The 69,021-nt window shown below is 36.1% G+C and overlaps 11 protein-coding genes across 20 annotated transcripts; 6 read left to right on the forward strand and 5 right to left on the reverse strand.

Annotated features, from left to right (window-relative positions):
• Positions 1–530: 530 nt before the first annotated feature.
• Positions 531–7,325, forward strand: LOC117788607 (battenin). Of its 4 annotated transcripts, none has more exons than XM_034627416.1 (6): positions 531–546; positions 5,180–5,403; positions 5,472–5,608; positions 5,897–6,055; positions 6,272–6,605; positions 6,667–7,325. In XM_034627416.1, exons 2-6 carry the CDS (start codon positions 5,194–5,196, stop codon positions 7,099–7,101), a joined length of 1,275 nt encoding a protein of 424 aa, XP_034483307.1. In that variant the 5' UTR covers positions 531–546; positions 5,180–5,193; the 3' UTR covers positions 7,102–7,325. The 4 variants fall into 4 exon arrangements, with proteins under 4 accessions (XP_034483307.1, XP_034483305.1, XP_034483304.1 ...); XM_034627414.1 differs by lacking the exon at positions 531–546 and adding an exon at positions 2,065–2,255; XM_034627413.1 differs by lacking the exon at positions 531–546 and adding an exon at positions 2,065–2,241.
• Positions 7,326–7,785: 460 nt separating this feature from the next.
• Positions 7,786–8,780, reverse strand: LOC117787649 (ubiquitin thioesterase otubain-like). Its single transcript, XM_034626226.1, has 3 exons — positions 8,674–8,780; positions 8,295–8,594; positions 7,786–8,239 (listed from the first exon to the last, which is right to left on the reverse strand). Exons 1-3 carry the CDS (start codon positions 8,746–8,748, stop codon positions 7,826–7,828), a joined length of 789 nt encoding a protein of 262 aa, XP_034482117.1. The 5' UTR covers positions 8,749–8,780; the 3' UTR covers positions 7,786–7,825.
• Positions 8,781–9,115: 335 nt separating this feature from the next.
• On the forward strand, positions 9,116–11,168 carry LOC117788456 (arylsulfatase B). The gene is made up of 5 exons (XM_034627233.1): positions 9,116–9,311; positions 9,370–9,529; positions 9,591–10,079; positions 10,135–11,031; positions 11,092–11,168. The coding sequence occupies exons 1-5, from the start codon at positions 9,183–9,185 to the stop codon at positions 11,136–11,138; spliced, it is 1,722 nt and encodes a 573-aa protein (XP_034483124.1). The 5' UTR covers positions 9,116–9,182; the 3' UTR covers positions 11,139–11,168.
• A 236-nt stretch (positions 11,169–11,404) lies between these two features.
• LOC117788457 lies at positions 11,405–13,442 on the forward strand. Its single transcript, XM_034627234.1, has 2 exons — positions 11,405–12,023; positions 12,521–13,442. Exons 1-2 carry the CDS (start codon positions 11,661–11,663, stop codon positions 13,415–13,417), a joined length of 1,260 nt encoding a protein of 419 aa, XP_034483125.1. The 5' UTR covers positions 11,405–11,660; the 3' UTR covers positions 13,418–13,442.
• Positions 13,443–13,699: 257 nt separating this feature from the next.
• Positions 13,700–15,759, forward strand: LOC117787133 (probable ATP-dependent RNA helicase DDX52). The gene is made up of 3 exons (XM_034625573.1): positions 13,700–13,762; positions 13,816–15,209; positions 15,264–15,759. Exons 1-3 carry the CDS (start codon positions 13,700–13,702, stop codon positions 15,580–15,582), a joined length of 1,776 nt encoding a protein of 591 aa, XP_034481464.1. The 3' UTR covers positions 15,583–15,759.
• Positions 15,760–16,362: 603 nt separating this feature from the next.
• Positions 16,363–17,717, reverse strand: LOC117787632 (zinc finger protein 436-like). Its single transcript, XM_034626204.1, has one exon. The coding sequence runs from the start codon at positions 17,628–17,630 to the stop codon at positions 16,380–16,382; it is 1,251 nt and encodes a 416-aa protein (XP_034482095.1). The 5' UTR covers positions 17,631–17,717; the 3' UTR covers positions 16,363–16,379.
• Positions 17,718–19,138: 1,421 nt separating this feature from the next.
• Positions 19,139–22,905, reverse strand: LOC117788414 (kelch-like protein diablo). Its single transcript, XM_034627177.1, has 5 exons — positions 22,475–22,905; positions 21,310–22,134; positions 20,553–21,244; positions 20,067–20,256; positions 19,139–20,003 (listed from the first exon to the last, which is right to left on the reverse strand). Exons 2-5 carry the CDS (start codon positions 22,078–22,080, stop codon positions 19,782–19,784), a joined length of 1,875 nt encoding a protein of 624 aa, XP_034483068.1. The 5' UTR covers positions 22,081–22,134; positions 22,475–22,905; the 3' UTR covers positions 19,139–19,781.
• An 840-nt stretch (positions 22,906–23,745) lies between these two features.
• Positions 23,746–32,017, forward strand: LOC117786328 (probable serine/threonine-protein kinase tsuA). Of its 4 annotated transcripts, none has more exons than XM_034624521.1 (6): positions 23,746–24,734; positions 26,134–26,508; positions 26,545–26,975; positions 27,043–27,261; positions 27,883–28,710; positions 28,768–32,017. In XM_034624521.1, the coding sequence occupies exons 1-6, from the start codon at positions 24,572–24,574 to the stop codon at positions 29,437–29,439; spliced, it is 2,688 nt and encodes an 895-aa protein (XP_034480412.1). In that variant the 5' UTR covers positions 23,746–24,571; the 3' UTR covers positions 29,440–32,017. The 4 variants fall into 4 exon arrangements, with proteins under 4 accessions (XP_034480412.1, XP_034480410.1, XP_034480411.1 ...); XM_034624519.1 differs by having other exon boundaries at positions 26,134–26,504; positions 26,538–26,975; XM_034624520.1 differs by having other exon boundaries at positions 26,134–26,492; positions 26,526–26,975.
• Positions 32,018–32,824: 807 nt separating this feature from the next.
• On the forward strand, positions 32,825–38,989 carry LOC117787503 (calcium channel flower). Of its 3 annotated transcripts, none has more exons than XM_034626047.1 (5): positions 32,825–32,943; positions 33,213–33,336; positions 35,780–35,987; positions 36,057–36,164; positions 38,562–38,989. In XM_034626047.1, exons 1-5 carry the CDS (start codon positions 32,941–32,943, stop codon positions 38,704–38,706), a joined length of 588 nt encoding a protein of 195 aa, XP_034481938.1. In that variant the 5' UTR covers positions 32,825–32,940; the 3' UTR covers positions 38,707–38,989. The 3 variants fall into 3 exon arrangements, with proteins under 3 accessions (XP_034481938.1, XP_034481940.1, XP_034481939.1); XM_034626049.1 differs by having other exon boundaries at positions 36,057–36,168; positions 38,562–38,685; XM_034626048.1 differs by lacking the exon at positions 38,562–38,989 and adding an exon at positions 36,394–36,984.
• A 411-nt stretch (positions 38,990–39,400) lies between these two features.
• LOC117788280 (nucleoplasmin-like protein ANO39) lies at positions 39,401–39,919 on the reverse strand. The gene is made up of 2 exons (XM_034626998.1): positions 39,893–39,919; positions 39,401–39,828 (listed from the first exon to the last, which is right to left on the reverse strand). The coding sequence occupies exons 1-2, from the start codon at positions 39,900–39,902 to the stop codon at positions 39,566–39,568; spliced, it is 273 nt and encodes a 90-aa protein (XP_034482889.1). The 5' UTR covers positions 39,903–39,919; the 3' UTR covers positions 39,401–39,565.
• Positions 39,920–40,696: 777 nt separating this feature from the next.
• LOC117788107 (transcription elongation factor 1 homolog) lies at positions 40,697–41,243 on the reverse strand. Of its 2 annotated transcripts, none has more exons than XM_034626772.1 (3): positions 41,150–41,243; positions 40,919–41,098; positions 40,697–40,863 (listed from the first exon to the last, which is right to left on the reverse strand). In XM_034626772.1, exons 2-3 carry the CDS (start codon positions 41,032–41,034, stop codon positions 40,731–40,733), a joined length of 249 nt encoding a protein of 82 aa, XP_034482663.1. In that variant the 5' UTR covers positions 41,035–41,098; positions 41,150–41,243; the 3' UTR covers positions 40,697–40,730. The 2 variants fall into 2 exon arrangements, with proteins under 2 accessions (XP_034482663.1, XP_034482664.1); XM_034626773.1 differs by having other exon boundaries at positions 40,919–41,078; positions 41,150–41,225.
• Between the last annotated feature and the right edge of the window lie 27,778 nt (positions 41,244–69,021).

Here is a 69,021-nt window from a genome sequence, read left to right on the forward strand (position 1 = left end):
GCACTGGACTGATATCTTAAGATTTATACGGCCCGTGTACGTCTTATCGGTTTTGTTGTTATCTGCAACAGTGCTTTAATCTATTCCCGGTGAATTGCTCAGATAAAGATAATGTTTGATGATAATGTTAATGATTACGATTATGATGTTAATTGAAACTTAAGCAGGTATTTTATTTGGTTTTATATTTATTTATTTAGTGTTAACTGGAAACAGTTGACTTAAATTAAAATAAAATTATAAAAAAAGAAATGATGAAAATAACAATTTAAAATTTCTAATAGTAAAAAAGTCCAAGGAAATTCAAAAAATGATTAAATGATCAAACACTAGTTCCATAGATTGAGGGAAACCCAGAAAACCCCAATCAGATCATTAAGTGATAGTATTGAAACTAGTAATAGTATTAATATTTTACTAAGAATAAGTAGTAGTATAAATTTGTACTAGGTAATATAAATAGTATTGAAATATCTTTAACTTGTTCACATTCAGTTCAATTTCATTTCTCAAACGCGTACAACGTAAAGTAAAGTGCTTGAAAGGGTAATCTATAAATTGTGCGTACTTGATAAGGCTTTAAGGTTTTTATTATCTTCATCATTTGATGACTAAAGAGCCATTAAAAATGAGAATACGAAGATTTCTGCTCATTAAATGCAGCTTAACTCGTGTAAATGAACTTTAAATTATGTCGCAATTCGTGTTTGTTAGCATAAATTTGAAATTTTACTTAGATAATTTTCTCAAGTACTCGAATTCCGGTTCAAAATACTTGTGAGTATCTCTCCCTACATCCCTCTCTCTCTCTCTCTCTGTCTCTCAGCCTGCTTAGAGCTCTCCTGTGCGAGGTTTGCCATTGCGCATACGCCATGTGCGTCAATAACAACAATTAGCTTTAACAATAGGCTTATCCTAAACAATATTAAGTCTGCCGCCTGCATACTTAATTAATTTCACCAAAAATTATTTTCAATAAATTCATTCCGAAATCTTCATCAACAGCTGCACACAGTCGCAGAGAATAACAACAAAAATATAGGCCGCAGGTGAAAAAAAAAGCTGGCATAAAAACGTGACTTCGCTGACCGGCCTTTCAAGCCATTAACCTTGCTGCTGAGCACGTCCTCCCTTCTGTTCCCTACTGCAGTGGCACCTATTCATAGAAACTTGTAGAACCAGTTGTCAATTACATATGTTCCTCATATTTTAATGCTGGGCAATCAGAGATAATCTTTCACGTAAGTTCTCTCTTCAGATCTTACACTAACTTGTAGGAGGATTCAGCAGACTGCAACTATTTTGGTCCTTTTTCTACATGAAAAAATAAATAAGAAGCCAATTATGCTGTCTCACAAAGTTCCCCTGACTATAAGAAGCTTTGAACAGAATTCAATGGAATGATTCTAAGATTTGAAAGGAAGTACCGGTGTTTGATCCTTTCAAATTATCAAGTTACTTACATTGATCGTTGACAGACCGCTCTTCCCTCTTTTCTCGCTTCCGACCGCTTACCTTTTGTCCTCTACTTGGCTATTCACACAGTTAAGGTTTTCGTAAATGCAACGTTACTTATTCATAAAGAGAACCAGTTCTCAGATACAGGTAAACAGTGCGGCTAAAAATAATAACACCGATAAAGTTTATGATTTTTTGATTTAATCAAAAGTGCAAATAATAATTATTCAAAAAATAAATAAACCACTTTCGTTTTCTTAAGTTAATTTACTTTTTTCAATTACATTTAAAAAAGCATCAACAATAATGTAGGTATATCCTTCTCATGGCGCTATTATTTTCACCGTAGCTGTAAATATATATAACATACATATGTATATATGTGCACTCCTACACGAAAACAAAATTACCTGACAGATCGGCACTTCTTCTTATTGTTGTTTCTTATTTCTTTGAGCTTTTTTATGCTGTCGCTCACAACTCGCGTGATTTAAGCACTTGGACTCTTCAACGTCGCCGTCGCCGTCGCCGTCGCTGCCACTGCATCTGCTGCCGTTGCCGCTGCCGCTGTCGATATCGTCGGCGTTGTTGTGGGTCCCGTTTGGTGGGCGGTTCAGTCAGATTCAGTCGGTCGCGAAACGTTAAAACGCGCAAAGCGTTGTCGTGTCAGCGACGTTATCTAAAAGTCTCGGAAACTTTCGGTGTATAAATCTAAGAAACAAATAATCAACAGCAGACGCAACATCTTAGATCAAGTAATTGAAAGATAACGTTCTAGTAAAGGTGCGCTGTAACGGGTAATCATCTTATCAGAAAAGTAGTTGTCAGTTTCTAAAGAAAATACATAATTTGCAATCCGTAATCTATATAAAATACATAGAGCATCTACGTGTATAGACTCTATATCTTTGCACTTTGCAATAATTTTAAGGAACGCGGGAAAAAATTTATTAGTTACAACTTATCTAGATGGCAATTAAATACCCCCAACATTTTCTCCACGTTTTCTTATTTAAACTATTTAAAAACTAGCTGTTTTTTTAATGACTATCATGCTCAAAAACTATAATTTTTAGCGTATACATTGAAAAAAATTTTTCAACTTTAATCCCATATGTTAGAATATTTTTATGTAAAAATAAAATTTTAAAAAATATATATATAATTAAATGAAGTTAGTGGCCGCTTTAATTTAATAGCTGGTTTATCAGTCGAAAAAAAACATTTGATTCTATCAATTGAACAAAATTCAAAAACTAAGATTTTAAACTGTTCAAAAAATAAATTCAGCTTTGTTCTTACTCAAAAACCCGGATCACAAACATCATTTCATTCAACTAACTAAAAATATTTAATCGAAAAAAAATGTAATCAGTACTCCCAGCCCTGATTTCAAACAACTCAGTTCATGCAGTGAACTCAATAAAAATTCTAATATATTTTTGGCCTCGATATCGCACCTCTCTAGTTTCCTTTAAAAATCTATAGCTGTGCCATCTTTCGCAATACGAAACTTAAACTTCCTATATGCAATTTGAACATGTATTCAGTATTCATGCGAGCAACAAAAAAACAGTGAATATCATGTGAATAACACAAATGTAACTGAGGCATAAATTGTTAACCCAAGGCAAATGTCGCAAACTTTCGTCTCAATTTACATTGGAAGTTATAATTCGGAGTAGTGCATTTACCATTTTGGATGGACGGGTGTCAGGTTTTATCATCGAAAGTGACAACTAAGCTGGGATAGTCTTACAAAGTGGGTCAACAACATTGCTGTGGGAAAGTGCAAGCACCTGAATGACTCAGAGAGAACTCAAATTGAAAAGACTTCGAATCGATTCTGATCAAGAACTTTACCTGAGACTTTGACTGACAATTGAATTGCTATTGCTTTAATTACAATCACTTGGGTTGATTCACACGTGCGACCGATCGACGTCTGTAGAGCTTTTTCTTTTTTTTTTAATCTCAAGCAATTGGCAAGGTCAAATAGCTGAGCATTTAGCCGAGATAATTTGATTAGATACAACTGTTCTAGCCGGGCGACTTTCTACACCACATCACTTTCTCACTATCTCTCTTTCTCTTTGACAAACTGCATACCCTGCAAAATGTATTTTCGTTGCCATCGATAATATGCAACTGTACATGAAAAAATCAAGTTGATATAATAATTTACAACTTTTCTTTAGGGGCAACTTTCTACCCCTTCTATTCCTGCCTCTCTTTTTATTTTACTAAGTCAATATTCGGTACCCTATGTAGATAAAGATCGATATAACTCTATTAGTTGCAACTGAGCTGATCCGTATATGTTACTTAGCTCATTCTTTTATTCTAGAAGAGGTATTTACTGTACCATGTTAGTTGCTAATGGAAAGGTAAATAGGGCCGATCGATTCTTCTTTCTTTTAAGTATAATCTTATTTAGCGATTTATTTTCTTTTTTTAATCAAGTCACAAGTTCTTGTGATTGTAAACAAATGAAAAATTTTGCACTTTGCCCATTTGTAAATCGTTGCCAATAAACGGTTGACTATTTTTCTATATCCGGGCCTATTTCAGTTCCCTTTTTGATGGTTGATAAGTAGATTGTATTTTAATGATATGTTTGCATGAAAAAATATAACAAAACCCAATTTCCAGTTTGGTCAAAAATAAATAACAATTAAATTCAGTCGAATGACGCAATTGAAATGAAGCTTGGATTTTCGACCAGGTCAACGAATGTTAGTAAAAGCCAAATTTACGTAGTCATAAACCAAGCAAATATTTAACAACTTTTGTGCGTCAATACGCATAATTCTTAAGCCAAGAATTTGAATAAATAGAAACAATAGTAAAATGAGAGCCTTACTTAATGTTAAGCTTAATATTATGCACATTGTTAAAGATAGGAAGTGTAAGATAGTTAAACAATTATAAACAATTGCATCATTTAGTTAACAATTCGAAGCACGTATTTCTCATTTTGTTCTCCTGAACTTGCTCAATGAAATTTCGTGCGCCTCAAGACCGCAGTCGAACATGTTTAGCTTAATAATGAAAGCTTCTCTCAAATAATTGCAAAGTAATATATTAGTGTGTTATTAAACCAAGCGTGACATTTAAACAAATTAAAGCTAAGATAAAAAAGAGCTTTTAAATAGCGTGCCAGTTTCATGTTGTCTACATATATTACACCTGTACAAACAACAAACTCTAAAGGTTATACAGTTATTAAAAGATATATACTCAAACTGTTTTGAATGTTTAAAAAAAGAAGACTCTTTATAAATTACAAACAGCTGAAATGAAGCGGCAGCTCTGAAGATGATGATCAATTATATATAAATTTATAAGCTATATAAATTTCAAAGATTATGAGAAGTTTATGTTCGGATTTCCTTGACCTCAGATGATTATAAAAAATGTTTATTAGCAAAAGTTTTGCAATTAGAACTAGATTCAAAAATCTTAAATCTTTAAAAAAATGTAAAGTTTATGTGGAATCAGAACATTTTAGATTTAACACAAAATCAAAAGATTTAAAGCTTATATAGGATTATTGCAATAATTGAATAGAAAGATTGTCCTTATCCTAGCGAAATGTTGGCAAAAGTTTCTGCTTTACAACTTTTCATATAGAAAAACCTGAGAAGAAACCAGAAGCGAAAGCTCTTGTTGGCAATAAAAAGGATCACAAAAATAAATTATCCAATTTATATTATTTTAGAACTCCTGCTAGGAATGTCGGAGACGAAGCAGCAAGAGGCGGAGGAAAGCGAACACAATCCTCAAGTGGTTGTGGCTTCCACAAATGGCGCCCACTCCGTTAGACATGATCGCGGTCTGTGGCGGGACTTGACAGCCTATTGGATACTGGGTCTGTGTAATAACTACGGCTATGTGGTAATGCTGAGTGCTGCTCATGACATCATAGCACAGTTTAACGATGAGGTTAGTTCCAAGGTGACATTGTTATGAACGGGAATGTGTACTAGCTGATAACTCTTATTTTTTTATAGCCGGCTAAAGATGTTGGCGCTGAAGGTGGCAACGGACGCGAATGTCATTTGGTTTCCACAGGTGCCATTTTACTGGCGGATGTATTACCCTCACTGTTTGTCAAAATACTGATGCCCTTCTTTCCCTTCTGGGTCAAGTGAGTTTCCCGCTATAAAAGATCCATAAAAGATCGTTTTATGTAATTGTTTTGAAAATGAAAAAAAATTCGCATATTTAACCTTGCAAAGAAATTATTTTTTTTTTCTTATTTTGTTATAATTCTTGAGTTAAGAAAATAACTAATGACCTTTTTTGTGCTTAACTAATTCTATATAACGAAGCAATTACCTTTCATATTGTTTTCTTATGTGTATTAATATGTGATAGTATTGCTTTACACCAAATCGTTCTTACTTACACCATATTTCTGTAATTTTTTTTCCAGTGTACGCATTGGCATTGCAGTTGCCTTATCGGCGGCGGGTTTCCTGTTCGTTGGCTTTGCGAATGCCGAGTGGATGGCGTTGTTGGGCGTGGTTATTACCTCAGCCAGCAGTGGCATTGGAGAAACCACCTTCCTGGCGTATTCCTCGAGTTTTAACAAGTAAGTTAATGGTTTATTTCACTGATTTGTAAATAAAAGAATTTTGATCCTCAAATGAAATATTTTCAAGTCAAAACTACAAAATAATTGAAACATTGTTAAATAAAAAGATCTTAAGACAATAACTAGAATTATTCTTTTAAAAAATTCATCAAAAACAAAATTTTTTTATTAGTGTTTCATTTTATTTAATTTTCATATTAAAACTTTCCTCAGAAATGTCATCTCCACCTGGTCATCGGGCACAGGAGGCGCTGGTGTCATTGGTTCTCTCAGTTATGCCACGTTACGTTCCTTGAACGTGAGTCCACGTGATACCATGCTGATCATGTTGATCTTTCCTGCAATTGAAGCCCTTGCCTTCTGGCTGTTACTACGGCGTCCACAAGTTTTACCTGTCACGACCGTGGAATCGACAGAGGAGCTTATTAGCGATGATAAACCTTTGGTGGGCTTTAAGGAGAAGATGTCCTATGTTAAGCATTTGTTTAAGTACATGCTTCCGCTGTGCTTGGTCTACTTCTTTGAGTACTTTATCAATCAGGGACTGGTAAGCTATAAATATCTTCTTTTTTTTAAACTTATTGCTAATTGAAGTATTCTTCCCACAGTTCGAGCTGGTTTACTTTGAGAACATTTTCCTGGACAGAGCCTCGCAGTATCGCTGGCTGAATGTGGATTATCAGATAGGCGTCTTTATCTCCCGCTCATCGGTCAACATTTTCCAGCTGAACAAAATCTGGCTGATGTCCGTGTTTCAGTTCATTAACGTTGTCTACTTTCTCACTGAAGTCATTTGGTTCTACACGCCGAGTATTTGGATTGTTTTCACCATTGTCCTGTGGGAAGGCCTGTTGGGCGGTGGCGCCTATGTGAACACCTTCTATCGCATGTCCAAAGAGATACCGGCAGGTCGTCAGCAGTTTGCCATGTCCATGGTGGTGCAATCGGATTCCTATGGCATTGCCCTTGCCGGCTTCCTGGCCATACCCGTCCACAATGCCATCTGTGGTCTGCCCGCCTCGGTGCGCGGTGTCGTCTGGTGATAGGAACATAGAAGGAGCTCATAATGAGTAATTGATTATGCCTTTAAACTAGCTAATGAGTAGACTCTAGGTGTGTCTGTGCGTCTGTGTATATCTGTGTGTTCATTCTGTAGTATTGACTGTGTGATTGTAATGGGAACTTAGCTGATAACTAATTTTTGTCTGTATCAATAATCTAATTTGTATAATTCTTAAAATAAATATCTTATAAACATAACTTACAATTCAAAAATCCAAGTTTTTTAAACATTCAGCAGCATTATTATGGCCCCACAAAGTTTTTTCAGTGTACGGCTAGAATAAGTATAGCTAGAGAAAATTGGGGATAAGTGTTTAAAAAAGTGTTAACCATTAAAGTAAAGAGACAATATACAACAACACTCTTTATGAGTAAAATAACGAAAGCGTTTACTTTTGGTTTGCAGAGTTTAAAAAGTTAAAACTCTATAGTCAAGTTCCCAGCTATAGGATACACAAAGTAAATCTACTAATAAGTTTTGTATTACATTTTGAAGTTAATATTTTTATTTTTAAATCTAAGTTTTTTTTATACATTTTGCCTATTTTTTGCATTTAGATTTGTACATTTCGATTTTCAACTCGATTCACAATTTGGACTTACATCACTTATTTAAAGACTTGAGGGTTCTGGAATATTTACTTCTACATATGATGGTTGAATCATCCTACAAATTTAATTATGTTTACAATTTATTATCTAAATTCAGTTTGGATAGAGTATATCATAATGTCCGGGTCTGTAAATGAGATAAACCATTGGCTGTGATCCCTCGGGGAAATCGTGAGTTTTCACAGTGCCACTTTCGCCTCTGTCCAGATATTCAACACGTACTCCCACTCCCAGGGCCGTGCAAAGAGCAATGATATGAATGTGATCCGATTCCTTAAACATCGGTTCGACTTCTTGATGACGGAACTCTTCAATGGAAAGATCACCTTCAATAAAATGTTGATAGAATTCAGCATTCTCCTGCAATTTTCCCGATGTGATTAAACGTAGATAAACAACCACATAATCGGAATATCCCTGATCATTGAATACACAGTGCAATTCATTTTTAGCTTGCAGAGATCCACCAATATTATCCGGACTAACACGATTTATTACATCCATGAACTGAAATAAACAAAAACGTGATATTTTTCATTGAAAAATTTGTCTCATTTCTTACAGTTCCATGAAAGTCTTCCAAGGTAAAGCTAGGAAATCCAAGTTGTATAAGCTTGTCTTTTGAGTGTTCCGCAAGTATGCGAAAATCATGATAAGCCCGGCTATTTGTGACCAAATTCTCCAGATATGAATAGGCAAAAGCTCGAAAGAAGCAATTTCCGTCAGGACGTGTTCGTCGTATATATTTATATTTTCCAGCCAAATCTTCAATCTTAGCCGTCAAAACGACGTCTCCATTATATTCAGCCACTAAACAAGTTAATGGCAGTTCTTCACTGACCAAGGGAGTTGATTCAATGATCTATATAAAGAATGCATATGAAGAGAAATATGCCAATTGTAAGGTTTAAATATACATCAAATGATTGCATGTTTCTCACCTCCTTTTCAATCTCTCGCTGCTGTTTTATGATCAATTCATCACAATTTCCAGTATTATTTCCCACAGACTCCATAATTTAAATATAAAAAAAAGAATGTCACAAAAATATTTGTTTGATATTTGAAATTCAAGCACGATTTGCAATACGAAATATGTCAAATTAAATACGGATTTAGTATATAAAATACTTAAATACAATCTGAAACTTATCGAATTTCATGCCTAAAAGTGCGCCACACATTTTTCAGTTGTAAATATATGCACAACTTGTTTTATTTTTTTTATAAAACTACAAATGGATTGTAAACAAATTGGGTAGCTTGTTTAATTAACAACAGTTGTTGTTATTGTCGCAAATAAATCAACTACGTAAGACCGCCTGGCATCTAAGCTTGATCAGCGACCAATAAATATATATAATCAGTCGCTTTGTGGCTCTCGAATGGAACGGTTTTCGAGCGGCATTTAAATATTTTTATTTACAAAGAAATACGTATATTTATTAAAATGTGTGTCGTCATCTTATCAGCACTTTTACTTTTATTTAATCTCGAGTGGATTAAGGCAAATGCTACAATGACAAACACAACCCGCAATAAATTGCCTAATATTATTATTTTATTAGCTGATGATATGGTATGTAACCCGGTTTTTGGGTCATCAGCAATAAATTAACACCTGATATCACTTACAGGGATTTGATGATGTGAGCTTTCGCGGTGGAAGAGAATTTCTAACACCAAATATTGATGCATTGGCTTATCATGGACGCATTTTGGATCGTCTCTATGCACCGCCCATGTGTACACCTTCCCGAGGAGCTCTGCTAAGCGGGAAATATCCCATACACACAGGTGAGCTGTGAATACAAACAGATTGGCTTTAGTTAAATAACTAAAGAGGAGTTCTGTTCAGGTACCCAACATTTTGTAATTAGCAATGAGGAGCCCTGGGCACTTTCACTGAATACTACGTTGATGCCAGAGATCTTTCGGAATGCAGGATACTCTACCAATTTAATAGGAAAGTGGCATTTGGGATTCGCTAGGCCAGAGTACACGCCCACACACAGAGGCTTTGACTACCATTATGGCTATTGGGGAGCCTACATTGACTACTATTCAAGACGCTCGAAAATGCCGGCTGATAACTACAGCATGGGCTATGATTTTAGACGAAACATGGAGCCGGAATGTGCAGATCGTAATGTCTATGTCACCGATTTATTGACCAACGAGGCGGAGCGTCTTATAAAAGAGCAACCGACTAAGCAGAAGCCTCTCTTCTTAATGCTCAGCCATTTGGCACCACACACGGCCAATCTTAAGGAACCATTGCAGGCGCCACAGGATGAACTCAGTAAATTTGTTCACATTAAAGATCCAAATCGCAGAAAGTATGCTGGTGAGTAGTGTTAGTTAAAGTTGGAAAATATCATTATTTATTACTTATTTTACAGCCATGGTTTCACGCCTGGATCAGAGTGTGGGCCGCATTGTCAGCGCCTTGGCGAGCACAGAGCAGCTGGAGAACAGCATTGTCATCTTCTACTCGGACAATGGCGGACCTTCAGTTGGCATGTTCGCCAATACAGGCTCCAATTGGCCACTTAAAGGTCAGAAGAATACACCCTGGGAAGGTGGCGTGCGTGTGGCCGGAGCCATTTGGAGTCCATTGCTGGAGGCACGAGGCAATCTGTTTACTCAGCCCATTTATGTGGGAGACTTTCTGCCGACTCTAGCACATGCAGCCGGGATTGAGCTACCAGAGTCGCTGAAACTCGATGGCATTGACTTGTGGCCACAGCTGTCAGGATCAAAAGATGCTGCTCATGTGCCACGAGAGATTCTACACAACCTGGATGATGTGTGGCAAGTGAGCTCCTTGATGCTCGGCCAATGGAAGTACGTGAATGGCACGACTTCGACAGGTCAATACGATAATTTACTGACCTATCGCGAGTTAGATGATCTAGATCCTCGCGGACGTCGTTATGTGGTTGAGGTGCGCAATTCACCTACTTCGAAAGCCCTCTCGCGATTTGATCTACAGAGACTGACACAGTCGCGGGTAAATATCCTTGGTAGATCTGCAACTGTGCGCTGTGGTGACTTACAACGTGGTTGCAATGCTCTGCTGGAGGAGTGTCTGTACGATCTCACTGAGGATCCCTGCGAGCAAAATAATCTGGTTTACTCTGAGCGACATGCTGAGGTTCTTTTAGCACTGCGTCAGCGTGTCCATCAACTACGTGCCGGAGCTTTGATGCCTGCTAATCGCCCCAAAGTCCGTTATTCTGATCCCGGCTTGCATGAGTGTACCTGGGATAGTTTTGAAGTGAAGGAGGCAGGCAAAGGTATGAAAGAGTTTAAAGATGAATTTTTAATAATTTAAAACAATTTTATAATATTTCTAGTGCGTCTGCAATGCGATTACCAAGAACTGCCTTGTAACGGAAAATGAGCGATTAAGAATAAAGGTCAACATTTTAATGAATGTTGGAAGTTCGTCACCCCACGGGTAGAAAAGTTACAAATTTAATTCTAAAGTATATCATAAAATATACAAAATTCACACAGAAATTCTGCGATAGTTTTAGAAGTTCTAGCTTCAAAATTAAGAAAAAATTAAAAATAAGTTTTTTTTTTCTTTTTACCTATTTTCAACATTTTAGCTAAAATTGTACGGCTTGCCAGATTTATTATTCTGGAAAAGGTGGCAGCCCTTCGACTTAAAATGACGCGCGAGATTTTCAACGAACGAAAAATAATAGGGAAGAAACCATTGTTCAACAACGCTCCTTTTAAATGTTAATATTGTAGTAATAATAAATATTAAATGGCATGGAATTCATTTGCGTAAGTTTGGCGCTTAATCCAAGTCAGCTGATGGCGGAACAGCATTGCCATGCTCGCAGATAATGAGGGTGGAAAAGGAAAAGTCCTGAACAGCTGACAGAAAGCCGCAGACACTGCTGCAACTAAAATGGAGGAACGCGCGGTTTTAGCTAATATAGCCACAATCATTACAAAGGACCTACTCATCGATGAGCCGCCCAGGCACTCCACCTTCACCAGCGGTAACTTCTCTTTAAGTTTACAGCTGCTCGAAGGCAGCGATGATGATGAGGCGGAGATTTTTGCACTGATGCAGCGGAAACGTGCGGTGTCAAATGTCGGAAAGGGAAAAGAAGAACTGAAACGAAAACAAGTCGAGCAGACTACAGAGGAACTGAAGATAAAGAAGACTTCCAAAATGGAGTGGAAATACACGGAACTCAGTTTGCTGCATCGTTATGTGGACTCGCAGTTCGAATCGTATTTGCATATGCGCAAGCTGACATTTCTAGTAAGTTTTCCTATTGCTGAAACGGTTACTATAATTGGTACATTTCTTGTACCATAACTGGTTCAACTTTGTTCGTTAGTACCATGTACCAATGGTAATTTTTTTTTTGCAAAAAGTGAAATTTTTTTGTACACTGCATATTCTTTTATTTATATGTATTAACTAAAATTTAAAATTAATTTATTGTTTTAAAAATGCAAAATGATTAGTACAGCTCATTTAAAAAAATGTATAATTTTTCCATGAAGTGGCCATTCCTGGTATAACTTTTACTCGTTAGTACTTTAGGTCCATTTTTAATTGAAAATGGGATATTTTCGGTACAGTGCATATTCTTTTATATAGATGTAAATGTATTTAATTATTTTTAAATTTAAAATTACATTGTCGTTTTAAATTATTCATAAAAATTCGAAAATTGTACACTTTTCATAAAGTGGCAACCGTGATTCCAGATACAAACTAAATAGCTTGGAAATTATCTTATCCATCGACAGAAAATACAACAGGAACTCGAGGAGATTCTGCGGAGGCATGTGCTCCCGGGAGCACCTACTCCACAGACAACTCTATCGCTGGCACTGTGGAAACTGTCAACGGATGAACATTTCGAGGAAATTTCGCGCAAATTTCAGTTGCCATGGTCTCTTTGCCAGCAGGTAGTGCGTAGTTTCTGGCACATAATCTCGGACAACTATGAAAGTTTCATCAAATGGCCCAATTCTTTGGAGGCACAGCAATGCACGTTGCAAGGATTCCAAGGTGTTCCACAGCTCAGCTGCTTTCAGGAGCTTTTCGGTATTATAGCCTTGAAACGAGTGGACATCTTTATGGAGAGTGAACACGCCGAGGTAGCAGTTGTCCTGCAGCTAATCTGCAATGCAGAAAACAAGATTATCGACTGCTATGTTGAACTGGAGCAGGATTACACTTTTGAGGAGTCGCCCATAGGACAAACTCTGGCACTCAACCCACGTACAATGCCAGCAGGTAGTTACCTCATTGGCAGCACAAGTTTCCCTCTCAAATCCTACTTAATACGTCCCATTGAAACGGAATGCTTTCGCAAGGACACCGTATTTAACGGTCTGTTAAAGCCAGCATTTGAATTGGCTGACAATGTTGTCGACACTTTAGCACGGCGATTTCACACTCTTTATGCACTGGAGGCACGTGATCTGAATGAAGTGCGACTCATTGTGGAAAGTATTTGTGCCATGCACAATCTGTGCATTGATTTCCAGGATAACTACTTGGAGACGGACGTTGGCGGGCAACAAAAATTTAGCTGGGGTGGAGTACTCTCCGGACCTAGAGGCAGCGAGAAGGATGTCAAAGGACTACGTCGACGGGTGGAGCTGCTCGATGCATTGGTAAACACAGAGGGGGAATAGAAATAAAACAAAGTAAAATAAATACGTGAATTGCAAATAATTTCTTCAAACTCAATAATCGGTTATGCTTATCGATAGCTTGACACATCAGAGGGTAGGTGCTGCGATTTATCGTTAAGCGCATGCTGTTACTAGCGATAGTTTGATAGCCGCTGACCACTCTTCTGCAATAATCGATAATATTTCGTTGTCTGTGACAGCATGTGACAACTCTGCTGCAATAACAAAACAAATGCACGTGCGTGACAATTTTGTTTAATTTAAATAAAATACTTCAACAAAATGGATACACATGATATATTTAAACAATTAACAGCAGGTGTTCGTTTTACCAAAAAGCGTACGGTATGTTGAATCCTACTAATGGAAGTACACGTTTAAATGGGAATTATTTACAGGCGCCCTCAGCAAACACAAAGTTTGCACACATTATAAAACAGGATACGGAGGATATTAAACCGGATACCAAGTCAGCCAAAGTGCCAAAGCTATCAGAGGAATGCACAGCAACTACACAGTTTCGATTACTTGCTGACGCTGTCGGCACTCCGGCAAATGAGCCCAAACGTAAGAAGGTTAAAAAGGAATTGTCATCGGAGCAGTTGGAGCAACAGCAGCGTGTGGAGCATATCAGTTCCCTGCGTAAGCAGCACAGCATAACAGTGCTGGGCAAGGCTGTGCCAGCGCCCATTACCAGCTTTGACGAGCTGAATTCCGCAGAGTACAATCTGTTGCCGCGTCTCAAGGAGAACCTCTTGTCCTATGGCTTCCCACAGCCGACGCCTATTCAAATGCAAGCACTGCCCGTGCTGCTCAAGAATAGAGCTCTAATGGCCTGTGCACCAACTGGATCAGGTAAAACCCTAGCCTTTCTCACGCCCATCATCAATGGACTGCGTAGCCACAAGACAACTGGATTACGTGCGCTTGTGCTTGCACCCACCCGTGAGCTGGCCCAGCAAATCTATCGGGAGTGCATAGAGCTAACGAGATCAACGGGTCTGCGCACGCACTTCATCAGCAAGGTGAGCGAGGCACGGCAGCAACATGGACCGGATTGCAAGCAGAAGTACGATATATTGATATCCACACCGAATCGTGTGCGTTTCCTGCTGCAGCAACAGCCTCCACTGTTGGATTTCAAGGGCATTGAATGGTTTGTGCTGGACGAAGCTGATCGACTTATGGAGGAGGGACAGAACAACTTCAAGGAGCAGCTGGATGACATCTACACAGCCTGCACACATGCCCAGAAACGTGTGGCCTTCTTCAGTGCCACCTACACGGTGCCCGTGGCCAAATGGGCCTTGAGGCATCTCAAAAATCTGGTGCGTGTGACAATTGGCGTGCAGAACAGCGCAACGGATACAGTGCAGCAGGAGCTGCTCTTTGTGGGCTCCGAGAGTGGCAAACTGCTGGCGGTGCGTGAAATGGTCCGACAGGGATTGCAGCCACCAGTGCTGGTCTTTGTGCAGAGCAAGGAGCGGGCGAAGCAGCTGTTCGAGGAGCTGCTCTACGATGGCATCAATGTGGATGTCATCCATGCGGAGCGGTCGCAACATCAGCGCGACAATTGTGTGCGCGCCTTTCGCGAGGGTCACATCTGGGTACTCATCTGTACGGAGCTAATGGGACGCGGTATTGACTTCAAGGGCGTCAATCTGGTCATCAATTATGACTTTCCGCCGACAACCATCTCCTACATTCATCGCATTGGACGCACAGGTCGTGCAGGACGTCCCGGACGTGCCATTACCTTCTTTACCCAAGATGATACGGCCAATTTGAGAAGGTAACAGAGTGTTCAATAAACTTCAATATCCAACTAATCAGGTTCCATTCACAGCATTGCGCAGATAATTAAGAATTCCGGCGGAACGGTGCCGGAATACATGCTGCAAATGAAAAAGGTGCGCAAATCGGAGGCAAAGATGCGTGCCAAGAAGCCGCTAGAACGCGAGGATATATCCACCAAAATCCGACCGGAAAAGCTGCCGCTGCCCATGAACCTGGACAAACCGCAGCAAAAGCCACAGCCAAACGGTAAAGCTTCCAAGCAAGCAAAGAAAAATAAATCCGAGACCAATTCAAAAAATGATAAGCAAAAGAAAAAGAGCAAAGATAGCTCAAAAGCTAAAATCAAAAAGGACAAAAAAAGTAAATAATGTTAAGAAATAAATTGTTTTATATAAATTAAGCAAATATATATATTTATTATATTAACAAAGGATTGCTTAAAAGTAAATGGAAGTTTGTTAAAAAAAACAATTTATCTTAAAAGGATGCTACAAATTAAAATGGAAATTCATTCAAGAAAATATACTTAGATTCTTCATCTTGATGAAAAAGACTTTTTAATTAAAATCCAATATCATTTATGAAAATATACATTCTTCATTTTAACATAAAGATTTTTAAATTTAGCATAGAGTTTTGTTTATGAAATTAACAGTTTTTCAGATAACTATTAAAAAAAGATTTGTTCCAATAGTTACACCCTATCTTGTTATCTTTATTTTTATTTGTATTAAGAATTAAAAGCAACTATAAAAACTAAAAAAAAAAAAAATCGCAGAAATGTGTTTTTTTTTTGCAAAATAAAATATGATTTTTAAATTTGTCAAAACATTTAATTGAATTAAAAGCAATGATACTTAAATTTAAGATTTGTATATTCCTCATTTTAAGAAAATGACGCATCATTTTTAAATGAAAATTCATTCAAGAAAAAATATATGTTTTCTTATTTCAATAAAAAATGCTTACAATTTACATGGAAATTCATTAATAATGCGTTCACTTAAATTTAAAAATAATTAAAAGATCCAAATAAACCATTCATTTCAAAAAATATAACTATATAACTATTCTCATAGTTCCCGCTGAGTGTCATACAAGCATATCAAGTCTTTTATAATAATACTATCTATCTATATACATATGTATATCTTTAACAAGTATATTAGGATTTGTTTTGGATTTTTTGCTCTTTTTTGTTGCGTTTGAGGCGTGGAACAATTTTACCCATTTCATGTCCACGAATGTGAGCCTGTAGTTGATCTTTCCTGCCGAATTGTAAAACGCACTTGGTGCACTTGAAGGGATTTTCGCCCGTATGAATCCTGACATGCCGCTCAAGATCTCGACGGCGGTTGAAGCCTTTCGGACAGGGAGTGCACTTATAGGGACGATCGCCGGTGTGAACACGCAGGTGAGCCTTGAGATCATAGTTCCTGCAAAATGATTTCGTACACTGGTTACATTTGTATGGTCCTTCTCCAGCATGTACGTAAATGTGTGCTTTCAAGTTGGACTTTTGGCCAAAGGCCTTTGGACAATGTGGACACTTATGTGGACGCTTTTCATTATGCACTTGAATGTGATCTCTGGCATGGTGGCTCTGGGCAAAGACCTTGGGGCAATAGGGACATTCGTAGGGACGCATTCCAGTGTGAGTGCGTATGTGTCCTTTGAGAGTATCGATTCTGCTGAAGGACTTTGGGCATTCCGGACACTTGTGTGGACGTCCTGTTGTTGGTGTTTTGTCGGCGAATCCTTTGCTGCATGATTTCTTGTCCATCAGTTCATCTATTTCAAATTCATCTTCATCTACACTGAAGTCAGTGTAGTTGCTGCTGTCAGATTCCAAATCCTTGCTAAGATCTACGTAGCACTTGCGCTGAGATTTGCGAACAGGATTGCGATTTGAAGTCTCTTCCTCCTCCTCAAATCCGGCAAATGGCGGAGACATATTCTCTTGAAAGTTTTCCTCCTTGGTGGGTTTCTTTTGAATCTCCTCCTGCTTTGGTTCTTCAGATGTGTTTGGTGTCTGCTTGGGAGATTCCTTCTCTTCGAATTCGTCGGTACTTTCGTCTAGCTCGATCTTGATGCAATCTCTGCTGGGAAGATCCCAATCTTCTGCCTCGAGCAAATCACAAAAGTCAGCATCCACTTCCAGTTCCCGCTTCTCCACCTTCAAGGTCAGCAGCTTGTAGCTCTGTTCGTACCTGCGCTTAAACTTGAACGCTCTCTCTGCATCCAAGGAACACTCCATGCATATCATCTTTGGCAATTCATCGTCGATTTTTATCTTGCACTCGGCGCATTCGTTCAACATTTCTGCCAAACTAATTTCCTCTTCATTATGCATCTGGGCGAATATATCAACAAGTGTGACGGATTCGCACAGACAAACGCGACATATCTGCTCCATACTTCATCAAAATAATACTGTTACAATTTAATGTTAATAATATTAACTGGTTAAAAAAACCACAAAAATATCAAATTTATTCATCCGATACAATCAACAGATTGTTGTTGTTGATTGTTCTAATTGGGGCTGCCACCCTACAAAATTTTCCGATCTGGCAACTTGTTCTAATTTAATAAAAAAAATTTAGTTGCAACTACGAAAATTCAACAAAATTGAAATTTTTCTTATTTTTGAAGCTAGAATTTTTTATATTTTTGCAGAATTTTTGTTGGAATTTTTTCGATTTTATGAATTTTTTTTTTTTAATTAAATTTTTAATTTCTCTCCCCTTGGGTTGACGAGCTTCATAAATTTAAATTTGCATCAAAATTTTAATTAATTTCAAAGTTATAGCATTTTAAAATTAGGATAAACTGAAAGTTAAAATTTCCAGATAGTCGATGTTTCTCGACGTATCGATACAATTGCAAATACAATCGAATGCAACTGCATTCGATATTTCCTGCCAACTTGCAATACGTTCAACATCTCCCGCCCATAATCGATAGTTGACTCTTTTAAATATTTGAATTTGGCCCATTTTAAATGAAATATAATTTCATGTACGTGGTTTTGTATTTATGTATTTTATTATACATATTTACGATATCTTATTGATTATTTATTTACTGTGCAGCTATTTACTTTTTTTGTTATTATTTTATTTACGAGTTTCGTGTGTGAGTGTTTTAATCTTAATCCTAATATATAAATTAGTGTTTTTTCAGTTAAATGCTATTCTTAAGTTTTATGTGGAAGCAAACTTTAAATTTGTTTGCCAGGTTAACAACGTTTTAAATAATAATTAATAATAATCAAAGTGTGTGATAGAAAATAATCAATAAGAATCAAGAATAAATAATGTATGATGTATATAATTTATAAATGTTTGTGAGTTTAAAAAGACAACAACGAAACAAAGTATATATAGTAATAATAATAAATAAAATGCAAGCAGGTCTAGTCTAAATAATATGAAAGCTGCCTTTTTGTTATTATTTCGAGTTGGTTTCTTAGCAACATGTTGTGGCCTTTAATTATTGGCAGCAGGTACCACAACACTTTACAAATTTCATAAATTTTCGATAGATATTTAAGCATCTTAACTATATTCATACATTTGTTAATTTTTCATTTGAAATAATTATGTACTACCATTAGAACTACAATTCATTGTATGTTTAAACTGTTTTTTAAGCTTGATAAGTTATTGGCGCTTATTTCAAACAACTATTCATTAATTATTATTTGTTAGTTTTTACTTTAGGCATTAATCGTTTGAGATTTTTAAGCATAAATAATTTTCAAATTCGTTACGGGAATTATACACTTATTCACGCCATCATTTAAGTAATTTTATACCTTATACATTTCTCTTTTTATAGCTTAATAATAATATATATATATTTGATTTTCAATGCTTTGTTTTTCGAGAGAATTTCATATTTAAATTAATGTGTATAATGTTCGAGGGGGAAAGGCATGTTAGAAATTTCCATGAAATTTTAACCAACAACAGTGTTTTGTTATTTTTTGTTCATCTTGTTTTGTTTTGATTACAAAGAACATTTAGTATTTGTTAGTAGCTTATTAAATATTACAGTACATGTTTTAGCATATAATATATTTATGGATTCATATTTGTGTGTGTATTGATGAGTGCGTGTGTGGGTGTGTTTATGTGTGTATTCAACTAACGCTAGGCATATTGTTAAAAACGCGCGACACAACAAACATTTTCTCTTTTAACGCGCTACCAATTGAGAAACATTTAACAATTAATTATTAATTATACAATTATGTTTATAATGCTTAGGCTTATCAACTTGTAACCGCTGGAAAAAATTTGGCTTCGATTTGTTATGCAGTTAACTCGTCTGTCGGTCTGTCTGTTTGTTTGTTGTTTCAGTTGTTGTTACTTTAGTAGAAATGCGGCGGCGGCAACGTTTGCGATGGCAGCGCTGTCGTCGTCGGCTTCGGCTCCCATCAGACGACCGAATCCTTGCGTATCCTGCGATTGTTAGCATAAATGTGTGTGTGTTTAAAGTACGAGATGAATACAAAGAAATGACATTATGTTTAGTTAGTTATGAGGATTACAATAGACTATTATAGATCATTCTGTCTAAAACTGTTATCGCACCACATATAATTCTCAGTCTGCGGTGCACGCATAACACCAACGCCGCCACCCAGACGGCGATAGTTCATGCAGCCGCACAGGCGCCATTGATTCGTCTCTGGATCGTACACCTCAATGGTCTTCAAGTAGGCAGAGCCATCAAAGCCTCCCACAGCATACAATTGCCCATTGACGACAGCCAAGCCGACCTGTAAGCGATAGAAATAGTTTTAGTATATATAAATAGCCGCAGATCTGTGATCTTCACTTACGCCACTGCGTCGCGAGGTCATTGCCACAATGGGGCTCCAGGTATTGGTGAGGGGATTGTAGCGCTCAGCGGAGGACAGTTCCATGCAATCATCGCGACCGCCAACGGCATAAATATAATTATTAAATACGGCGCAGCCGAGATGCTTGCGACGGGTCGACATGGGATTAACAGCCACCCACTTGTTTTGCCTGTCACAAGAAAAAAATTGGAGTAAGTGTCAAATAATAAACCAAGATAATATTACAATCAAGTTGCCCGACTATTAGATACCAACTGTTGATGCTGATCAAGAATATATATACTTAATGGACTGTTAATAGACCACTGTACTTTTTTATAAGTATGGGGCCTAATTAAAATAAAAATAAGTAAATGTTACAAACTTTTTCTGAGAACTGTGTTTTTATACGGGCGGACAGACATTATTATAAATCCAATAGCCGCTGTACCATTTGTATACTGAGTTAATAAATGAAAAATTTACCTGGGATCATAGCGCTCCACGGTATTGAGCGGGCATTGGCCATCGGAGCCGCCTATGGCGTAGAGATGGCCGCTAAGGACAGCAACAGCAACGCCTAGACGGCGTGTGGTCATTGGTGCTACCTTGGACCATTTGTTCTCCTTGGGATCATAGCGTTCCACATGATTCAGACACTGCACACCATCCTGACCACCGACTGCATACAAGAAACCATCCAATACGGCAACGCCGACGCTTGTGCGGCACGAGGTGGTAGGCGCCACATCACAGGACCATTGATTGGTCTGTGGATCATATCTTTCGATGCTATTCAAATAGCTTTGACCATCGTGTCCACCGACCGCATACAGTAGATCATTGAGAACGGCAACACCGACGCCACAACGCCGCTTGCTCATGGGTGCAACCATTTTCCAGTCATTGGTCTGAGGATCAAAGCGTTCGACAGAGGCAATGGCATCGCCGGAACACCAGCCACCCACAGCGAACAGCACCTCGCCGCGTCGTGTGGGTTTGCGTGGACGGGTGCGTGGTCCCTGCATCAATGGACGTTCCTGCGGCAGCAGCAGATAGTTTTTGGCCTCATCGACCAGGTCGCGGCAAGCCTCATCTGAGCGTACCAGGAGATCAGAGCCCACAGTGCCGACCAGGAACTTGGGCGAGAGTAGCGGCAAACGCACATGTTGCAACACCTATGTTTACCAATTGAGAACAGTTATAAAAATAGAGCAGCAGAGGATTAGTGAATGAAACTCACTTGTGCCAAGTGCTGTCGCCGTTCAGCGACATTGTACTTGAGCCAGGACATTACGGCATTGAAGACCTGCTCCTCGCTGCGTACGTTGAGCTCATCGCTGCAAATGATGTCCACCAGCTGGCCGACAGGCAGCAAGAGAAACTCTTCGCTCTCCATGACCTCCTGGAAGTTGTGCTGTGTGAATTTGTCGGCAATGCGAAGGAGCTCGCGGCAGGAGTGCGTGTCAGCGAAGGCGCGTATGCCCAGGCAATTGGTCGGATCGAGCTGACGCTTGAGGAATTCACAGCATATATCCTGGATCTCGACCAGTTGTAGCAGGCAGGCGGCTGGCAGTAGCGTCTGCACATTGGACTCCTCCACAATGATGTGGGCGGTGTAGCAAAAGTCAATCAGCAGCTCCATAGCATTCTCATCGATATCCCGTATGGTTACCTCCGTTTGGCGTGACTCCTCCAGCTCGCCAGTGAACATGGCACAAAAATAGGAGCTGCACGCACTTAAAATGACACGATGGGCAAAGATCTTGCGTCCACCCACATTGAGAACCACATCGCAGAGCTCGCGATGTCGACGCAGCATATTCAACTCCGTGAGCGTCACCTTCGGATGCTTCTCGGATGTGTGGGTGAGACGTGCTGGGGACGGTGGGCGTTCGGCACCGCCTGTGCCACCGCTACCGAGGCCAGTTCCTGTGGTGCCCGAACCAGCGGTGGCTGTGGCGGCAGCGCCACTGCCAAGGCCGGTTGAGCCCGGTAGCAAAGGATCGCCCATTCTATTCGCCGCTAAACGCAGCGGGGCGGATGCCCAACCCCACACGGCGTCTATCTAAAATGTTGAACGAAAAAGAAAATGAGTAATTGAACGAATTAAGTTAACTTAATTCGACGCCTTTGCCTTTGACTTCGTCCGTCGCCCACACACACACATGCAATGCATATACAGCGTATCAATTAGAGATGAGTGCGTGTATAACCGCACGTTGTATGACTTCACACGCAATTTATATACAAATTATAATTAAAATATACTAAACACATATATATACTTTTTTGCTACTATGAGAACAACTTATGTTTTGTATTTTTCATAATGTATTACGTTAAAATAGTGTGGGCGTGAGCAAACATTGTCACGGTCTCATCTCTAGTTTGGTAATCTTTAATACCTTTGCGTCTCTGTTATCCACGGATCCAAAGCACGTCCACGGAAACCAGGTGCAGGCGGAAATGTTCGAAAATGCAATTTTGCTGCTTGCTTAAAGAGACATTTGTGCTAAATATTTTTGTATTGCGCGTTTTTAGGTTGCAATCGCTTGCGCAAATGAACAGATTTTGTTTGACACTTGCACAGATATTTTTGTGCCTTGGTGAAAAATCGAACAATTGAAAACAGAGTGGTTTAATTTATATTTTTCAACAGTTAGCGCGTTTGTTTACAGTTTGCGAACAATGCAGGGCATCCGTGAACACTTTAAACATTATTTAAACATGCATATGCACATATTCTTGCACATGAAACACAATTTTTCACGATATTTTTGGACGAAACAGCTATTGTTTCCCCTAAAAACTTGGCAGCAATGGTGTGGAAGGCTGCCACCCGTTCCAAAGGCTGCCACCCTGCAAAATTTTCCTATCTGGCATCATGTACCATTTTATTCCAAACATAAATTAGGTGCAACCACCCAAGAAAATTCACCTTTTTTTAATCTTTAATAATGATAGAATTTTTTAAAATTTTGCAGACTTTTTGTTAGAACTTTGTCGATTTTGTCAAACCTTCATAAAAATGTTTACATTAATTTTATCGAAGTAATTTTATTTAAGTTTTCATCAAATTATAAATTTATTGGAAAAGTTATTGCATTTAAAAATTTGTATTTACTAAAATTTACATTCATCAGTGTGGCTGCACACAGTTGGTTATTATTTTAGCTATTTTTCATAGCAATTTACCAACTAAACGGATCATTGAAATGAACGAGTGTTGTTCAGTGATTAATGAACTAACAATATCTGTTGAAATTTAATGTTTGCATATCATTTTAACTTTTTAAACAAATATAATTAGAATACTTAATATACATGAAATTCATTTGTGCCGCAAGGTTTTCGTTCCGATTTTCGACAACGCTCGGCGTTTTGAACCGAAGGTGGCCACCCAGGAAAAATTTCTGATCTGGTTCGAGTTGTTTACCTAAAAATTGGTACATTTTCAAAAAAAAAAGAAGGTACACTGAAAACATGTACCAATTCTTTATTTTTCTTAGTTGTTAAGCTAGGATTTTTTAAATTTATGAAGAACTTTTACTAGAATTGTAGATGTTTAAAAATTTTTTTAAGAAATAAATTTGTATGTGAAATGGTCTAGATCAGATTTCTAGGTCTGGCAACGTTAAAGAAAATGGCAACTTTTTTCAGAAAGGTGGCAGCGTCTATTAAAAAGCAGTGGAGACTTTCTATGAGTTGTGCGACGAGGAAGCATTTTCCAAATATAAAAAAAGCTATTAAATAGTGCAAATTAATTTATAAATTTAAGTGCAACGTATATATAACTAAATATAACAAACGCATGCAAATAAATATCAGTAAATAAGGCAAATTCAAGCAGCAAATTCGAGTGACGCAAAAACCACATACACACACATTGGCAGCCTCATTTTTTTTTTTAGAAAGTACGTGAGAAAAAAACAAGTTTGGTTGTGTGTGTACGCATGTCGAGTGGAGAGTAGCGGAGACTTTTTGTTTCTGTTTAGCGAGCGACACAATTAATTGTGGATGGCTTACAACACAAACAATATAAAAACAAAAGCAGATAATGTTGATTGTTACACAGGAGCAGAAACAACAACAACAGCAGCAAGATCTATTAAAGCAGCAGCAGCAGCGAGAAATGCATGTACCAGCAACAAACGAGACCATCAAGTACAACAATTGCATTGGATATTGAAATTTGTGCGACGGAAGGAGAAAAAGCAAAAACAACAGCAGCTAGCAACAACAATTTTCGACGATTGGCAGCCATATTTACAACTACAACCACAACCACAACAACAAATAATACAAAAGCGCGATCCACGATATTGTAAAAAAGATACGTGACAAAAATTCGAGAAGAGCAAGACGAAGACTGAGTATGAAATTAGTTTGAATAAACAACTATTATAAAAAAAATACAAAGAAATAAACAAAGTGTATTACATAAAAAAAACTGAAATTAAAAATAGAAAAACAAAACAAAAAAACAAAATATACGAAATATTATGGAAATTGCTCCTATATTTAATACCGCCGTCGTCGCAACAGCCGCCGCTGCCACAGCCTCTACGTCGACGTCACAGCACAAGCAGCGACAGAATCGCTCTGCTGCTGCAGCAGCCGTTTTTGCCTCGTGCAAAGAAAGCAACAACAATCCAAATGATAACGGTAAATTAGCACACAAAAAATAGCAATACAATTTCATAATAAGGCATTGATAATAATATTAATTGCATTAATAACAAAACAACACAAAATTTTGCAATAGAATTTGCTGGCAATTGCACAAATAGCAATTGCACAGTGTGTGTGTGAGAGAGAGAGAGGTTATAGTTGGTCTCCCCACCACATTCACTCTCTCTCTCTCTTTTGCTCTCTCGCTGCTTGGTTTTATTTGTATTTTTATCTCTCCGCCTCAGTAGTTTTCCACGCGCGCAGTTGCAGCGCAGTCGTCGCCTGCAGCAATAGTCGAAGGCAGGTCGCTGAACTAAGCCCCTGTTCCACCCACCGAGCTCGCCTTTAGTTCAGTTTTTAGAGGCCAAAGCATGAGTAGTAATAAATAGTGTGTAATTGTGAATATTATTATTATTTTTGTTTAGACATTTTGTTGTTGCGCAATTTGCAGATCATTGGCCCAGCTGTGATCATAATAAGTACATACATAAGAGTCTCTACCAATACAATGCGAGAATACGTACTATCAATGATTAATCAGCATTTTTTTCAAGGTGCTCTCTATTAAGTATTTGAAACTGAAACTGCAGACAAGTTGGCAACAAATAGCACTTCAAGGTCGACTATAGGTTTCTTTTTGGTTATTTAATTAGCATATTGGTACATACTGTAGCTGTACTACTGTATCAGTACTATGTTCTTCAAAGAAAATCGATCACATTTGCACTCGTCTTTATTATTATGTTTTTTATTATCGATATCCCAATAAGATTTTTATTTATTTGTCACATTTGATATATTTTTTATTTTCTGGTACATTGAGTCGGTATTTTCAAAATTTTAATTTAATAAAAATTTTATATTAATGTTAAAAAACAAGTGGGAAAGGCTATAGTCGAGATCCAGACCATAGGATACCCGTTACTTATTTCATTTGGTTACTCTATCTCTTATAGTCTCTGAGATCCTTTTGTTCAAACAGACGGACAGACAGACAGACGTTTTAGACGCTGTTTATGCTGATCAAGAATATATATACTTTATAGGGTCGGAGATGCCTCCTTCTCCCTGTAACATACATTCCAACGAACACAATATACCCTTTTACTTATTTTTTAAGTAACGGGTATTAATATTCAAAATATTCTTATAAGGTGACAACCGTGTTTGTAGGTAGCAATTGCAAATCCTTAAAATCGATTACATTTGTACTTATCTTTATTATATTTGCTATCGATAACTAATAAGGATCCTAACTTGATTAAAGTGCTTAATAAAAACAGCAGTAAACATGGAAATTAATGTTAAGGATAGAATAAAGGTTAATTAATTGAAAAATTTGTCTTATTTTTGCTTATCTAAACATTTTGTGTATTTTCATAATTTTCCAAAGTCAATTTGGCGGTTCTCGCATCGCTGACTTTGCAAAAGGTGCTCAACATCAACAATATTAATAACAACCACCACCACAACAACAACTGCAACAATAATAATAATAATAATGGCACAAGAAGTGATAGTGTGTCGTCTTATCAACCACTGTCAGCGGTTACAAAAGCAACACCAATCAAGGCAAGCAAGCAACACGAACAACAACAACAACAACGACGACACTCTGATAACGAAACTGAGAATGATGTATTAAATCAATTGCTAAAAACGGGCGCGGTATTTACAGCGGCAACAGTTGCTGTCACGCCCAATGGCATCAGTGCGCCCATTGCCATTGAGAAGAGGACGCAGCATAAGCAACAGCAACAACAGCAACATCAGCAACAACAACAGCAGCAACAACAACAGCAACAACAACAGCAACAACATGCAAATAGCGCACAAAAACAACGCCTCAATTCATCCATATCATCAACAAATTCAAGCACATCAACCAACTCCTTTACGGCCAATAGCTATGGCAGCTCCTGTTCCTCTACCGAGGATCCCATGGCGGCAACAACATCAGCAGGCAGATCAGCAACATCTTTTAAATCGTCCAGCATTAAATTGCCAGAGAAATCGAAAATTCCGTCCGATATACTCGACGATCTGGCCAGTCGCTTTATCATCAATGTGCCGGACATGGAGCTAAATAATTTAATACGCATTTGCTTTCAAATTGAGTTGGCCCATTGGTTCTACTTGGACTTCTTTTGTGCCCCCGAAGATTCCGAACAACAGCAGCAAAAACGGAAGCTCCCCGTTGTTGGCATCAAACAATTTGCCGTGCAGCTTTTTCAGGTAATTGAAAATATATTGTGCATACTTTAAACAATTTATATATTATTTTATTTCTATTTATGTACAGCACATTCCCTTTCTGAACAAGCATTTTGGCACTGTCGATCAGATATTGGAGGATTGGAAGAGCTATAAGGTATCGGTTCCCACATATGGGGCTATACTTGTATCAGAGGATCTCAATCAATGTCTGCTGGTGCAATCATATTTTGCTCGCAACTCTTGGGGATTTCCCAAGGGAAAAATCAATGAGAATGAGAACGAGGCACATTGTGCTACTAGGGAGGCAAGTATTAAATGCTAGTAACTGTAAATAGGGACTTCAAGCTCTGACTTAATCATTAAAAGCCATTATACCTTGTTTTGTGATTCTTAAAGGACTCAGGATATAATAATCACAGACTTTTATTCTTCCGAATTCCATAACAATAATTATAGAAACTAAGATAAAAAGAAGGCGCAGTTTAAAAATTAGAAGAAATTAAGTTCATTAATATTGGAAAAGTTAGCTTTAAGTTTTTCGCCTCCGGTTGAATTGGCTTTTTTTTAAATACGGTCAATTTATTCTAAATTATTCTAGATAAATGGTACAGTAAAATGTTATAATTTTTCTCGTTGTTCCTTTATTATGTTAATAAGCGAGCGATTTTTATAAAAACATTTTATTTTCATTTTTTTTTTTAAATTAAATTCTTTCTAATTTTCGTTTCCTAATTACATGTGTCCTAGTTTTGTGGTCCTAAATGTTTCCTAAATTTAAATTTTTCTTAGAATTATTTGACAATATTTTTATAGTTAAACATTAAAGATTTAGAAGACAATCGAAAGTTGCTTAAGGAAATGCACTTAAATACAATCCACTTGAATAATTAATAAATATAAATTAAATTTTGTTGCATTTTAATAGGTTTATGAGGAGACCGGCTTTGACATCACGGACAAGATTGATGCAGATGATTATATTGAGGCATATATCAACTATCAATATACACGATTGTATATAGTGCGCAATATACCGTTGGATACACAGTTTGCGCCGCGCACGCGCAATGAGATTAAGTGTTGTGATTGGTTTCGCATTGATGCATTGCCGGTCAATAAGAACGATGCCATATCAAAAGCCAAGTTGGGCAAGAATTCCAATTCCTTCTTCATGATCATCCCATTTGTGAAGCGGCTCAAGAAGTGGGTGAACGATCGACGTGCTGGCATTGAGCCACCAACGCGTCGTCGCAAATGCTCTGGACAGCAGAGTCCTAAATCCATTTTAAATTCAGCAACATCAGCATCACCCACAATGCTAACAAACAACAACAATGGCAGCTGCAAGAAGGAGCAACAACGTGTTGCATTGCGACGACAGCGACACAAGTCGATGGGGGATTTGGATGGTGTTAAATTGAACAATCTCAATGGGAAGCCGAGTGGAAATGGAGGTGCCAATGGTTGTGTTGTTGGCGGTGGTTGTGGCATACTCCCTGCCGGCAACATGTGCAATGGCAATACCAAGCGCAATAGCAATACTAATAACAACAACAACAACAAGCAATTGAATGTCGCTGCGGGCAGCAATACAATAACAACAGCAACTACAACTCCAACAGCAATTTATCAGCCAGTGACAACAACATTAGCAGAAACACCAACAACAGCTGCAACAATTGGTACAAGCAAACGTCAACTGTTTCATAGCCAAAGCCAAAATGATGCCCAGCAGCCGGCAAGCAATGAGAAGGTAAGCAATGGAATGATTGCAAATAATGCCGAAAATGCTAAACCCAAGCAATTGCAGATTGTCAGCTCCTTTGATTTGATACGAAAGGAAAAGCAGCAGCAACTGAAAGCGGCCAAGGCTCAAAAGCAGCAGCAGCAACAACAACAGCAGCAGCAGCAGCAACAACGCTCACGCGCCAAATCGCAAAGTGATAAGCAAAGCAATCAACAGTTGGTTGTTAAAAGCATTTTAAGCAAACATAATACACAACAGCAGCAGCAACAACAGCAGCAGCAGCAGCGACAGCAGCCTCAACAATCGACGCCAACAACAGGCATCGATTTGATTGCAATGCTGACTGCAGCAGCCGCAGCCCAAAAGACAACAAATCCGGAGCAACAGCTGCGTCCACGGCCTGCTTCGGCATCACTCAACTCACCAGCTGCAACTGTTGCTGGCGCACTCAACTCGAGCACAATGCCAATGCCAGAACCTCAAACACTCCAGAAATTGGAGCGTATGCCATCTGGCACAAATCTGCGCACTTTGAAGCGAGCGCAATCACAGCAACCGTTGCAAATACAACAGCAGCAATTGCAGCAGCAACACCACCAGCAGCTACTGCTGCAGCAACAACAATTACATCATCAACAACAACAGCAGCAAGGGCCACTTAACTTTACGCCCAGTTTCAATTCGTGGACGAATTTCTCATTCACCAAAAATTTTATAGCAAATGTATTTTGCTAATTCTGTTTCTCAGACACTTTTCAAAATTCTCCTTCTGTTTGCATTTTTTTAAGTCAAAAGGCCAGCATCTAGGCAGCATTAAGAACCGTTAAATAGTCGCTAAACAATATTAAAATTTTTTAAGTTTTTTAAAGTTTTCATGGATCTCTCGAAGCGCAGATTTTCGAGATGCATTTTTCAATATTGAATGAACACATTCAACATTTATTTGTAAATAGCAAGAATTGTATAAAATTTTGTAATTAACGTTAAAACATTTTCATACCAAAAAAAGCAGGAAGAAAAAATGTATGAAGCAAAGAAATATTGATTCTTAGATGGGGAAAAATAAGAAAGATGAGAGTCTTCCGCTCCAGCAAAAAAACACACGTCATATTGTATAAATTCAGGCAAAATTAAATTTTTTATATATGTAGAAGGTAAAAGATTGCAGAAAATGAAGAAAAGATAAAGCAATGGAAAGGAAAAACACTTTTTAAGTACAGTAACGATATGATACGATATACGATTCTTTAAAATAATTATATTATTTTAGATTGTTTTTATTTCTTGTAAGCAAAGAAGTGAATGAAGCAAAGTATCCTTCGAATTAGAGTTTCAGCTAAGTGAAAAGATTATGATGATAAATGATAGAGAAAGAATAAGAAACGAAACGATGAAGAAAAGAAAAGAAAGCGTAGCTTTAAAAAGCCCAACGTTCAGTTTTCTATAATTTTCCTAATTGTAGATTTGTTTATTGTGCATGAAACAATGAACTTTTTATACAACAACTATAACTACAAGAATAAAGAAAAGATTAAACAAATATGTGTGGCAAAGAGGCAAATACAACTAATGTGCAACATGTCTTGCATGACTTTCTGCCCCGCCCCGGCCCACCACACACAACACAGCCACACAACAATTAAGATGTAATGCAAAAGAGCAAAAAATACAAATAATAACGAGTGTAAATAATTAATTGTGATATAGTATTTCTTAGCACAATTGTGATCTTAACAAAACGGCTAGCTACTACGACTACAACTATTATTACATAACATACATTACATACATACATACACAACATACATTACATAACAAACGAACCGAACAAGAGTTTTTTATGAGAAATTTTAATATAATTCAATTGAGGAACTTGTCAGTTGCCCCCAAAAAGACAGCTTAAACAATGTTTAAATATTGGGGGAATCCAGCGACTAATTAAGGAGGAGGGGGGCAATCTCAGGCAGGCATATCCAAGAAACAAGAAAGTAGATAACATGAGAGAACTCTGTGACCACTCTAATAAATTTCACGAATTTAACAAATACCATTTACTTAATTTAAACAAATTTAAACCTGATAAATTGTCTTCTCAAATGCTGCCTATAGACTGGCCTTTATTATGGTTCTAAAAATTTTTCTTTAGCATTTCCCCCACTTTCCCACTTTAACTTTTTACAAATGACTTTTAAAGCTTTTTGAAAAGCCATATTAATTTTGTATTTTGAAATTAATTATTTTAATTTATGCAGATTTTCTTTAAAACTATTATGATTTGCATTATGATTTACACAATTGAACAGCAATAAAACTGTTCAAAGCGTCAGACAAATGTGCAATGAAATTTACACTTAAATGTAACTGTTTTACCATATATTACTTTAATTTTGATTTCTCTTCAACTTTATGCAATTTCATTGCTCATTTGTTTGCGCACAAAAACAAACAAATAAACAAAACATTATAAAATTGCAAAGAATATCAAATAATAAACAATAGCAACAACAACAAAACTTATTTGTCAAACAAAATCAAAGAAATTGCATCGAAAATTGATAAATTGTATTAACTACAGATTTAAACAATAACCCAAAATTATAATGATTATGTTTATGTTTATGCTGAATTGTGCAACATGAAAGCGAAAGCTTTTACGATACTACGAGTATACCTACATAAAATATTACACATACAAATATATACTTATTTAGTTTATGTTTCACAAATCAATAGACATTGCAAATAGTTAAATATAGTCAACGGGCTGCTGGATATATTCAGTTAAACCTAAAAAACCACAAGAAACCGACAACAAACCATTAAGTTTATCTTTAAGCAAACAAATCTGTAAAATTACTTGGGCCATTTGAAAATTTAACGACCGTTAATGTAAAAGTCTATACATACATACTTCAATAATTGCCACTCTACAAATTCTACACTTGCCGTAGATTAAGTCGTAGTTCGTATCGCGTGCCCAAGTAACACCGACCTATGTATGCTATGCATTTTCATCAGTTTTTCACAACTTTACAACGACGTCCAAAAAAAGTAAATACTAATATATCAAAAGAAACAAACAAATACAATGGCAATTTGTAGACTTTAATGTTTAAACTAAAACCGAACCAAGCGAAGTAAAGTTAACGCAGATTTCATCCAATCGAGAACAAGAACAACGCAACTTTAAAATACAAATTACTCATATATAATAGTTATTCCCCCACCACTACCTCCCCACAGCTCCCGTTTCCCATTTGTGTGCAACTCAAAAACAATGGCAATATTTTCAACAAATTCTGGCAATAAAAACTGTATTAAAATTTTATTTTGTACTCCCGAGAAACCGCAACAGAAATTGTGTTTTTATTTACCTAGATAATGGGATTGATAAAAATGGGGCACATCATTATTACTAACAAAAACTGTTAAAACAAGAAAAAGCAATTTAAATTTTTTCTAAAGAATCTACACTGCGGTAAATTTAAATTATACACAGGTCTGCCAACTTCTTAGAGAAAAAACTGGTGTTTTTCTATGACTGTTTTTTGACTTTGAAAAATAATTTGCCCAACGGGTGACGATCTTCCAACCTTCATTGATGTGTTCATTTTTATTTGATCTAATTTCGAACTTTGTTGGATATGTCATAATTGCTTTTATTGCTCTTTTAAACAAAGGTTTCTTTATAAGTTTAAATCGCGCACCGTTTCGATAAAATCGAAATCTGAAAATAGTCAAAATCCCACGTTCTCGCGGCGTCCTTTTAAATTGGGGCTGCCAGCTTATTCTAGTTTAATAAAAAAAAATTTAGTTGCAACCACGAAAGTTCAACTAAATTAAAAATTTTTTTTTTAAATTAAATTTTTAACTTCTCTCCCGTTTGGTTGACGATCAAACCTTTTTTAAAAATTATATATATATTTTTTTTAATTTCGAGTTTTAAATTTTTATTAAGATGTTAATTAATTTCAAAGTTATTGCATTTTAAAATTTGCATAAACTAAATTTGGAAATAACTAACCTAAGGAGGAGCAATCATATGTATGAGGAGCAAGTCTGTTAATGTAATCAAAGTGGCAACGCCAATACGAAAAAACGATTACCCACTGTTATCGTTTTTATTCTGCATTTTATTCTCTTCTGCGATTTTTCGTTGGTCGATTAAAAGTGCAAAAAATTGCTAAAATTGAGTTTTTAATAATATAGATTAAGTTGAAATAGTTGCTTAACAAAATGGTACGTAAATATGTGTGTGTGTCAGCAGCTACAAAGCAATGCAAATATCAATATTTGTACAACTTCACGCGGCAGAAGTTTTTGCTGACGTGAATTGTACGTGTGAGTAAAGGTGTTCACCGTGTGTATGTGTGTGTGCGTGTGTGTCTGCATATATGTTTTAAAAGCGGCCGCGTCACAAATTGCATGCCGAATTCTCGATTTTCCAATATACAATCAATGTGCTTGAATAACAAATATAATTTTAATTGCAATGCTCTTCTGTGCAGTCGCTTGCGGAATGGATAACGGGAAGAATGGCGCGACCCAACCAGTTAGATCCTGCTGGCGGTCCAGAGCAGCCCTGGTATCTCAAATATGGCAGCCGAGTGCTGGGCATTGTTGCCGCCTTCTGTAAGTATTAAATACATATTTTTATGAGCCACCCACAATAACACAATAACACAATAACAACAATAAGAAAAAGAACATTTACAGTTGTTACTACTTGCATCGATTTTTTATTATTCTAATGGGCCTTGCATGTTATCTATTCGTAATACATGTATGTGTGTGTGTGTGTGTACATCTGAGAATGTTGTGTTTGTGTCTGGGCCACTCACCCAATACACCCACAAGACACAGCACGCACACTCGCTCACTCGCTCGCTCGCTCTTCGACCTGACATTGATAAAGACAAAAGGAAATGCTACAAAGGATACAGAAATGTTATCCTGTGTATGTGTCGATATGTGCCCAACACACGCACACATACAGTTAATCAAGCAATTGTTTTGACAACAAAAATTGCACATGACTGTTTCTTTTTATTTTTAAAAATCGTATTTACTTTCTTTGATTTTTTAATAAAAAACCATCAAACTAAGAAATTTTATAAAATCAAGAAATGGTTTTGGTTTTGTAAATTTTATATATGTCAAAACATTTACTTGGCGAACTATAATACATATTTCTCATAAAGTTGCCATTCATTTCGCATGCTTCTTTTTTTTTATTATTTATTTTTATTTTATCAGTAACATTTTCTCTCTTTTTTTATTGCTTTGTGGACTCCCACATTTTTTCTCGCGCTCTCTTTTTTCTACTTCCGTATTTCTCTTTGTCTTGTGTTATTTTGCATAACAAAAACCCGCATTTCGTTCACTCATATTGTGATTTAATAATATATATATGTTCTTGTTACTATGAGATTTTCAAGTTTAATGACAGCGAATTATTTACTAAAAATAATCAGTATAAAACACTGCTGATTCAAATGGTTAGCGGCAAAGAACAATATACAAACAATTACATGTATGAAAATAATTGTTGTAATATATTGAGCTTGGTTCTCAAATTCATTTCAAATTTTCCTTATCACCAAACTTATAAAAAAAACCATAAAATTTAATGGAAATAATTTTACTATGAGAACAAAAATTTGTGGGCTTCAAGTTTAACGAAGCTTAAATACCCTTTAAAAATTTTTTTTACTCTATGAGAGAAATCTCTAATAAAAAAGCTTATTTATTTTAAAAAGTTAATCATCATTTTTGCAGCTTCCTTAAACCGGTTTTTGCTCACGTAAACCAAAACTTTACTTTATAAATCAGCTTTTGTTGAAAGCCGCTCACATCTTAGTACCTGAGTTCATTGAGATCTGTACCGCAATAACCTCAGAATTGAGATCAGTTTACCTGAGAAACTAGTTTATACACTCTGTTATTAGAATACCCCAGAATATAATTATATTTGATAATTTTAAAACATTAGAATAATGTGTGGTAGCATATTACTAACAATTTATGTATTCAACACAAACTGGCTCAATTAACAGGTTAAGACATTTGTTTACCTTGTTTTACAACTGTTATCAGTCGACTTTAAGTTCTTTCTGCTTTCAGCTGATAACATATTTAAATGTGATGCGGGTCTAGGAATTTTGTAGAAATTACTATACTAAAGTTTGACTTATCTCTTCTGTGTAGATAGATTATTGGCTTATAGAAACAAGAAGACAGACAGACAGCCAGTAACAATGTGTTCTATATGCTCTATTCATTCGCTCAGTTGCTCCAATTTGAACAAGTGTTTTCGCTTATTTTGTCACGCTGCTGTAGTCTGTTTAGCGCCTTTTTTTTATTGGATTTTATTATTCTCTCTTTTTGTTTATTTTATAACAAATAAAAGAACGCAACCTTGTAGCAAATTTAGCATTTGGATGAGTCAACTTCGTCGATTAGATAATGCTTGAAATGTTTTAAAGCTGAGCAAAATGAGGCCAAATGTTGTAGGTGTTTTTTGTTTGCAAGGATTGACTTTTTAATACCTGTTATTCGAATAGTTTAAACAAATATATTGCTTAACAAATAATTCTTTTTTTTTTTTTTATTTAAAAGTAACGAAATAAAACTTATTTAAGATTTTCAAATTAAAGTAATGAAATAAAAGTAAATAAGTAATCTTTAATTCCGATTATTGGATAAAATTAATGCGCTTATTTATGTTGAGAATGTGGAAACGCCCCTTATTTGGTTATGTTTTTATAGGTCGACTGGTTTATGATCTTTTTTATTTTGTATGTAATTACGCCCACTTTTTTTTAATGCTTAAAAACCCCGTTTGCATTTAAATCTTTATCTGTAATAGATTATGAATATTATACGATATAAAGCATATTAGTTAAACACAAGCTAATACTCTTTCTTTATCTCTAATAGATTATGAATATTATACGATCTAAAGCATATTCGTTAAACACAAGCTAATACTCTTTCTTTATCTCTAATAGATTATGAATATTTTACGATTTAAAGCATATTCGTTAAACACAAACTAATACTCTTTCTTTTTCAGTTGCCATATTGTTTGGTCTGTGGATGATAATCTCAATTATCGTACTGAACGTAAAATGCCTTGTCGCTGGCATAATCCAAATGGCAGCAGGATTTGTGGTGATGGCGCTGGAAGCGCCTTGTTGCTTTCCCTGCATCGATCAGGTTGACCAGGTGGCTACCAAGATGGAAACCAAGCCACTGTACTTCCGAGCAGGTCTCTACTGCGCGTGAGTAGCCACATGTATACCCTGTAAAGTATCTTTTAATAATTAATTCTCCTATTGGTTAAATTCTAGATTGGCTGTGCCTCCCATTTTTATGTGCTTTGAATTGGCAAGTGTGTTCGGGAGCGGCTTGATCTTTGCCACTGGTGTTGTTTACGGCATGATGGCGTTAGGCAAAAAGTGAGTATTGTCTAAGGACTGAGCCCATTTAACCAGCTAGTTGGCTAGGCAAAGTCTGTTATTCTGAAGCGAAGTGGAGTAACGAATACAAAAACCCACTGAATGCTAATCGAAACAATGTTCTCTCTATTCCTTCACGTGCTTGCGCTGTGATTACGCTTACAATTGTAACAAATGTTATCTAACACAACAATATATAAAAAAAAAAATAAAATAAATATAACATTAGAGCTTCGCGTGAGGACATGGCCGCTGCGGCCACATCGCCCACACAAATGGGAGGCGGCCAGGCGGGCGGCCAAATGCAAATGGGTGGCGATCAACATATCACACTTATGGAAGATCCCGATGTTTGGCGACCAACATAAATGCACTAAGCAAATGCATAAACTGCCAAAAACAAACAACAAGAACTACAACAATACACATCACACACCACACACACACACACACACACACACACAAACACTACGGACTTACAAGCACACACAATGACAATTAGACAAAGAAATATCATGATCAAATATTGAGAAACAAATATTTTATGGCGCATAGTTTTTAGTGTTCGTTCCAATTGAAAGTAAATTAATAATTACAATTAAATACAATAACTAAAAGAGATCATATATAATACTAAAACAAAACACCCCACCAATTGAAAAGCAAAACAAGTAAACCCAAGCAGAAGAAAGTAAACTTTTCATAATTGTTACTAAACAAAATGTTGCAAAATGTTGTTTGGTCATTTGTCGTCCTTTGCATGTAGTTGCATTTCTCCATTTTTAAATGTCTTTTGTCGAGCGACGGTGTTGTTAAAAAATAAAGTTAAATATACTACATACATATGCATAAATACACACAAAATATTTATATATATTATATATAAATATATGTAAAGTTTATTTTTAGTGAGAAAATTCTATTGATACCATAAATAAGAATATAAAAAATACGCGCTAGAAAACAGTTAAAGAAGTTAAGAGATGAGCAGCTTCCACACGGCAAAGTACACAAATTACCTGCAAATTAAAAAAACATTAAAGAATCGTAGAGCAATATTATACAACAAAATCTGAGAACATTTACATAATATACTTTGCTTGAATGTAAAAGAAACTTAAATGTTAAATATTAGTTGACATACATTAAATACTTGTTTTTCTTATTGCTTACGATATGCATAACTTAATTTAAATATCTAGTGATATATACCAGAATTGTTCATAATTGATTTATAAATATTGTAAACACATTAGTTGTCAGAATTAACCTCACTTCGGGTAAAGCCTACATCATTTTCAAAACATTCCGTTTACTTAAAGCATATGCATATTTATTTATATTTAGTCAGCTGTTTATAATTTATTAATAATATAATGTTTAAGTTTCTGTTATGCCTAAAGATAAAATAATACTCGCAACATTATCTAAAACTCATTCTAGTGGATCCATGTTGGCATCCAATATGGCTTTCTCTTTCTATAAATACTTACATAATCTTAATATGATAACATGTTACTGGCAGCCAGAGAAGATTTCTAGCTTGCATTTAGCTGAAATTATATAGTTAATTAATAAATATTTACTTTTTAACGAACACTACACTAAAAATGATCATTCAAGTCAAATATTTGCTTTGAAACTTAACGGAAAGAAGTAAAAAAACAGCAACTCAACTCTATATAAACTTATATGCTAATGAATTGTACATGCCAAACTGCCCCCTGAACAGTCCAGTTAAATGCCAATTGCAGACTCCAGCAAACCCACAACTACAACAACTACAAAACCAACAGCAAGAAGTACGCTAAAGTCAAGGCAATTACCTTGTTAAGTAGTTCGAATAATTTTTATTTATGTAGTGCACTTTGTTGCTTTTAATGAATGCCCGTATGTACAATATAACGATAAACAACTATTTGTAAATAGTTGAGTAGCTAAAATTGATTGATACTTTTAGAAATCCATTTTCCATTTCCTTTTTCTTATATATTATGGCAGCTGGAGTTCTTGAGCTCCGATTTCCACTTTCCTAATAATTTAATAGAACGTGGCTCTTAAATGTATGCTATGTATATTCGGAGGAATTGGAATTTGGAAATACTCCTATTATAATTTCTTAGCATTTTGTTTTTCCTTTAATAACATTATAGTTGTGGTACCAGTATAGTGTCTTGATTTCTCTACCAATTATCCAATTGAGTAAACAAATATTTCCTTTTTTCTTGACTGACCCTTGGCAAAGCACGATTCCTTAGTTCGCACACAATTTTATTAATGCTCTATTAATTTCCCCTCTTATTCCTAGTAATTATATTTTGTCAGGCTATATACACTTGTAGTATTTAGAAATATACTTTTATTTAACTAACTCTTTCTTGTCTTTCCTCGACGTAGAGCATCCGTTGATGATATGCGAGCCGCAGCGCAGCAAACAGGGTACGGCGTCAGTTCAGTCTCCACGAACGATCGCTCGGGCATTGTGAACAATGCGCAGCCGTTCTCCTTCACAGGAGCCGTGGGTACGGACAGCAATGTGTGATGAACGGATCATGGATCGGGAATCGTGGCTGGAGGAGTGCGATGAGAAAACAAGACTCAAAACGCTACGCAACGCATAAAAGGCAAACTACAGAAACAACAACAATAACAGGAGTAAGAACAAGATGAGCAGGAAAAGATTCAAAAGAAAAACGTGTGCAATTAATTTTCTGGAGACCAATTTCCAAAACAAACTGGGTCGCAAGTATAAAAGGATCTCTCTCGGTGTAGAGGCAACGACAATGTCTATAAAGTAGAACAGATAAGGATTGAAAGCAAGCAAATCGAAGGAAAGGGAAGAGAACCTCAAGAAACCTCTTTTAAAGAACCGTCTAGTAATTGTAAATGTTTTTGTGTTAAATGTTTTGGCGTTTTCAGTTTCACATTTTGTTGCCTGTGCATCATTCCAATTTTGGTTTTAAAGCATAACACAAAAGAAAAAATGAAAAAATTGTTTTAAATTTAGTAAAAAGCAAATGAAAATAAATATTTAGTTGAACATAATTAAATTAACTTATTAAATGATGGCATAATTATGTGAAATTTACGTTTAGTCATAGTTTAAATATACCTAAAATATATTTAAATGCATAATACAAATACTTATTAAAATATAAATAAATAATGTATGTAAACCATATTAAAATTGAATTATACATATATTAAATTATGTTAAATAAAATTAATTATACATATATTTTGGCTTTTAAAACATTTATTGTGATTTAAATTCAACGGTTCAATTTTTACAATATGTTAACACTATTATTTGCTATGCGGGATGAATGGTACTTGAACAATTTAAGATTAAGCATGATTTTTAACAGAATAGAGTTTAAAAAATTTGTTTATAACATGATTTATGCTTCCTCCTCGGTACTATCACTTTCGATCTTGTTTTCGTCATCAGCTTCGTCTTTCTCTTGTGTTTCATTATCATCAACAGCATCATTATCATCCACGGCATTTGTATCCTCCTCATCTTCATTATCGCTATCGTTCTCATTATCTTCCTCCACCTCAGCCTCCTTCTCATCTGATTGCTGTTCATTGGAGCCCTCCCAGCGGAAGCGACGATCGCTGATTCCTTCGCCAGACACCGCAATGATTACAGCGAAAAGAGCTAAATAATTGAGAAAACCGTATAGTTAACTAATCTATTATATATCGGTTTTTTCGTTACTTACCGAAGCTCATAATCAGAAACTTGTTGGAAAGCATGTTGTTAATTAACTATTGATGCAAATGGTTACAATGCTGACTGAACCATAACTTGCTCCTTTTATACAAAACTGTAGATGAGAAGTTTTGCCAAATTTCTGACAACTGAGTAAATATTTGCATCTATTCTCAATTTGGGTCACTGAAATAAGGTTAACATTGGACGTTTTGCGATACTTTAGAGCTTAAAATGATGTCAGTTAGCTCACAGAATTTAAAATTACTATGTATAAAATAAATACAGATTTCTGATCAGCTCTTTTCCGATCTGGTTACTTTTTTTCTACCCAAAAAAATTAATTAAATTTCAGAAAAAAAGGTATTCTGAATTGTTGTACCTCTTTTCAAGTATTCTTAATTTTTTAGCTAGAACTTTTGTTGATTCTTGCGGATTTTTTATTGAAATTTTCTTAATTTTTTGATAAAAAAAAATATTGTTTATTTTTCTAACTTTGCTCCCCGAGGGGTGACGAACTTCAAACCTTGATAGGATCATTCATCTTAATTTTATGTTATTTCGAATGTCATTGAATTTGTATTACTGGTTTGTATTCTTTTTTATTTTATTTTTCTAAAAATTTTTATTTCGACCTAAAATTATTATTATTTTATCATCAGCCCCAAAAGTATGCAATAATTATTGGACATTATGATTCTTAAAGCTGACACATAGATGGCGTTATTTAAACTAATTTGAATTAGTTGTTACAGTTCTTCAATATTTTTAAATAACTTAAAAGTTTTCAATTATTTTAATTTTAAGGTTTTTCTTGTAAATATAAATATTGTGTGATAATAGTTGGTTTAATTAATTTGCTCACAGGCATCTATCCAATCGTTATACACATCGATTGCCTCTGATAGAGATATAATCGGTGTCTGGAAGTATTCCTTGCAAACACGACAAGTGATTCGACCCACATTTTTGCGCTTGTCTCTAATCAGTATGATTATTATTATATATTGATTATACCAGTCCAATTTGAACTTACAAACTGACTTCACAGGATTTCTCGTGATTACAGAACGGACAATTAAACTGCTTTTCCATATTCTTGATAAGTTTCCGACGTGGTGGCGGCTTACGCTTTGACTTGCGACGTCCCATGATAAATATATAATAAAAATATTAGAATCAAAATCTCAACTGAGCTGGAATGAATGAAATAATACTTTACGGAATTTTTAGGTTCTGTAGAAAAATAACTAAAATATGGACTTACGACGGCGCTTCAGTTGTTTCTTGTCTCACTTTCAGCTTTGTACTAAAATTGTTGGTATAAACATACATCTTTTATAATATTTACAGAAAAGTATATGTTTGATTTATATAAATATCACGGTGTGCTTTGATGCCTTACGATTTTAGTGAATTGTGTTTAATTTGAAGAAAATTTCAAAAACAGGGCTGATCATAAACTGAATCTTTATTAAAATTATATTTTTGTCAAAATTATTAAATGAACAGATTTATAAAAGTTTTAAAAACTTTAAAATATTAAGGAAGTTTTTATTTATTTTCTTAAATATTTAAACTAACATGAGGAATATATTTTTGTTAATAACATTTATATTTTATTACCTTTTTGGCTCAGGAGATTCTGTGAATAGAATTTTAGATCCATGTCATTTGATTGTTGATAATTCCATCTATTAACCTGGGTTCCCCAATAACAATTCCCTTTTCTCCCTCTGTTGATATGGAAACCACAACTAAAACCAAATTGATAATGCCCACATCTGTTTGGGCTCTGGACAGATGCCTCTTATGCAATGCTTTGATATGATTTTTTTGCTTTTGATAATATTCAATGTAGCATAAAATCGCTTGTTCTTTGTAGAGGATCCTCTATTGATCCTCCTAAGGTATCGATTACAGGCTGCGCAATTTGTTGCGAGGGCAGGGAAATCGTTTAGATTAGATTGTTGTTGATATCGTTGGATGTGGGTCAAGTGTTTCAGTTGGATTGAGACTTTCCCACAGTTGTGTTTGAAGAGAGCGTCAACAGATTTTTTCTGGCTAAAATCGCAGTAGGAGTGAAACTCTGATGACAGCACGAGTTTTTCTTTTTCTTTTTTCTTTTTTGGCAACCTGCTGTTTAGCATATTAGCACCAAAGGATATTGCAGGACCAACTGGTGGTGTTTCACAGGACAGCTGAAAGTGTCAACAGTCGGCGGAGAGCAAAAGGAAAAAAAATGAGCTGTTAACATTTTGGCACTGCCATGAAATTGTGCACTAAACACCGAGTCGAGTCCTTAGCAGGAGGCGTTCGGCACGCAACAGGATACAACATGTTTGGACATGCAGCTGTGCCTCACATTTATTGCATTCGCTACGCATCGATTTAAAATTATTTGCTAAATGGATTTAACATTCCAAGCAGCTAGAAGAGGAGCTGCTTCCGCCTTTCTGCCATCCTGCCTTGCTCCTTTCATCAGGCTCCCTTTTGTTGGCACTTTGTGCCCATTGCTGTTCGTCTTAATCTCTTGTCCGGCATCTTTTGCCAGCTGCCTCCGTTTGCCTTTTGTGGTTCCTTCAGTCAGTTGACCATTTGCCGTTTTGGCCCTGGCCAAGTGCTCGTCTTGCTCTTTTGTTTGGCCTACTTCAATGCGTTGCCGACGCATTTGCTGCTCCTTTTATTCTCAGCTCCTACTACTATTTCATCTGTTACTCTTTGTGCTGCTTTTGTATGTTCATTTGCTTAAACGCATCTTATCCCGTTAAAGTGTGCTTCTTATTTCAAAAGTCCTTTCGCAGAAAATTGATCCTTTTTGCCAATTTCCGCCAGTAGCCAGGATTCTTTAGGTGAATCCGAGCGTTAGCTAATTGAGTCTTTCTGATCTGCACACCAGATTAATGTAATCCAAGACGTGAGTTCCGCTTTCTTATAGATTAATCTGCAGAAATTTCGGTCAATTACTAAAGAACAGTAGAATATCTTCAGACAAGCTTTTAAAATAAAATATGTTCTTAGTTATCTTTCAAGAAATATCTTCAAATTTACTAACACCGAACTTAAGAGATATTTTCGGCAATTGAATTTAGTAAAATTTTAGTATCCTAAGAACGTATTCCTTTGATTGTTCAATTCGTGAGTCTCGGGCTCTTTATTACTGTTCAATTTACTTTTCTGAAATAGTAGATAGTTATAAAACAATTCATTTTATTTAGACAATATCATCATCAGTTTCATTAAAAAAGATCACACATTTTTCCAGCAATAAGCCTCAACAGTTGTCTGTTAATTATATGCTTCATATAACCCTCATCATTATGGAGACCATTAAAACTAACCAATCTCATAAACAGGCCACACCTGAGTGAGTGCTTTGCCCGCAACCAAAAGCTTTTTTCGGTACATAAAGAACTGTTTCTCTTTCTGCCCAATTAGATATTTTAAATGCCATAAAATTATTATTTTGTTGAATATTTTAGTGAGCTGAATTTGATTTTGGTATTCAATGCCCATGTCTGTTCTGCTACTCCTCCTGCTGGATCTCATTCTATACAATATTTCAACACAAATGCATTGCATTTGGGCGCCCCAAAACATGATTATTAATTAAAATTCCCAAATCAAAATCAAATTACCACTAAAAATGAAGAATGCATAAATTTTTGTAAAATGACAACACACACACACAATCTACAAACACACACAATGATGCCGAGAAGTGGGGGGAAGAGCTGCCTGTCGCCAGCGGCTTCCGCTGAGTCTTCCAAGAATTTCTCCATACTGGAAAATGCATATTATAATAAAATTCAATAATGCATAATTATAATTTTTTGTTGCCTGCATTTAAACAAAACTAGCCTGTCTGACTGTAGGAGTAGGGGATCAGAGTAGGGTGCAGTGAGAGCTCATAAAACTGTCATAAGGCGCTGCAAATGAGAGGAGCTAACGAGATATGGAGAATATTCAACAAGATTTTTTCATATACCTTTTTTTTGTTGGTTGGGACACGTGTGGCAAAGAACAATGCGTGCAGCGAGCATATTGAGCAAATTACACTGTGCTACAAATTGAGCAGATTGAATGCAAAGTTGTTTAAAATACAAAATGTGCTATATTAAAAGATGTTTATTAAATTATAATAGATGTTTTAAATATTATTTTTTCTCGTAAAATAAAGTTTTATTAAAAAAAATTTAAATATTATAAATAATATTATAATGATTAAGAAAGTTGAATTGAAATAAATTTAAATTAAAAATTTATAGTAAAGATTAAATTTCTGTTTTAATTTCTTAAAAAATAAGATATTTCAGTTTTGCTTTTTGAAAAGAATACAATTTCTTAAAAAAATCTTCATATAATAGATTAAAACATACTACGACTTATTCTATATAGTTCTTTGCTATTATTTCTATATAAATGTAAGCACACTTTAACTTCACGTTTTACCGAATTTTGTTGCATAGTGTGGCAATATTGCCATAAAACCGGGTGAAAAGAATGTTTTTGTGCTCAATTAGCGCATAACATTGTGACAACCTTCCGGCAGCACACCAAGGCCCCTTTGGGCACTATCGTTGCCCCAGGCGCTGCCCCTTCCCCTTTTCCAGTCACTGTCTCTCTCCTTACTCCACGTACACTGTGCCGCATCATCAACAGGTAAAACGGCTGATTTGGTATGCACAGAAGGGAGCAGAAGAGCAGCGAGTGGAGCGAATGGAGCGAGCGTTGCTGGCACATTGCATAATCGTTAAAATGGGTGAAAACCCTTTTTGTCTAATGCTCATTTCCATGCGTTTTCCCCGGAAAATTATGGCTGGCTCGCTGGCACGGCCACAAAAGTGCTCCGGCAATAGTTTAACATATTTTGCCTGGGCTTACGCGTGGACGCGATTTAAATTATGACAACGAGGAGCTCGACTCGGTGCCTGGCTTCCTGGCGCCAGACCTGCATTGGGATTGGAAATGGGATTGGGATTGGGATTGGGATTCGGTGTGGGATTTTGTTTGTCTGCTTAACGATTTAAATAATGTTTTGGGGCACAGGAAAGGATAACAAGCGTAGCATGGCGCTTCCATGGAACTATAAATTGTCAAGCAGAGAGTGCATATTAATATGGCAGTAGGGGCAGGAGTAAGGAGAGTAAAAATAGAGGTGGCAGGAGGTGTGCTCAGTAGCTGCAGCTGCAACTAATCTTATCAAACACTGACAATAAGCCAATTAGCAAGCACCTACAGCAAAGAAACGTAAGCAAACATTGCGCAAAAAAAGGTTCAATTTGGATTTTTCTCCTTTCTCTATTTTTTTGGGTTCTTGGGAAATGCTACCAGGGAAGCTGTCAGTTGGATGGCGAGTGAGACGTCAGGACACGAGAAATATCAAAAGCAGCTGCCGGCTGCAGGACAATGTAGCACAAAGTCAAATCGCAAGATGCTCGCGTCAACCATAAAACTGGTCACAGACATAAAACGCATGCCGGACCCCAGGATAAGGAACAGAGGAGTCTCGAGTCTATAGACCGCCCCTGGCGAGTGCTACGACATTTTTTGGTGCACGCCAGGCAGCCTCTAATTTGTGAAACCGGCCTACAGCTTAGAGATCAGACATCGCCTACCTAGGAGACAGACGTACGAACCCCCGGAGAGGAGAAATCATAAAAGAGCATCATTCTCTCTTCAAAGTTGCCATGACATTTGAGATTTAGCAGTCGATGATTGTCAATGCCTGTGGACAATGTCCTGGCAATTGTATAGGGACATCGTTGAAGAGCGCAATTCTATTCGTAATTCTGCCCACAAAAGGTACCGAAAATTTGCCATAATCATGACATTTTTCTTATCTTTTATTTGCTTTCAGTTGCTTCTGCAATTGTCTTGCTGTTTTCATCTGAATCGAAGCGGAAGATATCTTCTTTATTTTCTTAATCGTTGTAATGTTGCGTCTTTATGAGGAGTTACCCAAAACAACTGAATAGTTCTGGAAATGGGGAAAGACGGGCAGCACTTTTCAATCTGTTTTGAAATTTTATTGTTTATGCTTATCTACAGAAATGATCTTTGTTCTTTTATAATTGAGTTTGATCTCTTACTTAGTAGAATTGAAAATTTTGTAATGTAAGATATTCTATGGTTATAATACTATAGATCTATTTAAATTTTTTTTTGTCGGAAATGTTCTCCAAAAAAGATTGCAATCAATATGGAAATAATGATTTAAATTTTCTCCTATTTTTAACTAATATACATATCTCTAAGGACCGGGTTTTCAATGTCCAGTTAAGGTGCTTGATAATTATATCACAGATACTTTGACATAATATGTATGGAAAATTATGTCAAATTTTTAAATATCTCTTCAAACAACCCGAACTGATTTGAAATACTTGGATATTTTAATTGATATTATTTTTATTTTATTTTCGTTCCTATATCATATAAAATGTATTGTATTTCACTTAGGCAGTTCTTTAAAGCCTTCATATTATCTCCATTTATCATCAATAGATAAAAATCATAATTTAAAATATTTTCCTTTTTTTTAAAATGACTTTTATAATGCAAATTTTGTTATACTATCATATTCATATTCATTTGTAACTCGTTAAATGTTGATATAAACAAATATGCAGCATATAAAAGTATATATTTCTCCGGAAAGTTGAAAACTATAAATTATCAAGCATTCATAGGTCCGGTGAGAGACTCGACTATACAATAAATCCCCAAACAACGTTTTTCATTTACTGAAAACGTAACTCATGAATATTTCAGCAAAATAAACAGAAAAAAAGGCCATAAAAATAAAATGCAAAAATAGACGACAGACGTCGAAGTAAAATCAACAAATAAACAAAAATAATGCACAGTTTTATTTAGGATCAGGTTGTTTTTTTCACCATTTTTTTTTTTTTTAGATGAGAACTGGAAGCTGGCCAAAAGCAACAATCACAAAAGTAACCTCAAAAATTTCAATAAAGACCACAACAAAGCAATTTATATAAAAATGCCATAGAGTGTAAAGAGGATGGTTTAGGGATGAGGTGTGGAGTAGTATGGAACAGAAAACAACGGCAAATGGAACAAAGTATTGGATAGTGAGGGAATGATGGGGTGGGGGGATGAGGGAGACCTTACTGGTTGGGGACCCGCCACGACATTTTAACAAAACAATAGAAATCAATTGATTGCGTTGTGGGAAGCTTAGCACTTGATTTCCGTTGTTGCTGTTGCTGTTGTTGTTGTTGCTGCTGATGTTGCTGTTGTTGTTGCTATTTGGGATACCGCCAAAGCGGAAAGGCGGAGGGAATCGCTAGATTGGGAAAATTGCGTGAGCCACCCAAAAAGCCGAAGGACTCGATGTCGTTGTTATTGCTGTTGTTGTGTTCGTTGTTGTTGTTGTCGTTACTGGCGCTGCGTTGTGGTGCGGCTAAAATTCTATTTTTCCAATTTTTGCGCAATTTATTGCATTGTCAAGGGATTCGCAGTGGAGCAGGAGAAAAAATAACAACAACAAACAAAAAAAAAAAAATGAAAAGAAACGCAAAAGGCATAAGAAAAACACCAAACACAAATACCAAACAAGTTAGCAAAAGAACAACAATAGGTAATGACGATAAAAATACTCTATAATAAGTTAAATAACTATATAAACTGCATTCTTCAGCACTGTCTTGAAAATAATTAAAATATTTTATTGAAGCAATTTACTAAATTTTAATTTACTTAGAATATACGTACCTTGTTATATTTTTTTTCTGGGGAATGTTAGCACTATAAATAAATATCTAAGCTGAACGTTTTTACTTTTATTTAATATAAATTAAAATTTTCAAATCTTACAGTGCTTTGCATAAGAAATAGTTTTATAGAGTAATTGCAACATCAACATAAATTTAAAGTATATTTAAGCAAAGTGCAATATTTCCATAAGTTTAAACTTAAAAACAATTGTTTAAAATTTAAAAGACATACTTTCATGATAAACCTGCCCATGGCCTTTTCTTTTAGTAGAGTCGCTTTTCTTTTTGCTTACAGGGTATAAAACACCAAATACAAATACCAAAACATAGTGCGGCTTGTTCGATGGTATGTGGTATGGGTTTATGTGGTTCGGTTGCCTGTGGCTAAGGGTTTGCTCATGGTGCTGGGGCTTTGGGGCTTTTGTGTGGCAAGCGTAAAAGTAAACAAAGCTAAAAGCGGAAACGCAAGTGAAATAATGCCACAGAGCTGCACGGAACTGAAGCTGGAGCTAAACAAACGGCAACAACAGCAACTAAACATCAATAAGCATTGACTAACTGCGATGCTCCGACTATGGAGCCTGGCAACTGGCAACTGGCGACTGGGGAGTCACAGCATTAATAGCTGAAATTAAATAATCGCTCCTTAAGCAAGAGATGTCGAACGTGGACGACGGAGCGGGAGAAATACAAAAGAATAAGTGAAGACCCAACTGGGATTTGGTTTCGATTGAATAAAATTAATTTTAATTGGTGCTGCTATGGGGTGAAAAGATAGAACGAGTGATTTGTATAGTGTTGGGTGATTTGATAGTGATTATATAACAGTTTGTATAACAATTAGTATAACAGTTGTTTAATTACAATTTAATTAAAATTTAAATTGATTTTCGTATACGACTTATGTACATTTGTCTCTTTAAGAGACAAGTCTGATAGATACGATATACAGTATAACAGATCATATATCCTTAAACTTGAACTGTTTGATACGAAGTATTACAGCTAAATTTCCTTCATTATCTTTTTAATTACTTTGAGTAATTGATAATAGTTTGCATATAACAGTTTGTATAACAGTTTGCTACATTAATAATTAATTAGTAATAATAGATCCTTAAATGACAACAACGTTGAATTTTGTTTGTTGAAAATAAAATAAAAATCTGATCATCTGTATTTTCAGCTGCTAAGTACAGTGACTCACAGATGTGACTCACCTAAGAGCTCAACCCTCTATAAACTATCCACAAATTGTCAGTCTACAGATTTTAATCGCAGCATACCACAAAAAATCCATTATCCATTAGATTTTGACAGGCGTTCGCGTTTATTAATAAAATTTTATTATATTCCTTACGATGTTCGAAAAGGAATATCTAGGAAAATATAAAAGATGAGCAGAGAAACTACCTTGATAAGCATCAGGTCCATAAAGGGTAGTAATAACAGAAATACACGGAATCGGCATAGGAATTGTGTGTGTTTTTTTATGTGTGCACTTTACCTGGAACGAAGTATGACAATGAAAGGTTAGAGTTCGAAAAGGTTACAGCTGTTTAGAGCTCTACACCTGTTGATAAGGCGGCTAATTTTGTGTGTGCCCATAAAAAGAAGATATGTTAAATAAAAAAACATTTCTATGTTTGTTGGCCTCTAGCAAATTAGTCGATGATTTGGTTAGCCAAAAAGGGTTCGAAGGCCGTTAAAATAGAAACAGAAACGGAATCAGAAAACTGAAATGCTTTAGGGGAAAGCGCCATATGGAGCCTCGTCCCTTGGGGACGATTTCTGGGCAGATGAAGTGTGAATTTCTGGTTTGTGGCTGAAACTTTTGCTGAAAGCCGAAATGTAATCAAAATAAAAGTAAATAATAAAATGGAACAGCCAGGATACGTACTGTGTCCTGTATCCTGATTGTGTTAAACGGTTCGAAAGGGGATATTCCCCGCTTCTCCAACTGCTCTGTCGAGCTCAGAGTGAAATCAATGCCACAATCAAAATCAAAATCATTGCAACATACACATACAATAGAACTTGTCTAAGCCTTTTTTCGGTTAGTATCCTGAACTATCCTTCAAGGCTGCAGCCAGTCGAGCGTGTTGTTGTTTATTTTCTTGCCTTTGGGCTTTCCCTGGCAATTTTATTATCCCTTTTCCCAAATGTTGTAGTGTGTGTGGTTGTGTGTGGGAAAAAGTATTTCATATTAAGATAAACATGAGCCTTTTTGATTTGTTGTTGTTTATCCTCCGCTTCTCTTCCCCACTTCAGCTGTTGTCCTGGTTGTTGGCCTCAAGTAGACTGTACGTTGATTGAATCTTAAGACTTGCAGCCTTCTCGGTAGCCTGTTGAAATTTGATTTCAGGTTAAACGCAATTAAATTTTGCCTTAGGCCTTGATTTGATTTCTCCTTGTTACCCACGCTCTCAACAATTTCTTGTTTACGCTAGAGAAAATTGAAATTTTATGCATTTTCCTTTAGTTTACCACTATTATTACTGTTATGGTTGTTGTTATTATTGCATTTGTTGGATTAGGCTCAGTGCGGTCAGCTGTCGAAAGGATTTAAATTTATTTAGCTCCCCTGATGTGGGCGTTTCAGAGGCGTTGATTAATTGATTCCATATGCAATCATTCCATATATACACACGTACATTTAACCAAACATCTTTCGTCCGACACATTTGTAATGAAATTGTTTTAGAACTCTGCTTTGGATTAGAATTGTGCTCGCCTCTGCTAATTAGTTTCTGAGGTTTCATTTAATTTCAGCACAGTTGAGTTAGTCACTTGCTTTAAGCCTTCAGATATTTTAATAGCCAAAGCTAAAGTCCTTGCTATGGTTATGCATTAGTTGTTAGTACTAAGAATTTATTAATTTGGTTTTTCAGAGACAGCCTGACAACTTAATCAATTATTTACTTATCATATGGAATCGACGAGGTATTTTTGTCGCCATTCTGTCATTCAGTTGACAACTTAATTAGTTTCTAATAACAATTATTTACGATAAATTTACTATCATCTATGATACGGACTGCTTTTAATTACTACTAATAAATGTGTATATTCGATATTTACTCTTCAATCATTTCCGTAAAAAATATTTGTGAAACGAGATATAATATTCAGGTTCTCAAATATCTATGTCTCCCATAGTATACTCTTAAAAAATCAATATATTCAATGAATATTATTCATCCTTTGAATGTATTAAGTAGACTTAAGCAAATCTCTATGTCTCCGCCATTTCATTTTTAAGAAAACTATATTTTAAACATATTTAATTATTTTGTTAGACCGTGAAGTGTATTTTCCATAACCCGAGAAAATAAGATTAACAATAAAGCAGATTGCAATATGTAGTTTTCTTTAGATCAATAATCTGCATATCTCTAAGATCAGACGATTGGAAATAAATAAAACTTACGCCAAAAATACCTTAGCTTATCCGTTTCCCACACATGGGGATGACATTTAAATTTTCAATACTTTTCCTATATAAATATGTGTATGTACATATTTTCACGACTTTCCTTAGCCAAGTTCATTGCCAAAGATACATGCATGTCGCTGTAGTGAGGTTCAAGGCTTTTGGAGCCAACAAAAAGTCATTGGCATATTTCACGCTCACTTGGTTGGCAAGGCTAAGCACATTTTTTTTTTGTTAGCCAAGATGTTGGCCAAGTCAAGGCTGGGCGTAAAAAAGTTAGAATTGACAGCCACATCCAGTGGGAAGTTGCGTCGTCGAGGACCATAAAATTCAATAAAACGCATATTTGCTGTCGTTTGTTCCGAGTTTTGGGCGCCAAAGTGCCACAAAATGTTTTCGGAGTTGGCTGGCAAAGCGACGAAAATGGCGCTAAAGTTGCTAAGAAAACATAGACAAAACAGACAAGTTGGAAGCATTTTTATAAAACGTCATCGTTTTCATCATCAGCATTATTATCATTATCATCATCATCATGGCGTTTATCATCTTAATATGATTATAAGTATTTTTTGGCTGATTTAGCATATTTTTCGCCTCTTGCAGTTATGTTTCTTTCTCTTTCTCTGTCTGTGTATCTGTTGCTGTCTCTCTTTCTGACTGACTGGCACGCACATCCGCTTCCGCCTTTTGGGTTTGACGTTGGCCTAAAGACTTCCGCTTACGTCGGTGCTCTAACTTCATTTTCATCTTATTTGTGCGCTATGAACTTGACAGTTGTCTTATACCCAGTAGCAAAGACTTGCAGGGTATGCTCAGTTTAAAGTTATTACGCTAAATTCTAGTTTACATAATATGATGATAAGGCTTATCATAAAAAGACAATTTATAAATTTTAAGACATCTTTTCACTATAGAAATTTTAGAGATTCCTGAAAATAAATCTTATCTGAACAAAACTTAAATCTCCAAGCTTAAAGTAGAGTTTTCGGTTTTTCCGATGATCGTAAACTCTCGCTGTAATTTTCCTTGCGTTACAGGGTATCCTTGAGTGCTATATACTGAGTTATGTACCTCTTTCCCTTTTGGTTTTTGTTGTTGCGGTTTATTTGCATATGTCGGGTGCGCAATTGGAGGCTGACGAAGAACTTGGATGGGCAAATGTGCAAATTTGTTTTGCTAATGTTTATGCAAATACGCGAAAGCACATCAAGAGTCGGGAGTAGTCGGGAGGAGTTCGGAGATGGCTAAAGGAGTCGTTGGAGTTGGGGGAATTGGAGGAGGGAGCTGGAGCTGGAATGCGTACTCATATTTTGATAAAGTTGACTGTTGCTGTGTTTATGAAAATGTGTCGTAAGTAGATGTTTCGCCAGCTTCTATTTTCCCTTTTGCTTATCCCACAGCTTCTTTCGCCACTTCTCTCTCCCCCTGTCGGTTGCCTCATTGTCGCGTCTTATGTAAATTTAATGCTAAAATGCTTATTTTAGTAAGATTTGCTTAGCTCTCCAAATGTTGTGTCTGTTTTGCTCCTAATGCTTTCGGGGGCTGGTTGGGTGCGAACCCAGAAACCTGTATCCTGTGCACTCCTCGCTCGTTCTGTGGTTTGCCCATTCAGTTGGGGAGTGAGGGGTCATGGGGGTCGTTCATATAGCGTCCATAATGCTAAACGACGCATAATTGAAACATTATGTCAGATTATTGTTAGCAAGCGACGAGATTTACTTAGTTGACGGTTTTTTCTCCTCTCTCTTTCTCCTTGGACTTTCTGGGTTTTTTTTTTGGCTTGTCCGCAAAATTGCTGACAGAATGTGGAGAGTCGAGGGTAGATAAGTTTGGGAAACATACGAGCAATGTCAAAGAGATTTGCCTCTTGTATGTGGCCAACAGATATGAGAAAATATGATGGCAATAACATTGAAATGGACTTCAAGAATGGCAGAAGTAGTAGGGAATACTCTCATCAGTTTGAGTAATAACTACGATAAGATAGCTCAAAATTGAGGCATCAAAGTCATAATACTAAAAGAGAAAATTATAGTCAAGTCCTAGCTGAGATTAAATGAGCTTAGTTGTGCTTAGATTATATAGTCAGGGAAGAACCTACAAGTTAAGATTGTAAATTAAATGTACTATAAAATTGGGCATATTTATAGAAACTTAAGTCTATAGATAAGGCCTGGTGACTTATTTGTCTAATTACTAAAAGTATATCATAAAAAAAGCAGTTTTATCTATAGTATGATATATTTCCTTTATAAAAATTGGTTGAAAAATACAGTTTTATATAAGAACATTTTTATTTATACATATTTCTTTTAAAGGTTCCTATGAGTTGCCTTTTTATCACATGCAAGAAAATTGGCAAAAAGTTCTACCCGTAAACTATAAATCGCAATTGATTTTTATTTTGATCAAAAACAATCAGAAGTGATGAATATATGTGATTTTTATTTTTTGTACTCAAAAATAATCATTATCAATGATGAAAATCCAAAAAAATTAATAGTTTTAGGTCATGGCGGAAATGCAAATATTTCATAGAAACGATTATAATGGTACTTTTTTTTCTTGTGTCTTTTTCCCTTGTCGTTGATTTTTTGAGATAAAAAATAACCAAAATAATTATTATTTGGGATCTCTGGTATATTCCATACTTACTAAACAGTTTTCGTAAAGTTCGGAGCGCAACTTATACGAAAGTCAGATCAGTAACATATGTGTTTATATCACAACACTTCTTTTGGAAAACTGTTTACCATTCCAAAGATGTTTGTATACTCTTTCCCTTTTTTAAATCCATTTTCTACTCAGACGAAATTACTATGCTCTCAGTTTGCACATTCCACATGTTTCCTTTGTCTACAAGCCATCTTAAGTTAGTATAAGTTATATAATGATTAATGAAGCTTTAAATCGCGCGTAAACCGAGCTCATTTTTCCGCGTTGCATCAACAATGCGAATCTGAAACTTTTAAATTCCCACAACGTTTTGCCATTAATATCACATTTATCAATATCACAGTTTTTCATTTCGTCGTTGTCGTCGTCGTCGTCGTCGTCGTCGTCTTGCAAACGAATTATTTTCTTTTATTTCCTGCTCGCTTTTCTTCCTTTTTTATGTGCAATTTTCCGTTCGTAAAAGAAAATAGAGGTAAATAAAAAAAACCATTTCCATTATAAATACAATGCCACATTTCTAGTTTTCCGGGTTTATACCGTTTAGATCGATTGCATTTTATAGTTTGTTTTAATGTTGGCCTCACAGGACGTAAGAGTCTGAGACGAAGTGGAAATTGAAGATGGAACAGCAGAGGCATTTATTTTAGCTGGTTTGCTGCAGCTTCCTTTTGGCCCCGGAAGCGCTACAAATTGTCTGCTTGCAGTTCTAAAAAAAAAATTATTTTATTGCTTCCTTTTCATTTCAACTGAAACTGAATATAACATCCGTTTGTGGCACATACAATGCGACCATTGTCCCTGCCACTGCCACAACGACTGTTCCTGCCATCAAAAGATTTAAAAGTGTCCTCCTTGCTTTTTTTTTGCCCAATTTCTGCTTCTATTCTCACTTTTGCTACAATTCAATTAGGCAGTCGCCTTTGTACATTAACCAGAGAGTGCAAAAGGTCAAAAGTGAACGCATTTCGTTTTGCTTGCTGTCCATTCGGTCCTTTCCACAGGGGTCACTTTTTAATGGACCAGTGCTAAAGGTAGGGCAAGTGACATATGTATTAGGTATGGGTAATACATTTGAGAGCTTAGAGCACTTAAAAGATGATCTAAAGGATTGGTATAAATTGACCTACTGGTGAGGTTTTTATTAGAGAGGAGCAACTTCAAAGATTAAAATAATTGGGAATTCAAATATTCTATTTAGATTGCATCTAATAGCCTATTTCCACGACAGCACATTTGGCTCATTCGACGACATTTTCATCATTTGGCCCAAATGTAGACTTCATTTCAGTACAAAGTCCGAATGATCATTTTTTGTCATTCGACCCGGTGAATTTATATTTTTTTATCGAACACGCGATGTTTATCGATAAACTCGTAAAAAAGAAGCAATTATCACCTTAACCAGCTGTTTTCATCAATAAAATTGGTAGGCATTAAATTGGCATTGCGCCAATTATAACATCATAATAAATAATAAAATGTTGTTATTGTGTGCTTTTTATAATTTGTGCACAGAAGCCGAACAGCTGATTTGCTTTGGGTGTCTTACCAGTTTCACATTTGGTCGTGGAAAGCCAAATATGAGGCACATTCAAATGTGAGCAAATGTGTAAATGTGAGTGGTCGTGGAAATAGCCTATAAGATAAGCTAAATTTGCGTTATTTAGCTTATTCCAGTAATAGAAAATATGTTAGTTTTCCGGTCGGTTTTTCATGACTGGTTTTACAATATCCTTCAATGAAAATAACGTATTGTAAACTATAATTGGGCTAAAATGTACTATCCGACATTCTTTAAATAGTGAATACTGAATTTTTCGCGGAACCCACTTTGCCAGAATTTTTTCATGTTTAATTTATTTATATTGTTTTTCAAATTTTCGTTCGGATTAGAGTTTTCATTGCTTCAATTGCAAACAGCTTAAAAGATAGGATCTGAAATCTTGAAATAATTTAAGATATAAAATTTGAGTAGGGTATAGTAAAATAAAGGTGTGTTTTACTGTTTCGAGACTGGTTTTATCTGCTATTATAACTGTACGGGTCAAATAATAGTTTATCTAATGGAATTCATTAATTCAGTCACATTTCAGTCTAACTTTCTTCTTTCAATAATTTTCTTTGGCAAACCTAAGCACTGTTGACACAGGGGCTTAACACATGACCACCTTTAAGCCATAATCCTTTCAACACAATCAACATTCAAATGACACCTAGAATTACCTGAATAGCACATTTGCCACAAGCACACACACAGCTCAAACACAAATTCAACCACAAAGTGAACAAATTTCGCAGCAATTAATCAAATTAAACAAGGACAATTCAACAAGGAGCGACCTTTTGGGAAAGTTAATTGAAATTTTAGCGCTTGTCGAGATGTGAGGGTGCAGGGGTTACGGGGTCGCAGGGTGGGGGCAGTTAAACTGACCTACCGACAGCTGCAGTTATAATTTTTGGCATGCTCTTTAAAGCCAACAATTGGGATCAGGAACAGGATCAGCATCAGCATGGACTCACGCACTGTGGCAGAGCAATTACGCAGACGATTAGGCACAGTACTTCTAGCAGCCACCCCCGTCGCCCCCGTCCCCTCATCCGTCTACCTCTTTGCCTTTGGTTATTCTATTCTTGCCTTTTCCTTTTACTGGGATCTGCCAATTTTTATCAGCTGTGAAACAGTTGCCATTGAAATGGAGCAGAAGCCGTTAGATAGATGGCCACAGCAAAGGCAAGCGAGAGAAAATCAAGCAAGGATATCCCAGCATACACTGGAAGAAATCCATACGATAAATAGATTCCCATTTGTATTCGCTGCACTATGAAATCCTCGAATATTTCTCCGAGTGTCGGGAAGACGTAGGAGTCGCAACAATGCGCCAGTTCTAATCCCAGACCCAACACAATTTCAACCCGAACCGATTCGATGCGTCGCGTCGTTTAAAGAAAAAACATTGCGAAAATTGCTTTACAATTGATTAAACACTGAACAAACGCAAGGCACGTTTAAATTTGGGTTAAATAGATTATATGAACTGGAAGTGTTATGAAATGATGTGGTCCGCTTGCTTTACTCCCTACATTTTACTCACTCTCCTTTGTTTTCTTTTCTTTGACTCCCATTGCTTTCCTGTTTCTGGTCCCTGGTAGCTTCGCCTTTTCACGCTCCAAGTGTGCCAGTTAATGGATTTGCTAGATGTTAACCACAGTTAAGGATTTGCTTTTGGATTTTCGTTCGTTTATTGGTTTCTCGATGGTCATTTGATACAGTTACGTGAGGCAGGACCGTTCCAGATTTTAGGGGAGAGGAGTTTGACCTTCAAAAGCATCGTAATGGGGCGTGTGCAAGCGAGTAGAAGTCATTACTTGAATTTCGCATATAGATCACTGGGTTGAATAAGCTCCGCAATAATGAGCTGAAATGAGAAATTGAAAAAGTTTTAATGAGCATTGAAAGTGGAGTAAATAAAGCAAGGATCTGAGATATACTTTTAAAACTGCTACAAAATTAAAATGAGGGAATGCAGATGAACTTTAATTGAATTTAAAAAAAACTTAGCTATGAAATGATTTTAAAATTAAGAATAAATTAGTGAAAGGCTTATTAAATTCTTATGAGCGAGTATTATCAAATAAAAAAGTCCTTATCCATTCATGGCATGTGCTGCTACAATATTAAAATGAGAGAATGCTGATGAACTTTAATTGAATTGAAACAAAACTTAGCTATGAAATGATTTTGAAATTAAGAATAAATGAATGAAAGGTTTATTAAACTCTTATGAAGGAGTATTATCATATAAAAAAGTCCTTATCCATTCAAATTTAAAGTAAATTTAAAACTAAAGAATATTAATAGGATTGAAAGGTTTATTTAATTTAATAAACTACTTTGAAGACATATTCTTATTTGAATAGAGCTGTGATATCTTTGGGCAAAATGATTGCAATCGAGAGCTACACACATTCCAAATATTCAATTGAATTCATCTTGAAAGCAGCCGCAATAGACTCGAACCTTCATCAATCACATGTATCTCGGAATATCTAAACTCTCTCTCTCGCAGTTTCTCTCAAACATGACCTGCCTATCGCTAACCCAAATCTGTCCAAAAGATATTCCAACAAAATATTCTTAAGCAAGAGGATAAAGGACATCGCCCACTGAGCAGTCAAACTATGTAGACAATCACTAAAAAAAGGATTGAATAACTCGCTTTTAGAATTTGACACGCACTTTGTAAGCAGATATGCCGATATCCTAACTAAGGACAAGTCCAAAACTGTCCAGCTTTAACTAACGACAACAAAAAGTGGGAGTAGGAGAATATGGGAGACATTACCAGACGTTGTCATGAATCATAATGGCCACGTCCTCTCTGGCTGCCTTTGGGCCACTTTATTTGTGTTGAGCTGTTGCCAGCGACTTTTTGCCATATTTATAATTTAATTTAGCTGAAATTTTGTGGGCGTTAAGCAAAAGGAAACCGAAAAAATTATGAAGGAATATGTAAGGATTCGCTCGCTTGACCGGAAATTTGAGCGTTTTCCCCCGCTCTCTCTTCACCCATCAACTCAATAAAGTTAACAGGCACTAAAAGTCCTGGCTGGGCTCAAAGTTTGCATGTTAAATGCACATATGAGCATAGGTTGGGGCCTGGAATGGGGGCTGGGGTTGTTTAAGTTATGTACTGACCATATAAACATAGTCCCATGTCATATGTCCGCTATTCATATAGATATATGCAGACAGACTGTAAAGTGTAGAGTGTGTTTGTGGAGTGAGAAGCAGCGACATTGTGGTCACATTGCGGCGTGGCAAGTTTGGGTTTCTGTCTGGGGGTCCATCCGCTTGGGTCTTCGACGGAGACAGAGACAGAGACTCACACGTGTTTATGAATACATAGAAATTTTTTGACATTTTTATGGCTGCTTTGGGGCATTGCTGCGATACCCTCGCTAGCAGGAGCAGTTAAGATTGTAGGGAATACCAGAGATTGCAAAGGATTCGATAAGCAAAAAAAATATATATACCAACAACAAAAAATGAATATTACAATGTATCGATAACAGTGATCGTATTACAGACGTAAAGTTTTTTATTCGTGTTTAAGCGATCCAAAAATAAGAATAAGAATGGATCGATCACATAACAATCTAAAGGTTTAGTTTATATTTTCAAATTTAAATTGTTCAATTTTTGTTAACGTTAAACTTACCTTATCGGTAGTATATACATAGAAACGGATTGATTTCATAGATAATTTTCTCTAAAAAATATAAACGAATTGACATATATGTTTAAGAACATACTTAAACAATAATTATTATGAAAAAAAAATAAAAAAGAATTTAATGGATCTCTTTTTTAATATTTAGTTTTTAGTCGTATTTAAGCGATCTAAAAATAATAAGTTTAAGAATATATCGATAACATAACTATCTAATGGTTTAGTTTATATTTTCAAATTTAAATTGTTCAATTTTTGTTAACGTTGAACTTAACTTAACTTAACTTATCGGTTGTACCTACATAGAAACGGATTGATTTCATTTTATTGATTTTTCTCTAAATTTAAGAAAATACCTTAACAATAATTATTATGATAAAAAGAAAATAGAATTTAATGTATCTCTTTTTTAATATTTAAAATTTTAAATATCTAAATTTAGAAGCTATCATCATCGCTAAAAAAATTTCGAAACTATCAAAAAGAATATATACTCCTTTTCAAAAAACATCCATTTTTACTCAAAGCCTTGTCAACCATATAAGCAGCATTTGACTTGGTAGAGCATACGAGAATTCAATTAGTCCATAATATTTTATGATTTTGCCCCCAAAATTTGTATAGTCTATCATTTGCCGGAATCTGGTTCTGACTACCCCTTGACTTGTTTATTATGTTCGGTCCGAGCATACGGTCGAAGTTTGTGTTAGTTTGTTAGTTTGTTAGTTTTGCCATGTGGGTGTTGACTTTTTTAATGTTTCAATATGACTAAATGCTTTGGGGCAGAGCTCCAGCTCTGGCTATGGCTCTGCTTTGGTTCTGGTTTCGTTTTGGGTTCTGGGACCTGCCCAGTTTGTGGTGTTTTCCCTTGAGCGTGTTTCGTTATATAGGGCGATGCCTCTTAAGTATTTATTTGGTGGCCTGACTTATGGATATTTATGGGAGGGGCAGTTCACATATGCACATGTGCGGGAGGGCTGATGGAAGCCAAAGCAAGTGTCAAATTCTCATGCGTTACGTTTCGGTCGATATCCTTTTGGTTTTGAGTTACGCAAGGAATCCAAGGAACCTCTTAAGCACTTTGACAGCCACTCTTTTGCTTGGGTCTTGGGTCTTTTCCTTGCTGCTGTTGATGCCACAGTGGCTCATCACTAATGAGGCTATCAAATGGCTGCTTTACCAACTGCCACTCGGCTCGCCTGTCAAATGTGTCAAAATTCCAGTGTGCGGTTGATTCCCTCTGCCTTGCCACATCTCAGATTTGTATGTCTGCGGCTTGTGCGGGTCTTGCCCACTCCAGACAGACCCTACTCTATCCCACTCATTCCCATTCCCATTCCCATTCCCATTCCATATGTCTGCCACACTTGTCACTTGTGTTTTTATAACAGTTTTGTCTCTTGAGTGCCCCGTTGGATTGTTTTTTTCCTCTTGCTCGCATGCATATTCCCAAACTAAAGTGCTAAAATCTGTGTCATTTATTAATTTCGGTTGAGTTTTTGGTGCTTTTACATTTGTCATTAGCACGGATTTGACATTTCAATTATTGGCCTCATGTTTTTTTGGCTTGTGGATAACTTGAAGAGCTGACATATGTGGGTTCCTAATGGGTTTTACAAATGGCAAATCATAGTCCCCGATATTGGCATGGTAATGATGACACTAATGTCTAGTCTGTTGAAGAGCCCTTAGATTAATGAATCTATCTATCTTTACCCCTTCAATTTTCAGTTCTCTAGTCACATATTTCATTGTCTAAATTCAGTGACACAAAATTAATATTTTTTATGTAGTAATTTTTCAATGATTCTATCAATCTTTATATTTTATTTTTGTTTGTTTATCTTTTTTTTTTTTTGTATGAGATATTTTAGCGATAAAACTAAAAGAGGAGCTTAAAATTATAGAAATTAATGTACTATCTTTAGCATTTTAAATATTAATTGAAGAAGAATTTTTTAATGACCTAATATCTCTTCTATACAAGATTTGGTAGAAAATAGAATTTATCTATCCAACAGTTAATAAGCTTTAAAATTCGCTATCAGGCCTGTTTGGGTTTTCACTTTTTATTTTATAGCACTTTACAAAACTCAAATGTTCACGTTAAATTTAGTCAATTTCTTTAAAACTGATCTCTTTTTACTTTACCGGATATAAAGTATTTAATCCACAAAATTCTATGGTTTTGGTTTCTCTTCAAGCACTTTAAATTTTTCAACGCAACCCTTTCAGTAGCGTCAACATTAGTGCCTTCTAATCAAGTCCCATACCATCCATCAAAAGGAACAGCCAGTAGGTACTGCTATTCTGTACCCTGACTCCTCTGTCCTGTGTCCTGTGTCCTGCATCCTGTGTACTCTGTCCTATGTCCCGTGTTACTCATCTGTCGTCTTGTTTGCACTTCGTGCTTTTGCATTCAAATTGCGTTTATTCAAATAGATCCGAGCGCACACATTTTCAATTATTTTATGCTGATTCGCAGGCGCCGCAGATCTTTTGTATCTGTGCACTCGTGTATCTGTATCTGTTAGATACTTGTGCTAACAACAAATTTCATTTTTTGCTTCTTTTCAGTGACACGAAATTTAATTATGCAAAATCTTTTGGCTCGATTTTCTTTATTTTCACAAAAAGAAGCAAAGAACAAAAAGAAAATCACTCAAGTCATTGCAGAGCTTTTCTCTGTCATTCTCATAAAAATGCAAACCAGCGCGCTCACTTTTTGATGACACTTGAATGTCACATATGAGTCGGGAAATGTCACCACACAGTGTATATATATATAAACTTTCCCCTCTCTCACTCTCTCACTCTCTGTCTCTTCTGTCTGTCTCTTTTACCCCTTAGACATGTCAAAAAGTTTGACATTTAGTGGCTGGCAAAAACTGTCATCACGCGCTTCCAACTTGACGATGATTGCTCGGTTTGACATTACGGAAAAGTTACCAACTGAAAGCAGTGTGTGTGTAATGATTTTATGGCTATACTTGGCAAAAGAATAAACTATCTATAGTAGCTTTGTTTCCAAAGCTAATTGTGGCTTTAACGAATATTAGATTTAAGTGTACTTTATCAGCAGTTCTGTAGATTTGGTTAATATAATATATTTATAGGTAAAGAAAACATAAACCACAATTAGTAGCTTTATTTCAATAGCTAATTTAGCTCTAAGGAATTTTAGATTTAAGGTTACTTTATCAGAAAATCTTTGTTTTGGGTTCTCAATGATTTTACGTTGCATCGTATCTTATGTTACAAAATCGAAATTTAACAAAAAAAAAAAAAAAAATTTGCCTCAATGTTAAAATGTATAATTTTGATTAAATCAATGTGGTTCCCTTTTATATCTTCGAACTAGATTTGGACATGCCTTATACCAAGTAACATGGCACTAGCTTAACTGGTAGGGTGTAAAAAGGGGAAAAATGCGTATTGTCTGCTAATTTCAGGCTGCTCTTTAATCTCATTGACAGAATGAAAACAGCAAATGTCTAACCAGCTGGGTTTAAGCCTCTCCTTTCATGTTACTTTCCCTTACATCCCCCACTTCTTTGTTTCGCTGACCTTTTTCGCCAGATTTCAGAGTGCGCTTTCATTTACAAATTTCCACACCTACGCACACAATTGAGCGCGCGGGCAAGTGCAAAGAGCAACAACAATAACAGCTACAACAACAAATTGTTAATGCCATTTGACAGTTGACAATTATAGCAATTGTCATAGCATTTAACATGACCGAGAGAAAGAGAGAGACAGAGCGATAACAAGAGAGGGAGAGCGAGAGAGAGATGGGCATTTAGCCCTTTTGTTTCTCTGCCTGAATTCTATATATAGGATTCTCTGAGTACGATGGTGAGCCTGTTGTATATCCTGTCACTCATTTACCGTTTTTTTGCTTGTCAGCGCGCATTAGTTTCGGGCTGCTGGCAAAGTTCTCGGACTCTGCTTATCTGCACCAAATTTGCACAGTCATTGTCGGGCTAGTGATGAGGAGGTGGAGGAGTGGGGTGGGGGTGAGGGAGGAGGAAAGAAGTGTTGTGCGAGCGAGTTATACGAGTACTCTCCGCCCTTTGTCTGTTTTTGTGCCATCCTTTCATTTGCTGTTGTCCTTTGCCAGGACTCGCCTCGCCTCGCCTCGCCTCGCACTTTTTGCCCACTTTGCATATGTGCGAATAATTCAACAAAAGCAACTACAATGTCGTCTGCACTAGCTGCTGGATTTACTCCAGATTAGGGATCTTTGTTAGCTGGTTGCCCGGCTGACTGGATGACTGGCTGACTGCTTGCTTGTTGTTTTGTTTGTTTTTAAATAAAAATTACAGTTGTTGAGTGGCTACAGTTGAGACCTGGCAGTGGGTTAGATGAATTAGACCTGGCTTGACCTTAAAGCAGCTGCATTTTTGCAAGTAAATGTTAACTAAAAGTTTTCCAACAAGCTAGCTGACCTAACTGCATGTTGAGCCAATAATGTGGTTACAAACATTTGAATAGATTTTGAGTTTTTAAGTAAAGCTTGCTTAAACTAAAATTGCACCTCTACAATGACCTACTTTCCTTATCTTTTGTCTCCCATCTTAAAATAAAATATAGGTTCAGCATAGAAAATAATTACATACATTTTACATTTTATTTTTTGAATTTGTAAAAAAAAATTAATAAAATAATTATCTTAAGTAAGATTCTTTAAATAATTGCTATCACCTTATTTTCATGTAAAATTGAAAACAATTAATTAATTTATATTTTTCTTTTTATAAATACAGCCTAGTTAAAAATGTTTAAAGAATTGCATGCTTGATTTTAGCTTATATCCCAGATCCATTCTTATTATTTGACTGCTATTTTAAGCTTATTTGAGTCTAAATCGATATCAAAGTTGATTTCATTGATTTGCTCTTTTATTTTTAATTTTTCCTAGCTTCTTTTCCAAAATATTCGTCAACTTTGAAGTTCATATTTATATTTTTTCATCTTGCTTATCGCACAGCAGCTGACATAAGAGCCAAAAGTGTCTCATTTCTTTTTATGGCATATCACACTCTCGTCTATATAGAAATTGGCTGCCACACACACACACCTACACACCTACACACACATGCTGTGGCACAATCTCAAAAGTTCGACGAGGCGAACAAATATGAAAACTTTCAGCGCAACGAAGCGAATTTTTCTTTCTTGATATGAGAGGCAATCTCTCATTTCTCATCTCCCATCTCCCATCTCGCTTTAAGCATCTTCAACTCTCTCAGCTTATGCTCCCTATATGCGGCTCAACACTTCAAAGTGCGCCAAATGCATGAAAATGCAGCTCCTTGACGAAACCTCAATCCGGCATCCTGCCTTGTGTATCCTGCCACAACACCAAAAGCAAAAGCAACTGAAGTAGGTCAGTTAAGGGAGTCCCATCTCTCTGTCTCACTCTCTGCTTCACTCTCTCTCTCTCTCTCTCTCTCTCTCTTAGTTTGCCATCTCTTTCTCTGTACTGTCTGTCATTGTTGGAGCTTAAAGAGCGCGTCTGAAATCCTTTTTGTGTAAACAAAATTGTGCAGTTATCCTAGGCAACCCCCTGCTACCCCCCGGGCTATTGTCCTGGACGTCATTGTAGCAGCAATTCAAATGCAAAATCCCATTTTGCTTCTAATTGCTTTATCGCTCAACAAGCTGTTGGATGTGTTTGTTGTTAGCTCTGCTCATTTCTCACTCGCTGCCTGTTGACAGCATCTGTATCTGAAACTCTGTATCCGAGCTCCTGCACTTCCCTGCACTCCCCTTCCCGCACCAACAACCAATCAACCCCCCGTCCTTGTCAATTTACTGTTTACTTTTGCGCTCTGTCAAATATGTTCGAATTTTCTAACGATTACAACTGCATTGGGCCAGGTCCTGAACCTGTATCTGAATCTGAGCCTGAATCTAGCTGGTCCCTGTTGAATCTGACCTGATTTTCCATTTTTACTGGCATGTGTATTTCATGTTGATCCTTTAGGGACTTGTTCAGCTTGTTGTTTGTTGTTGTCCTTTAGTCCAAAATACGGATTTGTCCAAATGTGTTGTCAGAGTTAACAACCTGCCATGGTCCACGGTCCTTCCGACCTTTCTCTCTGCAAAATTGTCGATTAATTGCTATGAAAAGTAGCGAACGCCTGAATATATTCCCAAAAATTGCACATTTTGTGCACTCGGAGGTGTTGTTGTTGATACGAGGGGCGTTAAGTGGGTGTTAGAATATTGCAACAGTTGTGAAATACAGTTTATGTAATGTCTTGGGTAATTTGAAGGGTTTATGCAGTGCAGTTAGTGAAATGAGATAGTTAGGATTAAAGAAGTCGCAAATTACTTCTATTTTAAATTGTTTTAAACTGTGAAATATTTGTTTAAAGCATGAGAAACGATATACTTCCTTCCGTAACGTTATAGAACGCTTCAATTACTTTAATTTAAATTAAATTTTAAATACAAGAAATTCAATTAAAAGAGAATTGATTAAACACTTTCCATCTTAACTTTCAGCAGAGTATTTTAACGAAAACCAAACCAATACAAACTTTTGTATTTCGACTATTTTGCTATTCAAAGAAATCATATAATAAATTTTATGTACACACATAGCTTGTTCTCTTTGTTGTTTGTGTGTAATCAATTTTATAACACGATCCTGACAAAAGATCAACGTGTGTTTAACGCGATAGTTACGTATAGACAGACGCTAGTTCCGAGGGGTCTCTGGCCCAACACTTTGCCCCATAGACAATGTCAAACCCATTTTTAAGCAGAAACAACAAAACAAAAGCAAACTACACCCCATAACGATGGTTACAATAGAATGGAATAGAATAGAAATGGAAATGGAAAACAAGAAATTATATATATTTTTCTTTCTTTCGCTTTATATTTTTTTTTTTGTTGTCGTCTGTTGTTTAGCCTCTTCTGGTCTTTGTGCTCATCTGATGCTGCACCGCGAGACGTCTGAGAGTCTGTTGTTTGGGCCATTGTTGTCGCTTGGCGGTGCTGTGGCCCACGTTTTAGGGGCAATTCCTATTGTTAGACCCATGGACGTGAGTCTAACCACAGGTGTACTACGTGCATATACACGTACATAAATCCATACGCGATGCGTGAGAACTTTTCTTAGCTCAATTTATGTGATTTTTGATTCTCTTTGTTGGCTTTCTATTTTTGTTTTATTCGATTTGTTTTATGGCTGACCCGCTGGCCAAAGTAATTTTCTGTTTGTGGTCGAGACAATTGCAAAAATCATCAGGATAACCTGTGGGTGGGCTCAACTGACTGGCGCCAGGACGTGCCAAATGGGAAGCAGCTCTTATAATTTATAACTTAAATGAAAATTAACTTTTCGTATGGGAACAGCTCTCACCTAGTTTTCCAGCACAGTGAACTCTCATGCATTTTTAAGCACACTTTTGGATTTACACTGAGTGCTCCTTTAGCTCCTCGAGCTTCTGGTATTCCTATAGCTCTTTTCCTGCTCCTGGTCTGAATTCATAACAATGCCGCTGCTGAATTCTTACCAGCTTTTTTTTTTTTTTTTTTGGCTACTTGTAAAATATTAATTTTTATATGCTTATAGCTCAAGCAAGTGCGGCATGCAGCTTGTGGCAGGTGGCACAGTGCGGATGCTTGCCTTTCGCTCTGGAAATTGAAATGTAAAAAGTCGTTTAATGTGCATATAAAAAATTGAGCAAGGAAATTGCATTTGAGACCTCTGCAGTAGGTCACAACCAAAATAACAAGGAATCAGCACCAAGAGCAAATCCTTGCTGCGGGTCAGCCGAGGTTAACTTCTCATAAATGGGTGCATTCAACCGATGCCCATGAAATAAATGTTACTTTAAGGCACTACACTGAAAAAAAAGACCAAGTTCTAAAATCAAGAACATTTATCTTAAATATTTTGTTCTTAAAATAAGATTATTTTAAGACCAAATTACTAAAACTAAGATTATTAATCTAAAAAATCTTAAAATCTTAATATAAGAACAAAAATCTTAAATTGTTAGGAAAGTATAAATAGGTACTATTTCGTATAAAATAAACGATGGCAGCGTGGCGCTCTGGTTAGAGAGGCCGCTTCAGTTGTGAAGCAGTAGTCGGCGGTTCGAATCCCCCTCGTAACAAATTAAAAAAACATTTATAAAATTACTAAAACAGAATAAAATATAAATAAATCAAAATTTAAAAATAAAAAAAATATAAATATAAAAAATAATTTTCATTTATTTTATTTTTTGATTTTAATTTTAAGAACATTTATTCTTAAAATAAGAGCTTGGACTTATTTAAAAAGTTCTTGAAATCAAGATGTTTTCTCTTAATTCAAGAATTTGATGTTCTCGACGCATTTTTTAGACCAAAAATCTTAGTTCTGAGACCAAAATCTTGATTTTAGAACATTTTTTTTATCAGTGTACCGACTTAAATAATTTTATTTATCGGCTGTCAACAATCGAAATTTTAGTTAAATTTTAGCTGAAATTTTATTTGCCTGGTAAATTTATCTTTAAATATTTTTTTCTCTTTGTTTCTAGTGTTGTATAGGAAGTACGGTAGCAGTGAAGCGTGTCCAGAGTTCAATCAGTTCTTCCACCAACTTGTTAAACAACTGAGAAAACAATTACCGTTTAGGACCAGCTCCAATGCCGCCTGGCACTACGATAATCTTAATATCTGATCCAAGCCCATATACCAAATTGTCGCATAGCAATTTTTATAATTTGTACAGTTTAAACAAAAGAATTATTATGCAACATTGGCGCTTGTATTGGGTGCTGTGTGTTAAGCGCCCTTTAGAACAAATGGCAACAATTTAAACCAAATTGCCGACTGGACGCCCTGTGGCGTCAACGTTTTGGGCTCGTGCCAATGGCCACGCCCCTTTTTACACCTTTTGATGCGAGTCGTTGGCAGAGAACAAGGCGTGTGCTTTGGCTGTCTGGCACGCAACTCTGTACTTATAATATAACCAACTTGGGAACCTCGGAAACATCGGGATGGAAACGGGAGCGGTCCGGGTAGGGACACGCCCCAAAAAAAGTATATTCCGAGTCCAATAATAACCTGGGTAAATATTCGTACTTGCTTTAAATGCTTCACGACATTTGATTGATGTGCACTCTGAACAGCTGCAGAAATGCAAAAAATATATATCGTATAGTATATGGGCAAACCCGACTCGTACGCGGTATCAGCTGCTTTGGCTCTTCGTGTTCGCTATCCTAGGGTAATTTTTAATGTGGGGTCTTATTTAGTAAGCGCATTTCATGGAAAAGCTCTGCTGATAGCACAAACGACGGCGAATACTGGTAGCTTCGTGTAACCGAATATCCTAGCAGCGGGTATACCAGACTATTTAAGTAAAAAGTATATCAAAACTTAAACAAATTATGACAGCTTTACCTAAAATTATCTCGACATTTCACTTAGTTTTCGGGAAATAAGATATATTATTATTTAATTATTTACTCAACATAAAAAAATCGACAAAAAAAAATAGTTATTATTTATAATGAGATTTTGAAAAATATCACTGCGGACGGCAGTTCGCGATAGTGACGAAAGCATCACGAAGGGTGCGAAAGGCGACTAACAACATATACAGCTAAGTTGGATTGCCAATTTTCGCTTTTTTTATATTAATTTATATTTTTATTTAAAATTTTTAGATTAAACTGAATTTTGTTCGTCACAAAATTGGATATCAGAAATTTTGGGGCTAGAAATGGCTTTCGTCACTAGACTTTTACCTCGTGTAGAGGTTTTTTTTGTGGGATATACATTCCACTAATAAAAATAATATTTCAATTCAGTTAAATTTCATAATTTTTAACTAGTGGTTCTTGTCATCAGACTTGTTTGAATTAGAGCTGTGAATTTAAAAGAGAGAGAGTCTTTAATCCTTTAATTATTATTTTGGTTGAACGGTATAAAGAAGCAATTCGTTTTTATTTTCTTAGCATATAATTGAACCAAAACTATCATCAAAGTTTACATCTAACATATTTTTATATTTTTTCCTTTAATTATTATTTTAGTTGAA

Source organism: Drosophila innubila (genome assembly GCF_004354385.1).
Source record: "Drosophila innubila isolate TH190305 chromosome 3L unlocalized genomic scaffold, UK_Dinn_1.0 0_D_3L, whole genome shotgun sequence".
Classification (NCBI taxonomy): Eukaryota; Metazoa; Arthropoda; class Insecta; order Diptera; family Drosophilidae; genus Drosophila; species Drosophila innubila.

Coding starts and splice junctions, on each gene's coding strand:
- LOC117788607 (XM_034627416.1), top strand. CDS start 5,194: ATGTCGGAGACGAAGCAGCAAGAGGCGGAGGAAAGCGAACACAATCCT. Junction 5,404..5,471: donor TAGCACAGTTTAACGATGAG/GTTAGTTCCAAG, acceptor ATTTTTTTATAG/CCGGCTAAAGATGTTGGCGC. Junction 6,056..6,271: donor TATTCCTCGAGTTTTAACAA/GTAAGTTAATGG, acceptor AACTTTCCTCAG/AAATGTCATCTCCACCTGGT.
- LOC117787649 (XM_034626226.1), bottom strand. CDS start 8,748: ATGGAGTCTGTGGGAAATAATACTGGAAATTGTGATGAATTGATCATA. Junction 8,595..8,673: donor AGCGAGAGATTGAAAAGGAG/GTGAGAAACATG, acceptor TTCTTTATATAG/ATCATTGAATCAACTCCCTT. Junction 8,240..8,294: donor TGGAAGACTTTCATGGAACT/GTAAGAAATGAG, acceptor TGTTTATTTCAG/TTCATGGATGTAATAAATCG.
- LOC117788456 (XM_034627233.1), top strand. CDS start 9,183: ATGTGTGTCGTCATCTTATCAGCACTTTTACTTTTATTTAATCTCGAG. Junction 9,530..9,590: donor GAAATATCCCATACACACAG/GTGAGCTGTGAA, acceptor AGTTCTGTTCAG/GTACCCAACATTTTGTAATT. Junction 11,032..11,091: donor AGTGAAGGAGGCAGGCAAAG/GTATGAAAGAGT, acceptor TAATATTTCTAG/TGCGTCTGCAATGCGATTAC.
- LOC117788457 (XM_034627234.1), top strand. CDS start 11,661: ATGGAGGAACGCGCGGTTTTAGCTAATATAGCCACAATCATTACAAAG. Junction 12,024..12,520: donor TGCGCAAGCTGACATTTCTA/GTAAGTTTTCCT, acceptor ATCCATCGACAG/AAAATACAACAGGAACTCGA.
- LOC117787133 (XM_034625573.1), top strand. CDS start 13,700: ATGGATACACATGATATATTTAAACAATTAACAGCAGGTGTTCGTTTT. Junction 13,763..13,815: donor GTTTTACCAAAAAGCGTACG/GTATGTTGAATC, acceptor AATTATTTACAG/GCGCCCTCAGCAAACACAAA. Junction 15,210..15,263: donor GATACGGCCAATTTGAGAAG/GTAACAGAGTGT, acceptor TTCCATTCACAG/CATTGCGCAGATAATTAAGA.
- LOC117787632 (XM_034626204.1), bottom strand. CDS start 17,630: ATGGAGCAGATATGTCGCGTTTGTCTGTGCGAATCCGTCACACTTGTT.
- LOC117788414 (XM_034627177.1), bottom strand. CDS start 22,080: ATGGGCGATCCTTTGCTACCGGGCTCAACCGGCCTTGGCAGTGGCGCT. Junction 21,245..21,309: donor GGCGACAGCACTTGGCACAA/GTGAGTTTCATT, acceptor TGGTAAACATAG/GTGTTGCAACATGTGCGTTT. Junction 20,004..20,066: donor TGACCTCGCGACGCAGTGGC/GTAAGTGAAGAT, acceptor TATCGCTTACAG/GTCGGCTTGGCTGTCGTCAA.
- LOC117786328 (XM_034624518.1), top strand. CDS start 24,572: ATGGAAATTGCTCCTATATTTAATACCGCCGTCGTCGCAACAGCCGCC. Junction 24,735..26,133: donor CAACAATCCAAATGATAACG/GTAAATTAGCAC, acceptor AATTTTCCAAAG/TCAATTTGGCGGTTCTCGCA. Junction 28,711..28,767: donor AGCCGGCAAGCAATGAGAAG/GTAAGCAATGGA, acceptor AAGCAATTGCAG/ATTGTCAGCTCCTTTGATTT.
- LOC117787503 (XM_034626047.1), top strand. Junction 33,337..35,779: donor GGGCATTGTTGCCGCCTTCT/GTAAGTATTAAA, acceptor TTTCTTTTTCAG/TTGCCATATTGTTTGGTCTG. Junction 35,988..36,056: donor CGAGCAGGTCTCTACTGCGC/GTGAGTAGCCAC, acceptor GTTAAATTCTAG/ATTGGCTGTGCCTCCCATTT.
- LOC117788107 (XM_034626772.1), bottom strand. CDS start 41,034: ATGGGACGTCGCAAGTCAAAGCGTAAGCCGCCACCACGTCGGAAACTT. Junction 40,864..40,918: donor AAATCCTGTGAAGTCAGTTT/GTAAGTTCAAAT, acceptor CATACTGATTAG/AGACAAGCGCAAAAATGTGG.